The sequence below is a fragment of the Dipodomys merriami genome, unplaced genomic scaffold (genome assembly GCF_024711535.1).
Source record: "Dipodomys merriami isolate MVZ:Mamm:240054 unplaced genomic scaffold, mDipMer1.0.p SCAF_1191, whole genome shotgun sequence".
In the NCBI taxonomy this organism is placed as follows: domain Eukaryota; kingdom Metazoa; phylum Chordata; class Mammalia; order Rodentia; family Heteromyidae; genus Dipodomys; species Dipodomys merriami.
Window position 1 is genome coordinate 149,119 of NW_027202484.1, and position 72,089 is coordinate 221,207.

Here is a 72,089-nt window from a genome sequence, read left to right on the forward strand (position 1 = left end):
CAGTAAGTTTGAAGAAACTTTTGTAGGGAAAAAGATAGCAAAAGTATTTACAATTCCCTCTACAGACACAGTAATCACCATTCTAGGGAATTATTAATAGATAATTAATCGCAGGCTCAAAAATTAACTTTTTTGCTGCAACATTACCCTATAAAATTATACTAGCTTGTCCAGTGAAACTATTGTTCACCTATATTGTTAATACAGTTGAGTGAATATCTGTTGGCATTTTAATTTACTTGCAATATGTTTCATGGACATCATTGCTTACAAAATAGTCTCCATATTGTGGTTTTCAATGTACATGAAATAATATGTTGATAAGGAGGCAGATATAATAGATAATACATAGATAATAGATAAGGCAATGAAGCAAATAGAGTAAAATAAGCAACAATACACTTACACATTTCAAAGAAAGGGAACATATTAAAGATTGTATGTAACCAAGTGAAGCAGAAAAGAGAAGACACGGAGAAAAACTGGATCAGGATGAAGACTGGAATAATGTCAGGCAGGGATAGATGGTTTGTTTTCTCCTCTGGGGAGGAGACATTGTTTATAATGGTTTCTGTGGTGGGGTTCTACAAAGCTGCAACCAGAGACACCATTCTGGTGTTCTGGATCCACAGACGATGCTGCTTTGGACAAAGGCCACACCGCAGGTGAACACTATCATCTTGTCTGTGTCGTCCCCTCTCCTGTGTTGTTCTGTTAAAAAATATTCTGTCTTCTGTCACCTGAAGGTATCTCCTGTCTCCCTTTTCCTGTTTGTGCTTCTACCTATGTTTCTAACTAGAAGAAGTCAGTAGTAAGCCAAAGAAATATACTGATAGAGCAAATTCCCACCAACGGAAATATGGAATATAGAGAGAAGATAGGTGTGACAAACAAGGTAGGTAAGCAAGGTAAGCGGCAAGCAGGAGAAGCAGGCTGACAGGCTGAAGGTAGATATGAAGTGTGAAGGTGAGAGAGAAGGAAAGAAGGCAAGACATCAGGCAGGCTGAAGGAAGGAAGTTATGAAACAGACTTTACTTTATGAACAAACAGAGATGATAAGAAGTACTAACCAGGATTTCAATAAATTTGTGAGATTATACTGGGAGTGTCTAGAAATCTTTAAGTGATCAAACATATGAATGTAGTATAAAAAGATATATCATAATTATTTTAAACCTAATTTTCATGGAGTAAAAATTAATAACTGACATATTTACGATTTATTAGTGATATTTGGTTTTATGATACACATTCCAACAGCTGTCTGAATTGCACACTTTGCACTTGTAAGTAAATAATATAAAATTGTAAATGTTATAAAGCTAATGCTAAAGGCTTAATATCTGGCAGCTTAAACTTTTCTAAGTACAGAGGGGAGCAGAGAAAGTGCCTCAGAAGAGAAGCAATTTGTGTTTGTTCACAGAGACAAATCAATGGCTGCATTTCTTTGACATATCAGTAACTGGAAATTATGTCTCCATGGAGAAACTGAAAAGGATTGAGAATAATTGAAAAAAAAAAGATGTATTTATCCTTCTCACATCACTTATAAAAAATAAATTAGGAATTTTGAAGTTTCATATTCAAACATATTAAAATTATTTTTGCATATGTACTACACTTTACAAAAACATAGCACTTCTCTCAGAGTAATTTTACTTAGCAGATTCGACTTCTGTGGATCTCTATGAATTTCAGTGTTACTGCCTTTAATGCACACAAGATAAAAGGGAACAGAGAGAACATCTTTGCCCACAAAGCCTCAATGTCTCAATGCTATCAACATTGTGTAATTGTAATAGCCCACTGGATTGCTTAGCCCTAGTTTTCTTTTTTCTTTTTGGCTAACACTGGAGTTTGAACTCAAGGCTTCATGCTCTTCCTTGCTTAGCTGGTGCTCTGCTACTTGAACCACACCCCTACTTCTGGATTTTTTGCTGATTAATTGGAGGTAAGGTTACCCCAGGCTTTCCAGGCAGTCTGCTCAGGTTGACTTCAAACTAGGATCCTAAGATCTCACCCTACTGAATAGCTAGAACAATAAGCTTGAGCCACCTGCAGTGTTCTTTATTTTACATCCTAATTGCTGTACTAGAATGTTGTCAGTAATTTCAATGAAGAAAATCATAATTAAATTGCAAACTGTGCAAAACAAAAATGCTCTTTCTACTTTATAAATAAAAAAATAGATGGAGGGATATTAAGTCTGTTGCCCAATTAAATACTTTTGGGGTTGAGTGCTGTCCCTCAGCTCTTCAGCTCAACACCAGTGCTCTGTGGCTTGAGCCACAGCATGACTTCCGGTTTTCTGGTGGTTTATTGGAGATAAGAGTCTCACGGACTTTTTTGCCAGGCCTGGCTTTGAACCCCGACCCTAAGATCTCAGGCTTCTTAGTAGCAAGTATGACAGGCTTGAGCCAAGGGTGCCCAGCTTCAACTGAATTCTTTTGGGAAGTATCAGGGCAGTGTTTGGGAAACAGTTATTCCTTCTAGATTGACATCTCCAATTTCATGAAAACCATAATGATACATATTTATCTTACTTATTTAAGGCTGCTGTTTGGAATTAAACACTTACTAGAAAATCCTTGTGGCTTTGGAATCTTATTAATGACATACAGAACTTAGGGTGCATGGATACAGTTTGTAATATTTGGCATATGAAAATATATACTGGCTTCCCTTGAGCTGTCATTGTTACCGGTATTCAGAAATATATTTGAATTTTGAACTTCTTTTATAGTGAAATTTGGGTTATGACAGTGTGAGTTTAAAAATGAACACAAGGAAGTTGATTCCTGGGGTGTCAGAAGGGATAGGATGTCAAGGGGGGAGGTAGAGGATGGGCAGGTGAACGCAGTCATAATATTCAATGTTTATATGAAATTTGAACTAGCCAATTTGAGAGAATAGGCTGGGTTGGGAGAGATGGGAGAGAATAAAGATGTATTGTACTCATAAACTGACAATGTTGAATTGTAACCTTTTTTTATAACTACCTAAAGATAATAAAATTATAACTGAAAATGAAGAGTGTGAGTTTAATAATGTGGTTTTATTTTATCCTTAAAGCCAAATAAAATGAAAACAGTAGCAAGCATGATGATTTTTCTGAATTTTTTTTAATAAGCAATTATTTGCTGGTTACCAGTAGCTCACTATTTTAATGCTAGCTACTCAGGAGGCTGAGATCTGAGGATCATGGTTCGTAGCCAGCTGGGGCAGAAAAGTCCTTGTGAAACTCTTATCTGAGTTTAATCACTCAAAAAGTGGAATTGGTGTTATGATTCAAGTGGTACAGCGCTAGCTTTGAACACAAAGAGTACAGTATTCTTTTGCTGAGTTCAAGCCCCACAACCCCAAAAAATTAATAAACAATTGTATGTTCAGTTTACAGAGAGAAAGAGAGAGGAAAAAGGGAGAGAGAGAGAACATGACCTTTGTTTTAGCTATAAAGAATAGTTTTTAAAGTTTTTTAAAGTTTAATCCTGGTACCTTGCAGACAACAGGTATATTAATCATAAATGATGTTTCACACCTGCTCCAAGAGCAGGGATTATAAAAACTTAACAATGAGTAGTTCCTACCTTTTTATAATCCCAGTACTATTAGAGAAGAACATGTAGATAGCTAATTATAAATTTTTGGTATTTTTTATTACACTCATTATTAATCTCATAGCTAATGCTACTCTTATTTGATAAGTATACATAAAAATGATACATACATACAGAGTATACAAATACATACTAATTTGTGTGTATATTTCCTTGTATAAACTATTTCAAAATAGATGACAACTATGTAAGTTACAGAGTCCTTCCACTTTTATTAGGGAACAGTTTGTAATTAGAAAGAAACTAATAAGCAATATTTACATAATAGAATGTTTGAAGTTATTGTGCCTATGCCTGCTGGACATTTAGGGAATCACATAGAATGATACCCTTGACTACAATGATACATATTTTAATTATAATTCTACTGTAAAAAATAACTCAGTTTAGACTAACAAAATGTATTATTTGTGTGAACTTTAGATAACCATTTGAATTTTCGGTCAAGTATCAGAATGAGGATAACTTAAACCCACACAGATGTTATTAAGCTCACATACATTTCTCAGAAATTCTTACCATAGTACTACCTACTGTCTAGCTCAAATGCTGCCTTCCAAGAGTAGTCGAGCTGTAAAACTTGATTCCTTATTTCAGCTAGCAATTATCATATTAATATTTTAATTTTTAGGTAGGAAAGAATAGAGCAGGATACTTTATTTCCATGCAGATATGTTTCTTTTAAAAATTAAAATAAGAAGCTGTCTTTCTTCCGTTCAATTTTTTAGCTCCCTTATCGAAGATTAGATGGCTATAAGTCTGTAGGTTCATTTTTGGGATTTCAATTCTATTCCATTGGTCCTGAGGTCTACTTTTGTGCCAGTACCAAGCTGTTTTGATTACTATGGCTTTGTAGTAGAGTTTGAAATTTGGTATTGATATTCCTCCAGCACTGTTCTTTCCATTGAGGAGCGTTTTTGCCATTGGGGTCTTTTATTGTCCCATATGAGTTTTTGGACTGCCTCTTCTATTTCCTTGAAGAATGAGGTTGGAATTTTGATAGGTATCACATTGAATTTGTAGAGATCAGATAAGGTGATGTTAGGGAAATGAACCCTAAGATATGCATTCAAAAGATTTTTTTCTTTCATGTGATTGTTTCTAATGCATTATAAGATTATTTCTTTGTTGCTTTGTATGTCGCTCCACCACAGTATAACCCATGCTTTCACTGTATTTGATGTCTGTATAATTTGTGGAGGGGATGGGGAAAAACAAGTCATTTAAATAGGGATGCAGGTGGACCCATTGCAACAATGAGAAGTACAAGTCCTTAGGTCGAAAACGAACTTTACAACTTTGGGGGGGGGGGCGGAACGGATTGGGGGTGGGGAGGATTGGGTGAGAGGGGCGGGGAGGATGGGAAGGAATGGGAAGGGGAAACAAAGGAGGAGGCTATAATGCTTGATAAGAAATGTAATCGTTACCTTGCCCATGTAAGTGTAACCCCTCTGTACGGCATTTTCACAATAAAATAAAGACTTTTCCTGCCTGGGCTGGGTTTGAACCGTGATCCTCAGATCTCAATCTCCTGAGGAGCTAGGATTATAGGCACCGGGGTAGAGTGAATCTTGATATCACCTCTCAAACCACCCTTTCCCTTATTTTTCTTAATTGTGGAGGATAGGTATTGATTTTTTTCATCATTTAACAAAATAGTTTAAGTATATAATGCATCTTGGTGTTTTCATTCTGCTCCAACTATCACTTCTCTTATTTTTCTTGAATTTAATTTTAATTTTAATTTTTTGTGAACATACTGTACAGAGGGGTTACAATTAAATGGGCAAGATAATGAGTACATTTCTTATCAAGCATTGCAACCTCCTCCTTTGTTTACCCTTCACATCCCTTCCCAACCTCCCCCCTGCCCTCCTACCCAATTTCCAAACCCCCCTCCCCCTGCCCCCGGCACCAAAGTTGTAAAGTTCTTTTTCGACATGACAATTTGTACTTCTCATAGTTGCAACGGGTCCACCTGTATCCTTAAACGACTTGTTTTTCCCCATCTAACTTCTCTTTTTATTTTTCTTAACTTTGTGTTACACACAACCAATTTTGACTGCATTCTCCTCCTTTCACTATTTCATTTTTCTACCCCTCTACCCTTGGCCAAAGCTGTCCTGTTACTGAGGTATTAAGCCAAGCACAGCACAGAGATGCAACATTATAGCTCATGGTCTGAAATTCATCAGAATAAAATCCTCATATAAAAGCTCATGTAATGCTATTATATTTAAAATAGTTTTGTCCAATTGGTTGTTATAAGAACACTAAGTATAAATTTTGTTATACCTTAATATAGTACAATTCTGACAAATCAAAATGAAAACAACATTGAAAATGATTGCTACATAATTTGAATATTAAAAGGGAATTTTATATTATAATGTAGAAAAATTAGAAAGAGAACATGAGTTCTTATATAAATAAAATGTATAAATGAAATATTAGCAATATTATTTACATTTTTGAATGATATAAACTTCAAGCAAGAACAAAAATATGAACGTAAATTTAAAATTAAGATGTACCTGCAGTTTGTAGGTAAACATCTTGTGAAAAAAAACCTCATAATTAATAATATTAATAGAACTTCATGTGACTTCATAAATGATAGAACATTATTGTAATTTAAATCTCAGTGAATTGCTTCTTTATGCACAGAAATAATGATCATAAAACAGTATAAAACATTCTAATATTATAAGTTAAGATTTTATTATTATCCTATATAGTCAATGTGTATTAGAGAATGGACACACTAGGTATTGTTTTAAATATTTATCCAATTAGTATATATACATATATATGTGCATACATATATTTGCATATATACATGTATATTTACATATATAGTATAAGGATCAATAATCTTAATAGTTATATATTTATGTATATATGACACACACACACACATATATATATATATATATAATGAGATGATTAATAATCTTAAATTCACAAGAGGAATGGCATTTGATGGTAATGAGTTTACTCTGATGTTTAAATGATTTGTTTATCTTTGGTAAAGAAGTAATTAAAAATACAGTTTCACAAAACCACAAATATTGTAATAAATAACACTTATTCATAGAATCTTATTCTTAGACTCTTGTTCATAGACTGCTTTGTTGAATGGCAGCTCTTTTGTACAACTATTTAAAGATATTATAAATGGTAATATTTTTTAGAAAAGAATATTTATATTTCTTTAGTCATTGATTAATTTCAATAATGTGTAGCATCACTGATAATCATCCAAATCCAAACTTTTTAAAGTAGAAAATTAACAAATATGACCCCAAAAGCATAATAAATTCATAATTACTTGGCAAACAAAATCTTCTCAGTAAAATATGACGGAGCTCTTCTCTCAGTCCAGATTTTTGTTGGCTGTTTGTAATTACTGGTATATTGAATTTTATTTTGCTTTTCATATTTTTCTTTCTTTGTCTTTCTTTCTTTCTATTTTCGCCCTTCCTTCTTTCTCTCCTCCCTCTCCAATCCTTTTTTTATTATTTCTCTATAGTATGTTTGCATGTAAGTATTGGACAAGTTATTACTATGTGAAATGTATATGAAATCATTGCAAAAATATTTATATGACAAGTTTTAATTTCCTTAATATCCCATCCCATCAAAATCTCTTCTCTAGATGTTTTTCATAATATTAACCGTTGTTAACTGTGTAGCATATACCACGCAGTGTGCTAAAACTCACTATCTTATTTCATTTTGTAATTTTTTCAAAGCATAGATTACTATATGTAGGCTATGCTGAGGGTATTTACAATGAATATATTATGTATCTCAGAGGCAGCAAATATACTTTTAGGCATTTGAATGTGAATGCCAACTCCTTTTGTACAAGTATTTAAAGATAATAAAAATATTTTTTAAAAGTAAAGAGATGATTTACCCAAAGACAGTTTTATAATTTTCTCATGATATGAGGAAATATTTTTGAAAGCCAACCACTTCTATTTTTGTCAAGTGTTTTATTTTGTCTTTGGTATGCTTTGCTAGTAGAAGCAGTTTGTTAAATTCCTTCGTTATTCTGAAAAACAGGATTATTGTTTAATTATGCTTTCATTCTCTTCATCATCAAGGATCTAATTAGGAAAATTGTTATGATAAAAATGTTAGTTTGTACTAGAAAGTCAGCAGTAAATTAAGAATGCCTTTTTCTATTCAAGGAATTTTGAGAAACAATCTGAAAATTACACTATTACAATGATTCTAGTTTAAAGTCTGTTTTCATCACAATACCATATATTCTTGGGGTAGATATGTAAGAGACTTACTGAATATGACTAAATGAATATCATAAAGGATGCTTAACTTGAAATAATATGGAATCTGTGTCATAATAGAACATAAGTCACTAGGCAGAGAAGACATGGAAATCATGACTGAAAATGGTACAGGTTGTTTTCAGTTGGTAACAAAACAAACAAACAAACAAACAAAACTATTCATTTGAAGAATGGCAGGAAATTCATCAGTAATTCAGGTACTGTTAGAAGCAAACTCTCAATCAGCATAAAATATACTAAATCATCAAAGACTAATCTATCAATTTGCATATGCTGTTTAGTTTAATAATTGTCGAAGTGCTGTGTAAGAGGCACTGTTTTCCTCATTTCATAGAAAAAATGGAGTCTTAATAGTGATCCAAAACATGTGTTGATTTTAGCCTGACACTTTCTAGGAAGTGGCAACTGTTCTGTTTGACTCAATGTGAACATTGCCTTTATTTTACTTACCATCATGCTGCCTCTACATTAAAATATTTTGGGGTTTTTGTTCACTTATTAAATGTATATTGATCATATAAATACTAAGGGCTGGCTCCTTACTTTGAAGGTATTCAGAGTCTTATCAGGAGAAAGAAATATACACATTCAATAGCACAACTTATGTGATGTTCTAACAAGAAACATATTTTTATTTATTAAAAATTCACTTTAATATCTATTTGATAAATTTCACTTATTAAGGAAATATTCATTTATTTAACATGACATCTGTACAATCCATCATTTTAGTGATCATTGTTGGCGGTAAAATGACTATTCTACTTAATAGGTTTCAAGGGAATGATTTAGCATTGATGAAAACTCCTCATATCCCATAAGAAAGAGTGAGCCAACACAGATGGAAAGACATAAAATGTGTGATAGAACTATGGTAACTTAATTGCTTTTATTCTACTCTTTAGGAGAAAGGAGATGACATCTTAGTTCCTACCATTGGTATGACAGATAACATTTGAAATATAAAGTATTAATGCTTATTTGACTTTTAGGCAAATTTTCTATTTTCTTTCCTTCTGGAAACTTAAATATTAATGTTAGCACATTATTCAATTATGTTATATCATTTACTTGAGTAAAGAAGAAAAGAATATCTTTTTTCAGAGGAAAACCAATGTACCTAACCTAATTTTTCTAATTTGAAATAATGATATATACTACACAATGTGATATCATTCAGTATATCAGATTCATCATATTGATCCCTATAAATACTTTCAGATGTGACATGTTTGAATCATTTTTTGAGGGGGTACGGTCATGGGGCATGGGCACGGTCCCTCAGCTCTTCAGCTCAAGGCTAGCTTCTACCACTTGAGACACAGCGCCACTTCTGGCTTTTTTCTTTTTTCTTATGTGGTGCTGAGGAATTGAACCCAGGGCCTCAGGCATGCAAGGCAAGCGCTCTACCACTGAGCCACCTTCCCAGCCCGCTTGAATCATTTTTTAATCTGACAATATTCCAAGAAATTGAAGAACAAGATATGTATGTAATTGACCACTTGGGAAATTCAAGCCTCTTAAATAGAGATAAGTTTAATATATTCAAATGTAGAAACTGAAGTAGAAAATAAAAATAAGAATCTATGTAGAATATAATAGAAAATTTGGAAATTTGAATTCCTCTATCAATTATACATATCTTATGATTGTTGCTACACAAATAAGCAAAAGTAATATATACAAGTATAAATTGCATTTAAATATTCTGTCCTCAAATGGTCATAGTTAAAACTCAGAAGAAAATTAGTAAGATAGAGAATTGTAAAGATATTTTCATATCAGAAAGGCATATTTTCTAATTTTAAAGGACATATGAATGGAACAACCAAAATATTTCTCTGGAAAGCATTTATATTTAAAACTCATCTAGCTTGATATATAAAAAAGTGTTAATAAGTAGCTGCTTTTATGACAATGTAAGAAACCCAATTATTTTAGCCACACTAACAATCCTGGTATATTTTACATCATTAACATTAAGAAATGTAGACTACCTGGGCTCTGTTAGCCTAGACCACTTGCAAATAAATTTTTGTCACTCTCAGGAGATCAACACCACAGCACACTCAGTATATGATGTCTCTGGGCCAGCTACTTTCTTTTCTTTATAATAATAACTTTTTAAAAATAATTTTATTCTGTAGGTCGTGGGGCTTGAACTCTGGGCTTGGGCACTGTCCCTCAGCTCTTCAGCTCAAGGCTCCTGCTCCATCGTTTGAGCCACAGTTGTACTTCTGGTTTTCTGGTGGTTTATTGCAAGTAAGAGTCTCATGGAAAGCCTGGCTCAGGTGGTTCATGCCAGTAATCCTAGCTACTCAGGAGGCTGAGATCTGAGGATCATGGTTCAAATCCAGCCCGGGCAGGAAAGTCTGTGAGACTCTGATCTCCAGTAAACCACTAGAAAACCGGAAGTGGCGCTGTGGATCAAGTGGTAGAATGCTCGCCTTGAGCTGAAGAGCTTAGGGACAGTGCCCTGGCCCAGAGTTCAAGCCCCACGACTGAAAAAGAATAAAAATAAACAAAGTATCTCAAGACTTTCTGGCCAGGACTGTCTTTGAACCGTGATCCTCAGATCTCAGCCTCGTGTGTGGCTAGGATTACAGGTATGAGCCACCAGTGTCCAGCTTGCCATTTGCATTTTCTTAGTTTTTTTCTGAAATTAAAAAATACAATAATTACATACAATTTTTTCAATTAATGACCATTTTTGAAAAATTGCAGAAGCATAGAAACCATCTAGGAATCTTTTAATCATCCAAGAAGAACACAGGATATATCACACACACATACGAATATTTCACATGCATAAGTATATATTTTTGACTGCCTCTCACAACTTGTGATGTTTTTACCTTGTGTCATTGTTTTACATGTTGTTTAAAGTCTTATAAAAGAGGAATTATTTTCTTAATTTCATAAATTAAAAATGGAGGCTTAGATACACTAAAAATTTGTTGGGTGTGTGGTAGCCTACACATATAATCCCGGCAACATAGAAAACCATATATAGAGGGATCATACTCTGAATCTAGCCTGGAGGACAAAGATGATAAATAAATAGTACAACACAGACACATGCACATACAAGGTTGTTAGTGTGGCTCAAGTGATAGAGTATTTGTCAGCAAGGACATGGCCATGAATGAGTTCTAATCCCTAGACTTTGTTTACCTTCACACTTGATATTTCGCTTTTTATCTTCCCATTAGGTCCCTCATTTCCAAATTCCCAGTACTACTTGTTTCACACCTATACTCTTGTTTGTTTCATTGTTTGCAAGTTCAGGATAGACAAAATATGTGGTACTGCCCTTTGTGTGTCAGTCTGGTTTATTGCTATTAACATGACTATCTCCAGTTCCATCTATGTTTCCTGCAGTTGATGTAAATTTGCATTTCTTCATGGTAGAATAAATCTCCTTTATGTGCTAATACCTCATTTTCTAATCTGTTCATCTCCTGATGATGCCTAAACTGGTTCCACTGCTCACTATTATGAGCAGTGTGTCAGTGATGTGCAATAACTCTACTGTGGACCAATTTGATCTGTTTGTGAATATACAAAAAAGTGAGATATCTGCTACATTTTAGTTCTATTTTTACCTTTTCTTTGGAAAGTCTCTACTGGTTTGCATAATGGCTACCCAATTGTACATTCCCACTAGCAAATATATGAGTTTTATTAGTTACCGGCATCCATGCCAGTATTTGTTGTAATTTTCTTGATGATTACCATCCCATCAAATGAACACTGATTTATGAGGGTGTGGTAATATAAGTACTTAAAATTTTCCTAAGTTAATTTTTAATATATTTTATTGTAAAAATACTGTACAGAGGTGTCTAAGGCAATTATTATTTTCTCATTGGGTTGGGTTTAAACTCAGGACCTTGCACTTAGTAGACAGCCAGCCCTTTTTTGCCCTTTTTAAGATAAGGTCTTACTTCTTGCATGAATTCTGTGCTTAAAACATGATCTTCCTATTTTAGGCATTCACTTTAGTGAGATAACAGCATCTTAGCTTCCACAACTACCCTTCACCTGTTGAAATGGTCTCTCACGGATTTTTTTTCCTATCTGAGATTGCCCCAAACCACAGTCCTTCCCATATCAGTCTCACAATAGGAGGAAACCATCTCCAGTGATTGCATAAGACAGGGACATACATGTATATCCAGGTTATTCTTGAACCACAATCTTCCAAACTCAGCTTCCCAAGTAGCAAGGAAGATCTGCATGAGCCATCACAAGGAACACAATCAGGGACATCGGAAGGATGACTACAAACATCCCCCTTATATTGGATGAGTACTGGCTAGTACTTCACTGTACTTCCTCAGTAACCAGTACTCCCAAAACACTGAAATATTTGCACTATTTTTAGGTCAGGTAAGAATATCTTGGAAACAAAGGCAGCAAATAAGTTAAGGGAGAAAAATGTCCCCTGTTTTGGTTCAGATTGAAGAGTTCCATTGAGAAATCCCAGGAACAGAGATCTAAATAGAGTATGTCCATAGCAATTAGTATTTGTCTGCCTGTCTCACCTAAGATCTATCAAGCTACCACCCTGGGTTCCACATGGCCATATTGAGAACCAAGAGAAGATACATTGCTTCAGGTTATTAGAGCAAGGATGGGCTGAACTTAAGGAGGCTGATGCTCCAGAGATACAGAATATAATCTCACATGAAAATATAAACTACACCAATCAGGTTACCTCTAGTGAGAGTCTGGATTCAAATAGATATGGAGAACTCAAGTTGATTACCAGTAGCTTACAGTTGATCAAAGAATAAAAACTGGAGAAGAAGAGAGAAGAAGAAAGGTGGGTGAGGCCATGGGGAGCCATGAGTAAAGAGGGGATGCTGGTCAGTGAGCTGAAGAGAGTGGACGGATGAGAGTGGACAGATTCACAGTCACAAATGGAAACTTCCAGGAATGCTGAGAAATGAGAAAAATGAAAAGCCTGCTTAACTGCACAAGGTAAAAGCAGATTAGAAATGTTCTGCACTTAAGTAATTGTAACCTCATTGCACATGGTTAGGTGAGTCTTCATCATTCAAACACACAAAAACAATGAAAGGAAACCAGGGTTAAGTGAGCTCTTTGTATGCAATGTACTTGCTGAGTGTTTATTGTATTTTCTCCTTAACTCAAAATTACATTAATATATGCAGTTAATACCAGAAAATTCTGGTCCATCATTTTCACACTAGAAATCTAATGGAATATCTAGACCTACAAAATAGAATAGCTATCATCACATGTTGTTAACAAGTATTTAAAATGTAGGCAGTATAGAGGTATCCTGGGGGAAGCCCTTAAAGGGATCTGGGAGGGCTGGGGTTGTGGGGGAGAGAACAATACAGACATCCTCACTGGGTATCAGAAAGCCATGATGATTTCAGCTCAGTTCTGCTTCACTCCAGAGACAAACCCCAGGGAAAAGCTAGAGTATAACATGGCAGCAGGAGAGAAGAGGAAGAGCAGCAGCTGGGAAGCAGAAGACCAGGAATGGATCATGCTGACAGCCTAACAGGATAAGAAACATTGGGAATAACATGAAAAGGATTGTGAAAATGGAACTGGCTGGAAGAAAAGGTGGGGTTCTCTGGAGGGATTTCTAAACTGTGAAAGAATGGAAAACAGAGCTGTGAAGGAAGAAAAGGGAAGGCATGCAGTTCTGCTGTTGCAGATTGCTCATCTATTGGACCTAGAACCAGGGTTGATTGTTTATGGTAATGTGAGACGCAGAGAAGTCTAGAACCCACTTAAATCCTCTAAGGAATCACAGTTAGTGTGAGGGAGGCCAGGAGAGTTGACTTATAAAAACTGTGCACCTATCCAGCAAGAGCTGGATCCAGTAGGATGGGGGAGGATCTGCTGTCATGGTGACTCCACCCACTCTACCTGAATCACAGGATTCTGGCCACACCCCTGACTTCATGTTTTTCTGACCAATGGGATACAAGAATTGAGACCACGCCCACATTCCATGCTGCCTAGTAGCACTGGGATCCCCTCGATTGGCTCACAACACTAAAGTAGTTGAAAGAGGTAGAGGTGGTGAGTGAGTGTTGAGGAGGTGATTTTGAAGAAATAGTTGAAGGTAGACAGGGTTACTAGTGATACAACAGAGTTGATTTTAAACAGCCAGGGAATGTGCCCCCCCCCACCTTTGCAGTTCCAGTGCTGGTATGTCTGAGAAAAAAAAAAGAGAAAAAGTAGCTGAAGGAAGGAAACTACTGCAAGAACATCAGCAGAGGAATGGTCCTGCTAGACCTGGAGAAAACAAGAAGAAAAAAATGAAAGAGGGAGTTAACCCCAAGAAAAACACCGCTGGGGACTGTCCTTTACTCAAGGGTGCGGCCCAAGACCACGCCTAGCCTGAGCCTCTCCAACCCCTGGGCACTGTCACAGCTGCCAGGGTCCAGAGTGTCACAGGTCCCAATAACACTAAGGACCTGTAGAGACACACCTGGTGCTTGCCCTGGACTCTAGCACAATACAAAAGCGGCAGCTCTGCATTGAGATCGAACAACTGAAGCAGGAAATGAAAGAGCTGCAGGATCAACAGGGAAAAGACAAGGAGAAGATGGCCTGTGTGCATGAAGACCTAAAAGCAGAACTGGAGCAGCACAAGCTATCGATACAGATGCTGATTAGCGAAAAATCAGACTTACAATCTGCCCTGGCACACAAGCAGCAAGAGGCCAATGAAAGAGCACTGGAGCAGGAGGGTCTTACCAGCTGTCTGCAGGCTGCATAGCAGCGCTTAACAGAACTAGAAACAACATTTTCTGCAGTCAACACCACTCAGAATGAAACTGAGAACAACAACATAGAGCTCATGAAAGCCCTGAATTGTGTGAAGCTGCAGCTCCAGGAAAAGACCAGAAGTATTGAAGACCTGGAGGATGAGAACACGGAGCTGCAGGAGAGGCTGGAAGTGCTCCTGACACAGAAGGCCGACATGAAAATGCAAATCCACAAGTTCCAAGAGGAACTAGTGGAGCTGGCAGAGTTGGAAAGCCAACTCAACAACATGAAGGAGTTGGTGGCAAGATTAAAAGAGGAGAGACACACTTTTGTGGAGGACCTGAGGCTGGAGAGCTTCAAAGGGAAGGAGAAAGTACAGTAGCTGCTAGATCAGGTGAGCCAGCTGAGAGAGGACAAAGAGCAAGGGGTGAGGCAGGTGTTGGAGTTGGAGAGCAAGCTGGTGGAGCTGAGAGAGCAGCTGTCAGAGCTGTGGCACCCACAGCCACCTGCAGGGCTACAGGACCACACCATGCAGTTGCAGAAGGACCTCAAGTTCCTGGAGGAGCAACTTCACCTACAGGTGGAGGAGAATCAGAGCCTCAGTCTCCAGAGCCTGGAGCAGCAGCAGCGGCTGTGGATACTGGAAAAGAAAGCTGAGGATTGGGCACAGCATGCCGAGGACCTGCGCAAGATCCTGGAGACGATGGAGAAGGAACAGGAGACCTTGAAACACACACTGGTGCACAACTGCCAGCTGAAAGAAGAGCGGGCCCTGCTTCAGGATGCCTTGCAGAGGATGAGCGCTGAGAAGGGGGAGCTCGCCAGCATCCTGCACACAGAGCAGCAGGAGAAGACAACCCTGCAGGCAAAGCTGGATGAGCTGGAGGAGGAATTCAAACAAGGAAAAGACATGGCTGAGTTCAAGCACCAAGCAGCTGAGGATCTGCAGGAGCTGCATGACATGTACCTGGCCCAGGTGCAGGAGCTGAGCGCCTCCTGCAAACAGCACAGGGCCAGTAACCAGCTGCTGATGTCAGAGAAGGAGGCCCTGCAGCAGCACCTGCTGAAGCAGGGCCATCTGATGGACCAGCTGAAGCAGGAGCAGGTGCAGAACAAGTTGCTGGCACAGGTGGAAAGGGAGAAGTTACAGGACACTCTGAAGTGCCTGGAAGCAACAAGACAGGAGAATGTGCAGCTGCGGGCCCAGCTGAGTGCTCTGGCTTTCCCAGGGAAGATAAAGGCTTGAGCCAAGAAGATGACAAGGGTGAGGAGGCGACTCAACATGATGTGATTGACCCAGAGGATCTAGACAACCCACAGAGCTTGTGGGATTTTCACATGGACACACTGTCCATCGCAGAAGGCAGGAAGGCGAGGATGAGCTGGCAGCTGCAGGAGCAGCAGGCCCGCTGAAGGTGCCTGAGTCAGCTGGCAGCCCAGTGCCAGAGAAAGCTGGAGAGCCAGGCTACCTTCCCCCAGCGCTGCATCCACAGGCTCTTCGGCAAGAAGAAGCAGGACACACAGGCTCCCAAGAATCAGCTGCACATCTGCTTCCCTGAAGACTTGGCTGGAAGGGGCACACACAGAATCATGTGGACGACCTCCAACATCGCTGCAGCCAGCGGACCCAACACCTGACCACCATGGAAGAGACCATCGTGCTGTACAAAGAACAGCTAGAAGTCCTGGAGAAGCTGTGTCAAGAGAAAGACCAGTGTGTGAGCCAGCTGTCCCAGGAGAAGAGGAGGAAGAGGAAGGAGCTGAAGGAGCTGTTGCTGCACCTTACAGGGGAGAGCACAGAGTGCCAGGACATGATGCTGGCAGGCGCCCAGGCTGTGCTGCTGATGCCCACTCAGACCTCTCAGTCCCCCTGAAGACGGAGGTCAGGGAGGAGCAGCAAGTCTGTGAAGATGTGCATCTTCAAGAAAACTTGAAGCCTGTCCCTGGAGAGGCTGGAGCGCCTGGGCCCCTGAAGAGCCCCACTGCAGAGCCTCCTGTACCGCTGCTGCCTGCCATCCAGCCCCAGCAAGAGCCTACAGATGGGGGCGAAGAGTCCTGCCTCCCTGTCTTCTATAAGCCAAAAGCAGATGATGCATTTGATATCATCACCATCTAAAGACCTGGCAGCCACTGCCTAGACAAGTCGACTCCTGTCCTCTTGCAGGACATGGCAGTTGGGTGGCATTTTCTCGATTCTTGTAACTCTGGGGGAGGAGAAGGGTAACAGTAACAGAGCAGCCAATCCTGAGAGATGGCCAATCTTAAGGAAAGTATATTGGTTGCTAGTGAAATGTCCCAGGTGATGTTTTTTACAATGACTAAATTCGTTCCATGAATGAAAAAGATGGGAAGTGATGGCATAGTTTTCACTTAGCATATTGTCTTAGTGATACTTTATAAGTCACATCTCTATTAACGTTCTGGTGTTTGTGATACATTCTTATGCTGATTTATGGCATACGTTTCATAATTCTTTAATATTTTTGAGGAGAAAATTTGTGTTTTTTCCCCTCAACTGAGTTATTTCATCATTTAACCTTGTATGTTGGTGCATTCATGCATTTTAAATATTGTGCACCGGTAACAAATTCTTTTTTTAAATTTTAATCCGACATAATGCTAGTACAGTGAGCTGAAAAAAAATAGTACAAACTGTTAAAAGGAAAATGTTGATATACCTGACAACTTGGAAAAAAATATTGATATCAGGATAAATGGAGGATTCCTGTAGTAGAAAAAATACAAGAATGTGCTGAAGTATAATGCAGAATAATAACAGACAATTGTAGAATGTGTATAATTAGAATGCCAAATATCTCAATTTTTCACTTATGAATTGTTCAAGTCGCATATTCAGTGAATCAAATACAGTATTAAAATTAATTTACTCTCTTTCTGTGTCTGTGCCTGTGTGCTGGTCTGTGGGCTCAATCTTGTGTGCTGTTCCTAGTTGAATTTTGCATCCCTTGTGGCTTTTTAGTAGATAGAGGTAAGCGTGTCACTGACTTTCCTATCAGGTCTGGCTTCTATTGCAGTCTTCAGATCTTAGCCTCCTGAGTAGCTATGCCTACTATTGAGAGCCCGTGGTACCTATCTCTGGCTGTCTGTCTGTGTTTCTGTGTATGTGTCTAAGTCTGTGTCTCTGTCTCTGTCTGTCTGTGTCTGTCTCTCTCTCTCTCTCTCTCTGGTGTATGTTCTCAGGCTACAAATCATGGCCTGGGTGCTTTCCTAAAGGCTAACTCTCTTCCACTTGACCACTGCCACACTTCAGTACTTAATTGACAAGAAAAGTCTTGAGGACTTATCTAGGCTGACTTTGAGCTGCAATTTTCAGATCTTATCTCTTGAGTAGCTAAGATTAGCCTTGTGAGCCCACAGTGCCCAATGTGCTATTTTTTAAATTACCACTCAATCCTAGTAGAAGATTAAAAATTAAAATGTATCCTCTTTTTTGGGACACTGCTGGCAGTAACTTCTGGGGTAATGTCACAGCATCAATGATATGTTAAAGATGAGTACACCCTTCCCACGTTGAAACCAGTGTCATCTCGGGTCCTCACAAGAAATAGAGATGTGACACATATTGCCTGAGTGCATTGTAGTTGTCTATGTCATTGCCATAATTATTCTTTCATGCATAAGTCTTTTTCTCTTTCCACAAGGAAGTGGAGTACATTCTCTCTTTGAGTTAATTTTGAGACTTCTCATGACCAGAAGAAACTGATGAAAGTGATGCTGCTCAGTTTTGACTGCAGCTTAAAATGAGTATTATCTTCCTGTTGGCTCTTGCGTATTAATGAACAGGGTATAAAGGAACTGACTAGAGATTACTGGAAGGAAGATGATGTGGAGGTGCTTTTAAATGCCCTACATTCGATGAGCTTTGTAGGATCTTGCAGCCTAACTGAACAACCTAACAATGTTCCCAGCAAATCATTGACTGAATTGCAGACCCAATAAGAAGTTGTGAAGTTATGGTTGTTGCAGGACACTAAGTTTTGCAGTGACTGGTCACAAAACAATAGATCAAATATGCATTTTATATGCAAGACAACTTGTTTTAGGCCCTGGAGTGGCACTATAAACAAGAATGATCCCTGCCCTCCATGAGCTGAGTGTGTCAAGGGAGTGAACACACAGGATTACTCAATAACATCAGCATTCGAACTGGAGAACAGGGACAGGTGATTTTTCTTAATGTTGGTACTGAATTTGAACTGAGAACATCATCCTTTATAGGGAAGAATTCTCCTGGTGATCCCTGCTTCTAGCACTTTATGACACTGATCATGTTTTTCAATCATTTATTTATTTATTTATTTTGGTGCCTGTCCTGGGGTTTGAACTCAGGGTTTAGACGCTATCCCTAAGCTTTTTTTGTTCAAGGCCAGCACTCTACCACTTCAGCCATAGCTTCACTTTTGGTTTTTTGGAGCTAATAGTCTCATAGGCTTTCTTGCCTGGCCTAGCTTCACTTGGTGATCTTCAGATCTCTGACTCTTGATTAGCTGTGATTACAAGCCTGAGCCATTGGCACAGATCTGAGCCACTGGCTGACACTGATCATCTTGACTCTTGCTACCTGAGTAGGCTGACATCAGAACTATGTTCCTCCTCCTCTATGATATCTGTTCTCCCTGGGATGACAAGTGGGCATCACTGTGCCTGGTTTCTTCAGTCTAGATAGAGTCTCCTGCCCTTTTCCACCTGGGTTGACCTGTACTCATTGTGCTCCCATTGCATAGCTTTGTATAGCTGAAATAGCAAGTGATTCCCACAGCATAAGCTGCTGTTGTTGTAAGCCTTCACTTAGGTTGTTTATGAACCATCATGTTAAAACGATATTTGAAGCAGGTTTGGACCTCCCTTGGGTGGGCTTTACTATTCTGTGGTTGTTGATGCGCCTCAGCTAGGATTGCCTACTGCTCAGACTAGGATCTCAGGCTCAGGCCTGCTGGGGAAACACTGGCTGTGGCTTCAAACTTGTTTTCTCAGTGACTGCTTCTATACATGACTGCTGTCAGCCCTCTGCTGATGATGAGAGCAAGAAGCAGCCAGTCCAACAGGAATCCTCCTGGCTCTCCTTAAAGACATCTACACAGTGCTAACTGTGCTTTTTAATTTGACCATGAAGAGAAGAAAGATATTGCAGTATGGAGAATTTACCTAGGCAGTGGTACCTTAGAAAACGTTTTTGTCTCCCAGGGTAGACTTACTGACTTCTCCTCAAAGTAGGATATATAGATCTATGGGAGCTTTAGCCTCCACGTGTTTTTCCTAGGATAGAACTTACTGTGAGTCATTCTGTGTGCATCAGGGTTTCCTTGGGTATTTTTCTTTCCCGTGGTTCCAGTGTCCAGCCTAAGGTCGCATCCTGGCGCAAAATCAATTTCCCTTTAGTTGGTCATTTGCACTGTGTGGCCTTTTTGCCTGGATACTGTCTCTGAACTAGGCCCCTCCTTTACCTTTCCCTGAATAGTGAATGGTTGATAGGCTATAGAGTCTCACGTGCTAAATTATGAGTATTGAAGCTAGAAAGCCAGCCATTGAAAGTTTGGAATTGTACAATTTGTGGAGCTCTAAAAACATTGTCTTTGGCGCTGTGGGCACCATTGAATATAAAAGACTTGAGCCAATGACACTAGCATTGATTTATGTTGACTTTTTGCCACTTCTCCTTCCCAGTGTTCCCAAACCAAGGAGGCCTGTTGCACAATATGTGGATCTCTGAAGTGGAAAGTTTTGCCGTATACAAGAGAGTTTGTTTATAAGGCCACCACTGGAGGCAAGGGAAATGAAGTGTTGGGGGCCTTTGCATTCATCGTCCAACTTTCTGGCTCCCCATTAGAGCAAGTTCCGTAAGTGGCAAGATTAGGATCCTCTCAGAGTCCAGTTTTTAACTTCCCATTTCCAAGGTTCCCTCCTCAGGCCCAAGTGCAGGGATGGTAGCTGCAATAGATTTGAGCTACTTCCAGATTCCCGAGGAGAAAACACAAAACTGCAAGACAACCATACATCAGAAGCAGTGTCTGCTGAAGTGTAATTGGGTGTAAATTGTTCAATTCTGTTTTCTGAAACTGATAAAAAAAAAAGGAATAACTGAAAGATAGTAAAGCAAAGCAGCTTTTTTTCTGCCTTTCCATTACTAGGGTGTCATCAGTAACTCAGCAACTCATTAAAATCAAACTAAAAAGAATACAGTAACTTTAAAATATAAATAGAGTTAGTACTTAAGACAAAATCACATACGGGCAAAATTGTACTTCAGCTTCCTCTAGTGCCTATAAATTCAGTCGCATACCACTTAGCAAGGCTTGGTTTGGTCATCAGTGGACTACATACATGAATGCGAGCACAAAAGAGGATTTGGTAGCTGAAGAATTGTGGGACAATGACATCAAATGCAGCATAATGTATGTGGTGATGCTTATTGAACATCCTATTTTTTGACTGCCTGTTTATTATTTTTTATTGTGAAGGTGATGTACAGGAGGTTACAGTTACATAAGTAAGGAAATGAGTACAATTCATGTCGAACATAATTCGTTTTCTCTGTCATTTTCTCTTGCTATCCCTTATAATCCCATTTCTCCCACTCTAGAGTTGTAAAGTTCACTTCCAACACAGTATCTTGTGAGTATCACTATTGCATTGGTTCACTCTTTGGACGTCTTATTTCTTTGTGTGTGTGTGTGTATAAGTTGTATTATTTTAATTAGTGAAAATAAATTATGCTTCCTTAAAAAAGCAGTATTATCACTATCTCATTAAAATCTGATATAAACCCACTCACCTTCCAAAACCAAAGCTAATATTTTACTAAAATAATACACCAAAGTCTTTACAAGTTAACTTCTCCAGGTTACACACACATATGAAATCCTTATGACAGACAAATAACAGCTCCATACCAAAACATAGATAGCTAGAACAAAGCCACTATGAATAAATGACACCCTGGAAATAACTGATAGGTGTTTTACATAGATTCGTCAACAATTATAGGTACAAGTTAATTTTGGAATTCAGGTAAAGAATGAAATTTATCAGTGTACAAAGTAACCTGTTTATTTCAATGCACATAATATTAAGCATCTTTTTTTTTTTTGCTGTTTTACTTGAATCACACTCCAGCCTTTTGTTTATATTTTGCTTTTGAGACAGGGTTTCACTAACTGCCAACTAGCCTCAAACTAAGTTCCTTATTTCTCCACCTCATAAGTAGCTAGGATTACAGGAATATACCACCCAGAAAAATAGTTACATTTAAGATCAATCCTAGTTGTTCCCTATGTAAAACCATTTTTATTTGAAAAGTGTAGACAGTTAAGTGAGAACTTACTCCAAAAATATTCTAGGATTCTTTGATAAAATCAGATTGAGAGGTGGTAGATTCCATTTCAGTCAGTGCCTGAAATAGTTTCACAAAGCAAGAAGATTTTTCTTAATGGATTCTCTCTTAACTCTGCTGTAGCTTCTTAAATCTCATAGACAGGGAAAGATGACCAGTCTTACCCTTTTGAGAACCAGGTCTTCATTTTAGGTCTTCTTTATGTAACTTAGGAATTCCTCTTTTTCCATTTGGCAGCCACTTTTTTTCCCACTGTACTTGCAGTTGCTGTAACACAGCACCAATTTCCTTCCTGGAAGAAATGCCAACTTTTCTAATGTCAGGTCCGCTCAAAGGGAAGGGGGCAGGGACCACTTCTGCATCTGCGTGAGGAGACTGCGTTCACCCTGGTACTTCAGCAGCTCACATACTCTGGCATTTCCATCTGGCTCTCTGGAATCTACAATGAAGTTTTGATAGGGTTTCAATGGTTTTGAACGATCTGATGCTTTAACTAAGTCTTTCCTATTTTTAACTCTAAATAAGCCAATGTTTTTCCTCTTCTTGTGAAATCTTCAACTTCAAATCCCATTTTGTGACATCATCTTGTACTTTCCGCAGTGATGCCAAGATGGTCCTTCGCTTTGCTGAGCAAGTATCAACATTTTCACTGACTTCACTATATTCTTATAAACTTGCAATTGTGGGTAAACCTTTATGAGGAGCCATATCAAGATCATAGATCAGGTGAAATAAGTCGTTTACACATTTACCAACAAGAATTTTTTTCAGTTCTACCCAAATGCACTCTCCTGATAGTCCAGCCAAGCCTTTTGCATTTTCTGCGATTGCTTCCAAAGTCTCAGCATCATGTTTACCAGGTTTGTACACAATTCTGCCATCAAACCTGAAGTAGCTTAAAATCCGAAGTTAATCTTCTTGTATTCTTTGATGTGTTTGTCATATAAACCGTAACTTTCTTATTTTTTTAAAAACTTCATAGCCATTAAAGTAAACGAGTCAATAACCATCAAGGCCTAGAAACATGGAGTTTATAGTGAGGTCTCTGTGTTCGGCATCCTTCTGCTGGACAGTTGTGAATTCTACCTAGGCATGTCTTCTGTCAGTTGTGACATCTATCCAGTGTGGTAATTTCAAAATTGCCTTCACGAAGCATAGCCATGATGGTTCCCTGCTTCTCTCCTTTGTTGGTCATCTGAATGCCACCTGACAGAAATATCTCCTTTATTTTGGTTGGGGTGGCCAAATCGACATCTTGAAGTTTCACCCCATTTGGCAGATCCCTCACCGCTCCTCTTGCTGTTCTCAGCTCTTGATTCTCTTCCCCTAATAATTCTGTCAGACTCTTCAATCCTCCCATTAAATGGGACTGGAATCCTGGAGATTGCCGCTTCAAGACAGAGCCTTCTCTAGCCTTCGTCCTGTCCTGCCTGCCCAGGACCTAGCAGCCTCTGCATCCGGAGAAGTGGCCACACACATCTGCCAGTTGGGCACGTGGGCACATCGACCACACTTCCCTGCGTGCCCACCACACTTCCATGCGCACCCTCCACACCTCCCTGCGCGCCTACCACACTTCCCTGCGTGCCCACCACCCTTCCCTGTGTGCCTACCACACTTCCCTGCGCACCCACCACACTTCCCTGCAGGTGGGGATGAGATGTGATTTTATTCATCAACTGCCAGATGCTCACTTCCTTGTCTAGAGGTGGCTCAACCCCAGCCAAGCAAGAGGGCCAGGCCTTGAGTTCAAGCCCCACTCGCATCAAACATCAAGTAAAAAGAAAAAAAGTACATTTTCCTATCACTCTCGAAGTGCAGACTTTGGGGTGCCTTGGGGGGAGGAGGAGGGGAGCAGGACTCCAGAGAATAAACTAGATCTCCAAATCATTGCAGTCACCCCGCCTGGACCCAGAAGTCCTGCCCCCCCCAAAGAGACCTCACCGCACACAGGGGGCCCTGAGACAACCCTGGATCTGAGGATGCCACCCACCCATCTCAATGGGGGCAGGTGCTGGGGGAGTGGGAAGGCCCCCTCCCACCACGTGGATCAGGCAGATCTGACTCCCAATTGCTCAGAAACCCATCCTGGGCCCAACCCGCATGGTGCCCAGTGGACCCCTGCTCCCCCCCTTTCCTCTGTGAGAAAAACCCTCGGGCCATGTGCCAGGGGGCCTGCCAGGACCAGTCTCTTGCCCCGACCTTCCGGATCCCCCCCCCCAAAGAGGCCGTGCATGGGGCACCAGGATGGGGGCCCACCGGCAAAGGCTTACCCCTGGACATCCTTGTCATTAGTCACTAGTCACTAGTCACAGAAGAGTAGAGCTGGTACAGTCATATCCAGAACACTGCATCTGATAATAATTGTTACTCGCTTATGTTCCTAGGATAGTATATTCACTTACATTGGTGCTTAATAATTAATTATTATTGAGTAAGAAGAAAGTTTCACTCTTGCCTGTCTTTTGGATTAACATTTTTATTTAGTTTTAAATTGTGTACATCAGAGAAAATAGGCAATAATTACCTTTCTGAATCTGGCTTGTTTTGTTTAATAGAATCTTCAGTTCTACCCAGATATCTGCAAATGACATAATTCCTTTCTTTGTGAGCTAGTAATTTTGCATCGTGAATACGTGCCACACTTTCTATTTTTATTAGCATCAATTGGTTGCACACAGTGTTCTCATTTTGAGTTGCCAAGTACACATAGACGGTGCCTTGATTAGACTCATCCTTCCATCATCCTTCCTCATCTTCCTATACTCTTCCCAACATAGCCTCCACAAGCTTCATTTTCACCCAGCTGCAAAAAAAATATTTTGACTATATTCACCCTCCTTCATCCTCATTAACCCTCTTCATTCCCAAATAGTTCTCACACCCCAGACAGTATATGCTTCACTTTTCTAACATTCATTTTTGTTAAAGTACATATTAATTATTCAAAGGTGATTACCATTGCATTTCACAGTGTACATACTGTACTTTATGTGATTAATCCCTTTACTTACTCTTGTTTTTTTCCAGTGTTCTACCCTCTATTTATTCATAGCTTTCAGTGAGTTTGGTTTTATTATCTCACTAACAGGTGCAATTGTATTTTGGCACTGTTCACTTTCTAGCATTCTCTTTTCTCCTTCTCACTTTTAACATTTTCACAATTGCAACAGGATAATTTATACATGCACACACATACACACATATGTGTTAAGAAGTTAGTGTTTTTGTGGGATATTTTTTTGTCTTGGTACTGGGGCTTCAACTCAGAGCCTGGGTGCTGTGCCTGAGTTTTTTGCTCAGGAATAGTACTCTACCACCTTAACCACAACTTACTTCTAGCCTTTAGGTTGTTGATTATTGATAAGAGTCTTCTGGACTTTGTTGCTTAGGCTGGCTTTGAACCATGAGCCTCATATCTCAGTCACCTGAGTAACAGTAATTACAGGTGTGAGCTACTAGTGCCTTGCAAAAGACAAGATTTTTAAAAATTAAGCTTCTGAAAGAAATAGAAGGGAAGTTTATCTATTTAAACTCACTTTAGGATATTTTCACCTATTTTTCTCTGGATGATTTTTGTTCAATTAGGAACAGTGTTTGATTTATATCAATTCAGAAGGCCAATGATATGTTCTGATAGCTTATATATAAAGTAAGAATAGTAAAGGTAGTCTAATACATCTGAACATTTTGTGGATGATCAGTGTTCATTATAATGGGACTGAACTTTGCTTCGAACCACCTGATATAAACCAGGCCTTCCAAATGCTGCATTATCCCTTTTAATTTTTTTCAGTTGTTTACCTTTCTGTTTCCTTTTCTGGAATTGTCTATTGCAGTGGGCTGCCTCACTTTGCCAAGTCTAAACTCCATAGGGTTAGAAGAGATTATATCTGCCTTCTGTCCTTAAAGCACACAGGAAACAAAGTCCTTCTGAAAAGTGCCTTCCAAAATTGTTTATATTTTTGGTGAATTTTTTTCTTTCCCTTACTAGATAGGTTGAATGCCCCAGGTAACCCTCTGACTGGATTTCTAATATTTACCACTTGTGGGACTTCTTTGGAGATGCATTTCCAAAACCAGTATCAAGGGATGTGTGGTACCCCAAATCTCCTGTGAAGTGATACTGTAAGAGGATCTTCAGGCTTTCTGGTTGTTGAAAGTCATTACTATTGATTGGCATGACTTCTATTTTCAGGTGGTATTGAGTTTTATGAATATGAATTTAACAACTTTTATACAACTTCAAGGGACCAGCCATTTTCCTTTGTAAAGTAGTCCAGAGCTTTCAGACAGTGATAAATCATCCAAAGGGATTAGCAGGTTTGAAAAGCAACATTTATTAGCTAACATGACTATTTGTTTTTCCACCCAGATTTCCTCTCCAAGAAAATTTATAGCCATGCCTCTCTGACTGAAATATCTCCCATAACAAAACTGGATCGAATATGCAGCCAATCCATTGCTTTTGCCTTCTTAATAACTAAATTGGATTGACTAGGTTGTTGATCTCATTGATTGTGTAGAAATCATTTAAGTTGGCTGGAAAGAGAAAAATAAAAAGCAATTAGGTTAGCAATTGTCTGAGTTTGTGATCACAGGAAAACATGAGTTGTGTTCTTTGCAGACTAACTTTGCCTTTATTGATGGACCTAATTGGGAAAGCTATTTCTTCTTTTGTTTTCCCTGAGAAAGGGGAATTGCATTACTGACAACAAAATACTTTTTTCTCTGAAAGGTTTTGTACTCTTTTGGATCTAGATTCTGAATCACAATAAATCATCAGTTTTAAACTTTCCTTTCAGAGAATAGATGCATTCTTGTCTAGGAAAATAAAAATTATTTTGGTCTCTAGCATACGAATAGAATAAAATCATCCTTAGGATTTAAAATCACTGAATTTCACTTTGTTGGAGTGTGAAGATATCATTATAACTAGTATTGTCTGTATATGCAGAGTTTAAATCCCTCCTTATTTAGGAAAATTTCTGGGGAATTCAGAAAATCAAATGATAGATATCTTAGACATTTCTGTTTCAAGATAAAGAATGGAGGAAAATTTATTATTGAGTAAACCAAGAAAAGATTTTAAAACCAGCTTAGTGTCCTTTCAATTAGGAATATTTCCCTTTGGTACTTGAGACTCAATCCAGGGCCTGGTACACGCCTCCAAACAAGCCCTCTTGCACTGAGTTATGTCCTTAGCTTTTAAAGCAGATTTAACAGTGAAGTTTTCTTCTCATTTTAAATATCTTTATTGTATTATCTAAAGGAGCTTTAGCTTTAAGATCTGTGCTATACCTTCTCTTTTTGTATTTTTTAAAAAAATATTGTAAAGATGATGTACAGAGGGGTTACAGTTACATGTGTAAGGTAATGAATACATTTCCTATCGAGCATTGTTACCCCCTCTTTTTCTCCTACTATCCCTTCCCTCCCTGACCTCTCAAGTTCTAAAGTTCATTTCCAACATAGTGTCTTGTACATCTCATTGTTAAAATGTGTCAGCCTGTATCCTTGTTTCAGTATTTTATTATTTCCCTTCCCTTCCCCAACTTAGAAAAATGTATATACAAGATGCAGGGCACTGGAGTCTAATGAAGTGAAAACAGGGGTTATACCATGGGGGAAGAATATACAAAAGAAACAAAAAATCATATAGTACATTAAAAACATCAATGACAAAGATAAAACCTCTTGTGCCCTATCTTGTGGTTCACTTCACTTAGCATCATCTTATATGGTCATATGTACGTAGTTTTTAAGCTTTTCTCTTTATCTGATAAGATTATCCTAGATATATACTAGTTATCACAAATAAGGGAAACCATGGTAACTATATTACTTTGGGCCTGGCTTACTTCACTTAATATGATTTTTTCCAAGTCTTTCCATTTCCTAACAAATGGGGAGGTGTCATTCTTTCTGATGGAAGCATAGATTTCATATAGTTATATAGATAGATAGATATAGATTGATATAGATAGATATATCTATATATATCACATTGTCTTGATCCATTCATCTGCTGAGAGGCATCTGGGTTGGTTCCATATCTTATCTATGGTGAATAATGCTGTGATAAACATAGTTGTGCTGGTATCTTTAGTATGGCCTTGTTTGTGATCATTTGGGTAAATGCCTAGATGGGGGAATGCTGAATCATAGGGGAGCTTTATGTATTGTCTTTTGAGGAACCTCTCTTCTGTTTTCCACAATGGTTGAACAAGTTTACACTCCCCCCAACAGTGCAGTAGGGTTCCCTTTTGGCCACATCCCCTCCAGCATCTGTTGTTATTAGATTTCTTGATGATATCCATTCTAACCGGGGTGAATCAGTTTTGCATAGGAAATGGGTCCCATTGTTGAAGGGCAGACACAAAATGATTAATCATATAAGATGGTGTAGATTACCACCCCTTGGGCCACTACCTTTCCTGGGTCTTCTCTTGCTTTTGGTTTGGTAGCTGTGTTTGCTGCCTTCTGATTAATATGTGCCTTGAGTCAGCCAACTTTATGCTACATTTGCTAATGGCTACCAAGCCTCTGTTATAAATTTTACTAATAAAAGTTGGAATTTTTGACAGTTGGCATTTAGAGACAGGAATACAAAGCTATCACCTTTCTTAAATTGGCCTTGGGCTATGAATAGTGGGTTCCATAAGTCTTAGAATGCATCATGTTTGAATTTCAGCACAAGCAGTAAGTGATGCTTCATGACTTTTGCCAAATGATTGTTTGTTGTGTGTCTCATGGAGTCATTGGCCTTTATTTAACCACTGCTCAGGAGAAAACCACATACTCTGCAATATAGGGGTTCATCTGGTGATCACCCTTGTAGAGAAGATGTCCTGGCATGCAACACTGAGCTCTACGTTCCAAAAGCTGATGGTTGACTAGGGTTGTGATTACTTCCACTACTGCTGCCTGTGCCTCTATCAGAAGGAACAATCATGGTGTCCAGGGCTTTGGGAGAATACTGCTATATACTGGATCTTGTGAAAAGCAGCCCCACGAGCTTTACTCCATGACTATAAAAGTATCTGGAGAGACTGTTGCCCTGTTGAGTATCTATAAAATGGGCTGCAAGAGACTGGATTCAGTTGAATGTTTCAACTTAAAATATGATGAATTAATTCAAGCAATGAATGCTTAGGGTCTCTGAGTTCATTTTTTGTAACTGAAGAGTATAGGAAGGATCACTTTATATGATCCTTTGTCATATAGTTTCAGAAGTTTCTGTCCATAGTCAGCTGTGGCCTTGAGATAAGGCAAATCATCAGGTATATGGAGCACCTGGTAGAAAGTTTGTAAAACTCCAGCTCAACAGAAAGAACCTGAGTGTGCTGGGTTCTCCTGTCATTCCAGCTACAACAGAGAAGCCTAAAACAGATGGATCACAGTCCAGGAATGTTGCCTGGATAGGAAGCCAGACTTTATGTAAAAAATATCAGTACAAGAAAAGAACTGGAGTCATCAGTTAGCAGTAGAGCACTTGCCTAGTAAGCTCCAGGTCAAGCTCAACCCCAGAACTGCCAGAAAAAAAAACAACTAACAAACAGGAAAACAACAAATAATACTGTTAATGGGAAAGTAATATGAACAGATGAAGCACAAATGGCCAATTAATATATGAAAAAATACTACATTTGTACTCATCAGAGAAATGCAAATCTCACTACATTGAGATTCTATCACATTCCAGTGAGAAAGGCAAAAAATACTGATGACATTGTGGGGGATTGGGGTGAGAGGAGGCAGTAAAAGGGAAACTTCTTACACAATGAGTGGGGATGTAAATTAGTGTAGCCACTATAGAAGTGTAAATTGAGGTTCCTCAAAAACAGAATCAACATATGACTCAACTATACCACTGTTGGGCATATACCTAAAAGAATGTAAGTCTGCAAACAATAGAGATACCTGTGTTATATTAAAAAAAAACCAAGCTGTAGAATCCGCCTAGGTAACAATAAACCAAGGAATAGATAAAGGAACTGTAATATATATTCAAATATAATTGTATTCAGTCATAAAGAAAAATGAAATCTGTTTTTGCAGGAAAATGGTTGGAATTGGAGATGATTATATTAAGTAAAATAAGCCATGCTCAGAAAGATGAATATCACATTTTCTATTATATGTGGAATCCAGATTTAAAAGACAAAATGAAAACTCAGGTGGATTATTAGGAAAGAGGAAGTGGTACAGCTTAAAAGGATGAGGAAGACAAGGCAGGGGAATAGGGCAGGTAAACAGTATAAAATGTATTTGCATATAGAAATATATAAACAGACACATGTATATACACATGTTTACATACATATATCCTAAAAGATAATAAAAAGCATTTTATTTTTATAAAACGTACACCAAGAATTTTTTAAAGGGATATAAGTGTTAGCTTTTGTGTTAAAACTTTGGTACTGCCCCAAATCTTTTTTTTTCTTAAGAGCTAAATGTGCTGATGTCAGGGTGTCACATTTAGGGAAGGAAATGTAAAGTGGAAGCCAGAAAGTCAGAGAGATTTGCAGGTCTTAAAAATTGAAGTTGGAATGAGGGATGATAAGCCAAGGAAGGCTAGCAGCTTCTAGAAGCAGGAAACTATAAGGAAAGAGGTTTTCCATAAAAATCTCCCAGAAGAACAAACACTTTGAATATCTTGATTTTTAGTTCAGTGAAACTGATTTTGGACTTAGAACTACATGTTAACAGATTTGTGGAGGTTTCTAGCCACCAAGTGTGTGGTAATTTGTTATAGCAGCAATAGGAAATGAATACCAAAAAGCAGTCTGATCACATCTGAAAAGCCACACGACTAGACTACTACTGGCTTCCTGCTGCAGACTTGATCAAGCACCCCAATAACTTACACAACCAGATCTAATTCAACGAAAGGAGAAATGTCACATTTCCATTGTCCCCCAATCAACAATTGGAACTGTAATGAAGTATCTCACTATCACTGCACTTTTTTCTCCCTTGTCTGAAGTGTGGCAAAGGCAACAAAAACACCCCTGAACCAGTCAGCTTTCTGGACTTTAGGTAGAAATTTTCCCCCTTGCTCTACTTTGAAGCACAATAAAAACTCAAACTATGCACCTTTCCCTTGCTAAAGCTGCCCTGTTCATGACCAGCTGCCCTCTTCTCCCAAAAGGTCTCAGCATGTCTGATCAGCTTTTCATGTCCAAGGGTAAGTTGTGGAGTTATCCATTCCATCATCCTAACCCATCCAAAGGGGGCCAGAGAACACAAGAGCATCTCAGCTGACCAAGTAAAATCCTGTGGCACATTGTTAGAAGCATTTTGTCAAATGATTTCTTTAAGAGGCTGGAAATTTACATTAAACTAAGCCAGGACTTTTAAGGTGTTTCAGTGTATCCTCTCAGGCTCCTTCCAAAGGGTTTTACCTTTGTCATGAAGATTTGAAGACTGGGAAGTACTATGCCAAGATAACTTGGTTTCAAACCCAGGATTGTATGATAATCAAGGAAGATCAGGATATCACACAGATGATGTCAAGGAGCCTGCTTCAGAAAAATTGGCCTAGATTTGTGGGGCACAAGGGCCATCTTGGATGATACTCAAAAATGATCCAACATAAACTTTACATGTCAAGTAGACAAACTTGGGGCTCAAAGTATTTTTAAGTTTAACATCCTAAAAGAAAATTAAAAATTTCCCCTTTTCCTGCCACATTTTCTGTAGCATCAAAATGAATAAAAGTAGAAAAATTTCAAGTATGTGAGGAAATCTGTGTATGTTTGTGGGACTGTGATGGTGATGTGTGTGGATGTGTGTGTGTGTGTGTGTTTGTGAGAGAGAGAGAGCATGAGAGAGAGAGAGAGAACAGCAGGCTGTTAAAAGAGGAGAGAGAAAATTGTGCTTAAATAAAAATAAAAATGGTGGAATTTTATTGTAGGACATAAAGGTTCTGAACATACCAGCTAGGATGCCTTTTCCAAACTAAAAGTAAACATTTTCATAATACATTTTATATTCTTAAAGTCATTTGGTGGTATTTGCCTTTTTTGGAAGCTTGGTTGAAAGCGCAATTCATGTTAGAAATATAGATAGTAGAAAACCTGGAGGGAAATTTGGGCTCTACTGCAGGACGCTGTCCCTGTCAAAGCCTGCATCTTCTTTAAACCTGGGGAACATGTCTGCAGGTGGTGCATGACAGACCCTTCCTACTTGTGTCGACTAAAAGAATCTAGACAAAGGGAATATATGTGTTCTCCCTGATCCCTAAGAAACTTATCATTGCTTTAAAACATTCCTTCTGTCATGACTTCATGACAGTCCTAACTGGAATGCAGATAAAGGAGAAATGAAGGCTGGATAGAAAATCCTTTCAAATTGCTCATCACTTGTGTTTGAGAAAACTTCTACTGACTTCTAGTGATCTTGACTCTAAAGAGTCAAGTCTACTCACATGCACAGTTAATTCAATTTAAAATATACTTATTGAATGCCAGGTACCATGCTATGTTTGAACAATGTCCAGATCACTAAGAAATGTTCACAATGTTAATGCTGTCATAAAGTAATGAAACAGAGGTGCAAATAGATGACCTTACACAATAGCATAAATTCTAGCATAGACTGAACTATGCAGAGATTTACGAATAAAAAACTCTGAAACAAGTTAGTATCCATCAATACAACTGACACCATAGGAAGTCTCAACCACACTAATTGCTTGGAAGAGAAAAGATTTTGTTATTACCCCAGTTTTTAATTGCTGTATATAGATTCAATCTGACTCAACTTCTGGGTAGGATAAAATTCCATAAGCAAAAATATTTTTCAAATGCTCCACTTTTTCTGTTGGAACTTAGCGTGCTTCATTTATTTCTCAGTAATTTCAGTTAATTGCTTATGGAATGTCTTGAAAAATAAAAACAACAGAGCTGAAGATCAAGCAAGTTGTCACCCCCTCCCCGTTTTTTCTAATTCCAGTGGAGAATGTGTACAATTTCCCAGAAAATCCATGCTAATAAGGAAGGACATTTTTTAGAATGTTTTCTTTGGCTTAGTCTATTGGACATAACATTTAGTTGGACTGTTTTTGGGATTTCCTTTACATACAACTCTGGTAATTGAGATATGTTAGTCCTCCAAAGATCAGCTTCACTGTGGGTATGTTAACATAAGGCCTCGCCAATTGGAAAGTCTATGTATTGATTGTATTGGCTTGTACATAGACTAATACCATTTGCATTGGGAATGAAATGAATGTAGTTTAACCAGAACAAAGAGTACACAGGTACATCTCTGTTTTGTGACCAGTGATGAGTTTTTCATATATCCAGTCACTTGCTGCCAGTATTGTTTTTTATTGTGGAAACAATACTTATATTTCTTTCTTTGCTTTTGTTATGTTTATTAAACCTGATATTCCTATAACTAGGGATATTGATGCGGAAAAACTATTGGTTTGTTTGTTGAGAGAACATAAATTTCCAAAAAGAAAGCCTATGCATTTTTTTTATTAAAAATAGTGCTTTTACAACAGCAGCATAATCTGCAGATGGTGCAGCTGATATGGCTATCTGGTTGGTTGTTAAAGAGTTTATTCTACATTAAATTGACTCCTGAGGGCTGCATCTTTCAGTGCCTTTATGACCACCAACCTTTCTTATTGAGAAGGTCAATAGGCCTGATATGAAGTCCTGTAAATCATCAAGTCCTCACTCTTTCTGCAATATCTAATATATCTCAGACCCTATGCCTTAAAAATTATAAACCACAGCACATACTGTATATCAACCAAATAAATCAGCTGCTATAAATATAGGTTTTCTTTTGGTTCTGGACAGATTCATCCCAGTGCATTTTACAAGCTTTAAATGCTTTTAGCTTGATAGGCAAGACCTCCTTTTCTATTTGAGTATCAGAGAGTTGAATACAGTCTATTTTCAATACTTCATATGCACAATTGACCCCACAGCACTCAAAATGGCTCCTGGAAATTGTAAAGAACAGAAATACAAGACAATAAATGTACTACTAACCACCATTTTGATGTGGATGATGACAAATGCTGAACATTTTTGGATTGTAGGAGAGGGGAAGATGAGAACTGTAAGAAATGGTATCCTGGCATTGAGTTTCTTTTTCACCTGGATGTTTATATATGGTGTAAAGAATCCATACTCTCTTTTCTCTGGGTAGTGCCTGGACTATTCTGTCCTCATTTGCTAGAGAAACTGGTTATTCGTTGAAATCTTTTAACACAGTATCAGAATAAAATAGATGCTTGGAAAAAAAATATAGATGATGGGAATAGGAATGTAGATCAGTGGTAAAATAAAAAACCTGGGATTCCATCCCCTGCACTAAAATGTTTGTGTGTGTGTGTGTGTGTGTGTGTGTGTGTGTGTGTGTGTGTGTGTGTATGTGTGTGTGTGAATAAATTAATTATCAGCATTAACTCGTTCTTAGTTCTTTGCGATTTCTTTGTTCTCTTATTGATTGAATAGTTAAAAGAAATTCTATATCATTCTTATGGCATTGTAATTCCTATCCAAACTTTTTCCAAGATAGTGTGCTCTGAGTGACCTTCCTTTGTTTGTTTGAGTATTATAAATTCACTTTTAAAGCTAGAAACGTAGTAACTCTGCTTACTGGATGCAAATAAAGAAACTAGGAAACATCAGAATTGCATAGAATAGCTATAGATCTTCAGAAGGCAAGGACTATGATCCTAATTCTACTATAGACTAAGTATACGCCTTTTCTTTGGATTAAATATGTCTCGCTCTGTCTCTTTATATATATATATATATATATGTATATATATATATATATATATAGAGAGAGAGAGAGAGAGAGAGAGAGAGAGAGAAAGAGATACAGAGATAGATATAGATAGATATCTATATTTATACAGATAGATATAGATATAGATAAAGATCTATCTGTATTTATCTATCTATATCTATCTATTTATCTATATAACTATCTATCAATCTATCTATCTATCTATCTATCTATCTATCTATCTATCTATCTATCTATATATATATATATATAGAGAGAGAGAGAGAGAGAGAGTGCAAGGTATTTCACTTCTTTACAGCGACAATCAGAGCCTTACACTCTCACTTAGCTTTTTCCCCTAAGACTAGTACTCTACCACTTGAGCCATGTCTTCACTTCCAGCTTTTTGGTATTAATGGGACATAAGGGTCTTCTGGACTTTCTTGATGGAGCTGGTTAAGATCCTCAGATCTTAACCTCCTGAGTAGCTAGGATTAAAGATAGGAGCCACAAGCATCCAGGTACATTAAATTTCTTAAACTTAGCTAAACCTACTTATTTTCAGATTCTATGTTTGTGAAGTTGCCCCTTTCTCAAATTTCTGTGTAACCTCTAAATTAATATCTATGGTGCTCTCATGGCTATTTGTGGACATAGGAGAGAGAAAACTATGATCTACCAGAAACATACATTTCTAGATGAGATTGAGCATGACGACACTCAGCCTTTTTGCTTGAGCTCTTATTCCACAAGCACCAGTTTTCTCAATGCCATAATTTTTGAATATTTCTTCTCTTTACCAGTGATTCCATGATTAAAATAGCCCCCCCCCAAGTGTAGTGCTGAAGTATTGTTTTGTGTCTCTAAAGATGTTACATGCCCCCTGAAAAAATGTGAGATTAGTTTAAGATGCACACGAGTTTTACTTGGTGGCAGATTAGTTTAATCTGCACAGTAGTTAATTAATCAACAATATTCATAAAGTAAGGTATTTCTAAACAGAAACACATACAACAAAGATGTATAGTATTGATTGACAAAAACATGAGCAGAGGCTCTCAGGAATGTAATCCTGAATTTTTCCTAGGAGTGATTTTTTTCATGGAGACTTTATAGAACTGATCTACTGCCAACAAATTGGACTCTGTCATTGTGTTTTATTTTTACAGTACTTTATTAGCTCATCTCACAACTGTGAAGCATCACAACTAAATGAAGAAAACATATGCATTCCGTGCATTTAAGTACAAAAACTTTGATAAACTAAAAGTCTTATACATGTTCAGAAAGGTGTAAGAACAAAAGTCAAGGAAGTGTTCAGCAGGGTTAGTCTGAAGCCTCAAGAAGCCAGATCTTTAAAGCTTCCCTACATGCGTAAAGAAGCCCCCATCTCTCCATAGCCCAGTGGCTACTTGCTTCCACCTTTTGAATCCCCTGTTTCTTCTTACCTATATAGAACCAACCTGGAACTGTACAAGGAAGAGATTCTGAAATATCAGTTCTCATCTTCTCCCATTAGACGTTAAAAAAGGAGGTGGTGAATATCTCTATACAAAGATTAATCTAGAAAAGGCATTAGTAGTAGTAATGAGTAAAAAGAAAATTATTGTTTTGCCACAGCAATAACAGAATATGGTGTGGCAGAAGGCAAGGTTCTGTTTTTTTTTTTTTTAATGCTAGCTACCATCACAAATTCAGTGCTTCTTTATGGAGATTCTTCTCTAAACACAAGAATAGATCCTTCAGGGCACAGGTCAGGATTTGCAAGAGCCAAGCTAGTTCTCCTTCTACACTTTTCTGGTGGTGTTTCATTTTCCATGGTCTCCAAACACAAGAAGGTGCCACAGAAGCTTCTTTGCTCAGACAGTAGAGTGAATTGACCCTTTGCTCCCTTCTTAGTGACAATTGGGCCCCATTTCTGTCCTGAGCGTGATGCCTGTGGAGAGAATCAGCAAGGACCATTTGCTCTCCTGAGAGTAGTCAGGATATACCAAAGTATCTGCCTTGATCAATACTTTATTCCACATACTTATTTGAATTTAAAATGGAAGACATGTTAGGGTTAGTGATGATGGAGACACTAGAGAGGGAGGGTTATTGTGAGTGGATAAAGCTTTGGACTGAGAATGATCAGGGCTGTGTTCTAGTTTCAGCTTTGAAAACTAATGTTAAAAAACCCACATGTTTTAAAAACAGAAATTGAAGTCCTGAAAGATGTTCTCTGGGGGATTTTGAATATTGCTTCTGAAAGATCACTTAATCCCATGGTTTGACTGTAGTTTATAATTCTACACTTTTCTTAAAAAAATAAGAAAGCTTTAAGGAAAACTTCCTCGGAGAAAGTAAGCAGGGATGGGATTTCCCCCGCACACACCCACATAGCCTTTTGGTATTTGTAGTAAGCTGTTAGATTCTGGCATAAATGAAACTTTGTTCAAATTTTAATTTTAAAAATTTTTAATTATTTCCAAAATTGGTGAGTGACTAGAAATGGTTTCCCCTGAGATTTCCTCCCTTAATTTAAAACTGTTTCAGAATTTAGAAGGAGAGCTCTACATCACTTGTGTGTTAAAAGTTCAATATGTGTTCACACCAGGTGTGCAGCCATGAGAAGTGTTGAGTTGGGCCTCATTCTTCCCATCATTCAGATGAAGGGCCACTGATCCCAGTACTTTCTCTTACAGGTTCCTAACTGGCTTCCTCTCATGGCTGATTATGTTTTTTTTAAATAGTTATCATCTATATATACTTATGTAAAGCTCTGTTTTAGAAAGGCTTCAGCATAGCTGATGAAAAGCAGTCAATCTGATTTCCATACTCTTATAAGGAATGGTAAAAGCAGCCTAGGAAGTGTTGACTATTTATGGAAAACAAAAGCTCTAAATTCTTTGACTTTCCAGACTTATCCTTTAATAGAAACTAATGCTGGAAATAGAAGTCAGCCCGTTAGCTAGAAACAATTCAAGGATTGAATTCAATAAAAACTCTCCTGGGTTTCTACATGAACACTATTGAATTTGGCTGCAAATGAGCAAAAAGCACCTTCAGATATGTTTTCTTTATCCTTCCCCATTGTAGAGTCCTTGATTTAGTTTATTAGACAATAATGGATCTCCACTGACTTACCCAACTGGTATGTTTAAATACCTATTTCATTTAAAGATAGGTATTCAAATGCCTATTTCATTAAAAATATGTACAAAAAAGAATATAACAGCTTGTTCAACCATCCTTCTTAATAGCTCCTTTGGAGTCTCTCTGTGCTCTCAGCTAAATCCAAACTTGCAGAATTTCATTACGAGAGAGTATTGAGTCAATTCAATTACCTTGGAATTTGTGGTGGTCTCTCATGTTATAGTTTCACCCAAGGGAACTACAAAATGCATTCATTTAAATTTTGCTAAATCCACACAAGACTTATCTTGATTGAGGAAATTTTGGAAGTGGGATCTGATCTGTTCTTTACTTTCTTAAATTGAGGCATAACATATGCATGTAATAAGAGAGTACACTCATGTTAAGTATATAGTTCAGTGATGTTCTACGTATGCAGACAACCATAACAATCACTCTGATGAAGATAGAGAGCCTTTCTAGCACCCCACAAGGTTTCCTGTGCTTTTAATCCAGTCAATACTCCCACCCCAGAGGTAAGGAATATAGGTAGAAGAATGACTTCTATCATGTTTGATTAGGTTCCGTTTGCCTGATCTTCAGCTTCATATAAATAGATCCTCTGCTATAGGCCCTGTGGCTTTCTCCCTCTCTCAGTATAAAATCTGTGAGATTCATCCACAATATTTCATATAGCAGCTTCTTTCCTTTTATTTCTGTTTAGTATCCTAGTATATGAATATATGAGAGCCCGTCTACCCAGGCCCTCGTTATAGGAGTTTTAGATAGTTTCCAGGAGGAGTTATTGTGAATTAAGGTTGCTATATGCACACTCTTCCCTTGAATGAAGGCTTGAGTGTAGAAAGCTAAGGCAGGCACAGTGTTAGATTTCCAAATAGTGCCAGCTTTCTAGTGTAATGTTCTAGTAAACTGACTGTAAGAGAGTTCAAATTGTTCCTCACTCTCACCAACATTTGGTATTGCCAATCCCTTTTGGTAAGTATAGCGAGCATGGTGAGGAATTGTGGTTTAACTCTGAATTTCTTTCAGGAAATATTTCCCTGGTAAGAATGTTCTTTAGTTTATCTCCATATCCATTGGCCATTTTAGCATCGTGTGTGTGTGTGTGTGTGTGTGTGTGTGTGTGTGTGTGTGTGTGTGTGTTGTTGTTGTTGTTGCTGTTTTGTCAGTTGTGGGGCTTTGAACACTGTCTCAGGGCCTGAACTTTTTTGCACTAGACTAGTGCTCCATTTCCAGTTTTTGAGTGGTTATTGAAGGTACGTTCTCATGGGGACTTTTCTGCCTGCGCTGGCTTTGTACCACAATCCTCAGATCTCAGTCTCATGAATAGTTAGGATTATAGATGTGAGCCACCATCACCTGGCTTTTTAGAATCTTAAATATTTTTATTGTTTTTATGGTGATGTACAGAGGAGTTAACAGTTACCTAAGTCAGGTAGAGTACAACTCTATTTGGACAGTGTCTTACCCCTTAGCGTGTGTGTGTGTGTGTGTGTGTGTGTGTGTGTGTGTGTGTGTGTGTGTGTGTCTGTGTTTTATCGGTCCTGGGGCTTGAACTTTGGGCCTGCCTGCTTGTTCCTTAGCTCTTCAGCTCAAGGCAAGTGCTTTACCACTTGAGCCACAGTGCCACTTCTGGTTTTCTGGTGTTTTTATTGAAGATAAAAGTCTCATGGACTTTCCTGCCTAGGCTAGCTTTGAACCATGATCCTGAGATCTCAGTCTCCTAAGTAGCTGGGATTATAGGCCTGAGCCACCAGTGCCCAGCCAGAATTTTTTTTTAAGTCTTTAAAGAAAACCAAAGTCTTTTCCTCATCAGGCAAAGGAATACTAAACATTAAAAGTTTTCAGAGCAGGTAGGAGAAATATATTTGACTTAAAAAAATTTACTAAGCCAGGCACCAGTCGCTCACATCTGTAATCCTAGCTACTTAGGAGGCTGAGATCTGAGGATAGTGGTTCAGAGCCAGCCCAGGCAGGAAAGTCTGTGAGACACTTATCTCCAATTAACCACCAAAAAGCTAGATGGGGTGCTATCGCTTAAGTGGTAGACTGTTAACCTTCAGCAAAATAGCTCAGGGACAGGACTCAGACCCTGAGTTCAAACTCCAAGAGTGGCACCAGAAAAATATATCTTACGTATGTATGTATTACAAATAAATTTTTATAGTCCATATGGCCTATCTTTTTTATAGTTTTAATGATACCTTTTGACAATGTTAAGTTCTTTAATGAAATGAAATGTATAATTTTCTTTTCATGCTAGTGCTTTTGGCACTATGGTAATGTACACACAGGACCTCACACTCAGCCTGCTCTGCTGGTGATCTATCACTTCTGCCACACCCGCAGTCAAGCTTGTGTTGCTTATTATGGACATACTCTTACATGCTTTTCTTCCCAGGCTGACCTTGAACTAGGATCCTCTGAAGATTAGCCTCCTGAATAGGGTCATAAACATGAGCCAGCTGTGCTCTGTTTAGGGATGTTTTTTGTGGCCTATTTTCAGAATTCCTTGCTTATTATAAAATGGATTTATTTTTGGTTTGGCTCCATGGATATTTTGCAAATTTCATTCATGACAATAGCAACCAAGTGGCTAATTCATAAAGCCCTATTGGAGGAATCAATTCCTTGATTTATTTAAGAGGCAGGAGATTATTTTTGTATTCTCTTTTTAAAATTTTATTTTTTTTTTGTTGCTGTTGGTTATGGGGCTTGAACTCAGGACCTGGGTGCTGTCCCTGAGCTCTTTTTCTCAAGGTTAGTGTTCTACCACTTTGAACCACAGCTCCATTTCTGGTTTTCTGGTGATTAATTGGAGATGAGTGTCTTTGTGATCCTCAGTCTTAGCCTCTAGAATAGGTAGAATTACAGGCATGAGCCTCCAGCACCCAACATAATTTTTACTTTTTAAGTAATTTTACAAAGGGATTTCAACTCTATATGTCAATTTATGAGTACAGCACATCTGATCACTGTCACCACTGAGGAAGGGTATTTTTAGAAGGACAATGACAGTTGCTGTAAATTGTTCATTTCCACAAGGGGTATAGTGATTACATTCATTGCTGACCATACACATTTATACACTATGAACTAATATATTTAGTTTTTGACCTTCAAACCTAAGTGGACTTTTTTTGTTACCCTGATATGACCACTAAAAATATTTCAGAATGTATGGATTGAGAGAGGAAGGAAAAATACATCCATTGTTAGTTGTAAGAAAGATGGTTAAGAAAGTTTTAAAACCAAAGAGGATTTCAGAGTGCTCCAATGAACTTCTTGTTGAGAATATAAATTAAAGGTATATACTTACCTAATTCCCCTCAATATGTGACCAATTGAATAGACTTGGATCATACATTAGAAGGCTATCTCCAAGGTTCAGAGGATAGGAAAAAGTGGAGATCATAAACAACAGTCCTTTCCTTTCTGAAAATAGGAATATCTGAGGACCAGTTAGGGCTTGGCTTAGATGTGGCCAACAATGGGGCTTTGACAATACTTCTGGATCTTGACTTCATGAATTCTGGGCCACTTGTCTCCAAGTCATTATTAAATAACAAACAATGGAGTTAAGCTGGCTTTACTTATCATCTGTACTTTGCAGTTTCCATTTGCCTTTGCAGATGGATTCTCCATCCTTCCTTCTCATTGTTTCTTGCCATGGGAGGCTGACCCATGTGCATCCTGGCTTTCTCCTGCCCTTTTTCTTCGGTTTGGCCAATGGGCAACACTATGAGGAAATCTGAGGGAAGAAAGATGATGAAAATAAAGGTAAATATTCTTTTCTTCAGATCGCTGAAGTTGGCTGTATCTGTGTGTTAAGTTCACAGCCCCTCAGGCGATCCTTTCCACATAGCATGACTCTGGGTTTTGCAAAGTCCTCTTTCTCCTTAAAGCACAGGATGCCTACAGTCTCCTCTAGCCATGTGTCTTGCAGCACTAAATTATCCCTGACCCTTCATACTGTCTTTATAAGTCCTTATTCATAGTTCTGTTATTAAACATTTGCATTGACGGCTAATTTATGAGAGAAGAAATTAAAGCAGTAAATTATTTTACTGAGTTGGTTAAGGTTACACAGGTTACACTTTACACTGTTCTTCCAAGAAAACCCATGGTGTGAATCACAGGAACTCTGCCAGAGCGTTAGGAGGAGAATGGATGAACAGCCAGAGCAAAGAGGATTTAGAGCAGTGGAAATATTATGCATAATACTCTCATAGCAGATGCATGCCATCATATCCTTGTCCAAAAACTGTATAATATACAATATCAGGAATGAACCTTTCTCTGGAGGATAGTTTTGTGGTAGATTATTACCTTCCCAGGTAGGCGAGTCCCCGGGCTTGATCCCAATCACAGAAAAATAGATTGCTTTTTAAGAACAGAGTAAAATGTGGATATTAGATGATAATAATGTGTCAGTATAGATTCATCAATTGTTCAATCCCCAGGATGAGTACAAAAAATATATTCCAACCTTGCCTAAAAAATGTTAAATACCACTGATTCTTCGCAATAAGTAGTTTGAATAATGAGAGTTAAACAGTTGATAAAACATGCACACCTCCCCACCTTGCATTTTGTTCTATTTGCCACTGTAGTAAGATTATCTCTAGATTTGCTATCTTTATAAGTGCTCTATAAACATATGTTGAGTGAGTGATACTGATCCATTCAGTAAAAGAATGGCACTGCAATGAATTGCAAGTTACTGTATCATATATCATTAAAAATAAAAGTCCCATATATATGACACCTAAAAAATACGTTAAAAATTACTTCAATTAGGAAAGAAAGGGGGGTTGGGGGAAGGGTATGTGAGAGAAAAATGAAGGAGGGGGTAACAAGTTCAACAAGATATGTACTCACTATCTTATTTATGTAACTGTAACCTTTCTGTACATCACCTTGACAATAAAATTAAAAATTAAAAAATAGGAAAGAAAAATGTGAATCACCCAAATGATCAAATCTTTTATTTTTTCTATCTTTTCTAGACTTTGTCTTTTTTTGTACAGTCTTTTAAAACTTGCAGTTAAAGGTGTATGAGAGTTTTCTTTCTCTTAAGCTTGAAAATAGTGTATAAGATCCATTACCATTGTTAAATAGCCTAGTTACAGTTTTTTAATAAACGCATAAAATTTTATAAAATCTTTAATAACCCACATAATGGAAAATGATTGCTCTTTGCCCTAATGTCTGGTATTTAGTTTTTTTTCTGTGTTTTATTATTAGGACTATAACCTAAATGAATTGTTTCATGACATTCCTGTGTAAAAAAGGTCACATTTCTTTATTTTCCTAAATCAAATTCAATCTAGCTAGGGCTCCCACCTGTAAAGGTTAATGAGAAATCCAATTCCAGGTGTTTTTGAAACAGCTTCTACCTCTTCTATCAGTTTTATGAGAAACTCGGGGTTTATATTATTCAAAATTTGGGGAAGGACTCCTTATCCTCAGCTAGTGTTTGTGCTTTGACTTTTACCTTAACAAAGCAAAGCGTCCTTGTTGTCTTGTACTTATAGTTGTTCCACTTGGTAGCAGGGATATCTGTTTGCAGAAGCCCTACCTATTTGTGGAAGCGGTTTCTTTTTTTGGTTGGCCTGGGGCTTGAACTCAGGGCCTCCCATTTGTTGCGTGGCTTTTCTAATCTAGGCTGGTGCTGTTACTCCACCCACATCTTTACTTCTAGCTTTTTGCGGGGTATTTGGAGAAAAGAGTCTCTCAGACTTTTCTGCCCCATTTGGCTTTGAATCCTGATCCCCAGCTCTCAGCCCCAGAGTAGCTAGGATTACAGGCCACCAGCACCCAGCCTGCTGGAACTGCCACCACCTCCCTTCTGCTTCCCTCAAAGGTGGTATCTGAATCTAAGGGACTATTTTCAACCTCATGCATTGTTTACTCACTTGGAGCTTCAACTCAGTCATGTACAGTTTTGTTCTGACTTCTTCTCAGAGTGTTCTGGGATCAAGTCCTTCCAGCAACTCATTTTCTCTCAGACAATTAAAATTTCTTTTTCTGCAATTCAAATCTTTCAACCCAAGGCTTCAGTGGAGGTTTGTTTTCCTTAGAGAAATGAAGAGTTCAACCCCTAGAACTTCATCCTATGCAGAGTTTAGAACTTACAATACAGAGACATGCCCTTTACGTAAAGCTCAGGATAGAAATTCAGGAATTCTACATCCTGCAAATATTCATACTTTAATTCATTGTCTCATGCTTAGAACTCAGTTCATTGTTCTGCCATGTAATGATGCTGCAATAACACGAAACATGCCACTTTTCCCTCAAGCAGTTTGATCATTGATTCAATTTTCATAAGTGCGTTAGTAGTCAATCCGAAAGTTAAAAGGTAACAAAAGGATCCAAAGAGATGAACCACAGATAAGGGACTTGTCACTTCAGTTAATGGCACAAGGAAAAAAAATTAGGAAATTCTACTGGAGAGAAGAACAAAACATGACACTTATATTATTCAAGATAATTGGGAAAGGACTCACCCTCAGCTCTGACTATCCATTAAGTTACAAAGACACATTGTGTTTTATGATCCACCAAAGAGCAACAGTCACATTATCATGAAGACATCAGAGAACTGCCAAGAGAGCAAGTTAAATCAGGATAGACTCAAGAAAGAATTGAGACCTGAGTAGTGAGTTCCAAGTTTGGACTGCTTTCCCTTAACAGTGAGAGGTTGCTTTTTGTATAGAAGAGAAACACATCTTAAGCCAAATGCTAGTGGCTCGTGCCTGGAATCCTAGTTACTCAGGAGGCTCAGATTTGAGGACTGTAATTCAAAATCAGCCACAAAAAATGCTGAAGTGGAGCTTTGGTTCAAGTGGTAGAGCATTAGCTTTAAATAAACAATAACTTAGGAACAATGATCATGCTCAGACCCTTAGTACACACACACACACACACACACACACACACACACACACACACACACACACACACACACACACACACACACACACACACAAACAGAAACTGAGATATGAGGATCATGGTTCCAAGCCAGCCCAGGCAGTAAAGTCTATGCACTCTTACCTCTTAGTTAACCACCAAAAAGCTGGAGGTCTGGCTCAAGTGATAGAGTACCAGTCTTGAATGAATTCTCTGAAAGACAGTACTCAGGTCCTGAGTTCAAGCCATAGTATTGGCAAGAAACACGAGTCTTAGAGCCTGACTATTGCTCTGGATAGCCAGAAAAGTAATAGAAATTTAAATTCAGATGTGGGAAGATGCCTGGAAATCCCTGGCTTTGAGCTCACAGCTCATAAAGCTACAATTTAAATCAGAAGCAGACAGTCTTTGAAAGACTGAATTACTGCAAATAGTTTTTGTTTGGGGGTAAAAGAATGTCAAGTTCTTCAAAACAATTGGTAGAAGTCGCATGCATTCTCTGTAGAGAAAGATAATGGGATGTTCTCTTCCTCCTCCCCAACCTCCTCCTCCTCTTCTTATTTTGTGTTGGTACTGGGGCTTGAACTCAGAGCCTAGATGCTATCCCTTCACTTGTTTTGCTCATGGATGGTGCTCCACCACTTCAGTTGCAGCTTGACCTTTGGCTTTCTTAGTGATTAATTGGAAGTAAGAATTTCATAGACTTTGCTGCTTGTGCTGGTTTTGAATTGTGATCTTCATATTTCAGTCTCCTGTGTAGGATTACAGATGTGAGCCATTTGCACTGAATTGTAATCTGTAAAACAGATTAGAAAAAAAATATCTGGTTGATAGTAGGAAAAATCAGCCTGCCAGGTAACAGTACAGCATGAAAGAAGGGAAATAACAAAATGTTGAAATAAGGATTCAGGATGACCCATTGTAACAAAAAGATGTACAAAAAACTATGTTGAAAATGAACTTTACAACTTTTCAGCTGGGGAGGCAGGAGTTGGGGAAGTGGGGAGGAAAGGGATGGTAGGGGAAAAACAAAGGAGCACGTAAAAATGCTCAGTAGGAAATAGACTTACTACCTTGCTCATGTAACAGTAACCCCTCTGTACAGTATCTTTACAATAAATATATGTATTTTAAAATTTAATAAACAACAAAGCTAGTTAAATAGGGCCTTTCAGTATTGAAGGAAAGTTTTTAAATATTTAAAAATATATACTTAAAATTAGTGACAAAATATTTATTTTTTCTTCCAGAGAATTGGAAATTTAAGTAAAGGACAAAGAACAAAACTCATGGAGAATAATTGGGGAACATATCATTATGCTTATTGAAGAGGAACATATTTCTTTAACAATATAATATTTGGGCACAAAAATATTCCAGCAATAAAGATTGATAAGCCAACAAAATTCAAATTAAGAATTAAAAAAATACAACTAAGCATGTAAAGTCACACACACACACACACACACACACACACACACACACACACACACACACACACACACACACTTGAGTGAGAGAAGATATTTCCCAAACATAAAATTAACAGAGGAGTCCCACATATAAAATATACAAATAATTACATATTAATGAAGACAAATCCTGAACAGAAAATGGGGAAATAGGGTCATATTACTCTCCTTTGACTGTGATGTCATGCGAAGGTCCATGGCTTGGTCTTCAGCCGCTGATATTGAGAAGTGATAGAAATCTTTAAGATATGGACTACAGGTGGGAGGTTTAGGTCCTTGAAGTTGTGGACTCAAATGGGAGAATGGGAATCTTAACTCCTGTCTATCTCTCTCTTTGTTTCCTGGCAGCCCAAGTTGAGTAATGTGACCTATGCCATCATGCTCTGCTTTGCCACAGGCCCCAAAACAATGGAACCAGCTGGCCATGGATTGACACCTGGAATTGTGAGCCAGTATGAGCTTTTGCTTTTATCTTCTATCTTTATCTATCTCATATATTTATTTAACAAGAACGCTAGCATACATCATTCAAGTAAATATTTAAATGACAATATGATTCTGGGTGTGATGGTTCCTGACTGTAATCCCAGCACTTGGGAGTTGCAGAGTGGGCTATAAGGAAACCCTAGTTAACAACAACAGAAAACAAAAACTCCAAGCAGCAGCAACAAACCTGAACACCATTGTGAGACATATGAAAAGGTGTTCAAACTCACTAATCACCATACAAAAATGCAAATCAAATGACAAAATAATATCAATTAAGACCCCACAGGATGACGATAATGGCAAAGACTGACACTACTGAGGGTTGGTAAGGATATAGAATTTGGGGGAACACTCATATTTTTGGTGAAGTGTAATTTTATCTTATCCATAATGGACAAACACTTAAAAATGATCTAGTGAGGTGAAAGCTCTTGGTGTATTATGTGCTGTGTGGGGAGCTGAGGCAGCGGTGTGTGAGGTCAACTTCCAGCAGCTCAGGTAAACCTGATTCTTCAAGGAACTGTGTCAAATCAAAGCACTATTAGCCAGTTTCAAAAGGCATGAGAGCAGCAGAATTAACTCATGGAATAAGCTTGGAACACATACTCCAGCTTTCTCCTAGGCTGCTTTTGGAAGGACCATTACTGATTGATTTGGAAAAAAAAAAGAATTCTGGGAGCCAGTTACTAAATTGTTGATAGCCAGTTTTTATTTTTATTTTATTTATATTTTTTGTAGTAAAAATGTTGGCAGGAAAGTTTATTAGGGAAATAATACACTTTCCATAGAACTGAATGGTGAGAACAATTTCTAATAAAGTAAAAGTATTACAACAATATAGAGACATTCTTATTTTATGCCAATCCTGGGGCTTGAACTCAGGACCTGGGCACTGTCTATGAGTTTACTCTGACTTCTACTCAAAACAAACTTAGCAGATATACCCAGTGTCCTAAAACTGCTATTTATATCAACCATCTGAGATACTTCCCCCAAAGACTATTTTATTTCATCAATACAATCCTCTACCAGCAAAATCCTCCTAATAATCCACCAACCTTTAAATCTAAGATTGTTTAGGGCAGCTAAGTACACAGAACTGTATTCCCCTTGTGAATAAATACACCTGGTCCAATAACAACTTGTTAATATTAGATCTTCCTTCATACCCATGGAAAACACATTTGTGCTCTCCTGATTTAAACACTCTTAATTGTGGTACTTTTGGAGAAAGGTCTTTCTTTTTTTTTTTCCTCAAGCTATCCTATTTCATTCTTTTACAGTAGATATTTTCCAGTCTCAACAATATTGATATTGTGTGCCTTTGTTGTGTGTATAGTGGGAGCTTGGGGATGAGGTCTCTTACATTATGAGGACATTTAGCAGTATCTGTAGCTTCTAAGTACCAGATGTCAGAGGCACCCTCTGAGTTGTGACAACCAAAAATGTCTCTAGGTGGTGCCTAGAGAACAAAAAGTCATCCTACTGAGAACTACTACTCTATAAGCAGTTTATACTTCTTTTTTGTGGGGGAGGGTTCTAGTCGTAGGGCCTGAACTCTGGGCCTGGGTGCTGTCCCTCAGCTCTTCAGCTCAAGGCTAGCACTCTACCATTTGAGCCACAGTGCCACTTCCAGCTTTTTTCTTTTTGCTTATGTGGTACTGAAGAATTGAACCTAGGGCCTCATGCATGCAAGGCAAGTGCTCTACCACTGAGCCACCTTTCCAGGCCCAGTTTATACCTCTTTGCTACCTGTTTTTTTTTCTTCCTTTACCAGTAGAGAAAAATAATAAATTATTTACCTCTTCACAATATATAAAAGGAAAGGTTTCTTTTGAGATCTTAAATACTTTTAAATATTAACAATTAGGCTGAGGCTGAGATCTGAAGATATTGGCTCAAAGTCAGACCAGAAAGAAAAGTCCAGAAGACCCTATCTCCAATTATTTAGAAAAATGTTAGACTGGAGGTATACATGAAGTGGCAGAGTGTCATGAATGAAAAAAACTAAACAAGAGCCCAAGGCCCTGAGTTTAAGCCAAGGCTCTCGCTAAATAAATAAATGTATAAATAAATAAAAAATGGGTGAAGAAGAATTAATGAATAATTCTTGAATTGTTGAGCCATTTAAAAAAGATAGGTCACTAAATAAACTGTATTTTGACTGAGAAATAAAATGTTTTAAATTAAAACATAAAATCTGGTTAAGAATACCATTTTACCAGTAAGGCACATTAGTAACTTAGTAAACTATTTGAGGTGATTAAAAATATATCAAAAGTGAAAAGACAGAAACACTACATTAGACATTAAATATCCATATTGTGTAATAACAAAATAAAAAAATACTTTAAAAATATGGCTTGATACAGAGATATATAAAGTAGAATAAGTGTATATGTCTACAGTATAGTATATCCTAGAAGCTCTCCTATATGAAGTTATCATAATGGAAGTTAGTGAGTTAATAAAAAAGTTAACTCAAAATATTTGAAATTTTTCCACTTTACCTTAAAGTAGTTGGATAGTTATGTGGCAGTCTTTCAATATAGAAACACCTCCTTTATCCTGAGTATTAATTAGTCTCCATACATGCTTTCTTAAGAAATAATGTCCATCATGAATCTTCAACTATGTTTGTGTATGTATGCATGTGTGTGTTTATGTGTGTGCATGTGTTTGAACTCTCGTCTTCAGGCTTGCTTGACAAGGGCTTTCACCACTGAGCCACACCTCCAGCCCTGACTCTTGCTTGTTGCTTTTGAGATAGAATCTCAAAAACATGGCCAAGACATGCATCTGAATGTTCACATGTTAGTCTTGGTAGCTAACAGATAGATGTGTGCCATCACATCCAGCTCTTCATTGAGAAGGGATCTCACAAACTTTCTGCCAGCCTGGCCTTGAACCACAATCCCGTCAATCTCAGCTCTCCATGTAGTTAGGTACCTAACCTGGCTGTGGCTATTATCTTCTTTTTGGGGGAGGGCGGGTCCAATATTGAGGCTTGAACTCAGGGCGTCACAATCCTCCTTGGCTTTTTGTTCAAAGCTGGTGCTCTACCACTTGAGTCATACCTCATTCCCTCAGGGTATATTTTAATAAGTAAAAATCTTGATTGACTCTGAGAGCAGAATTCTCCAATGTTTATGGTGTCTTTCAATATGCTATAATTATCTAGCCAATTCAGTTCAACCGCATCTTTCACTTAGTAAATCATTTTTATTCTACTTCCAGAGCCTTCAGGTCACTTTATTAAAACAGAAATATCTCTCTGCACACTCAAGTTCCACTGTTTTAAGGCTATTTTAAGGAATGTGAAGTTGAACAATTTTATGTAAAACAAAACAAAACAACAACAAAAACTAGCTGGGTATCAGTGGCTCACACCTGCAATTCTAGCTACTGAGGAGGCTGAGATATGAGGATTGCAGTTCAAAGCCAGCCCAGACAGGAAAGTCTCTGAGACTCTTATCTCCAATTAACCACTAGAAAACCGGAAGTGGCACTGTGGCTCAAGTAGCAGAGTAGTAGCCTTGAAGGGAAAAGTTCAGGGACAGTGCCCAGGCCCAGATTTCAAGCCCCATGACTGGCAAAAACAAAAACAATTTCAGCCAGGCACCAGTGGCACCGGCATGAAATCCTAGCTCTACAGGAGGCTGAGATCTGAGGATCATAGTTCAAAGCCAGCCCAGACAGAAAAGTCCATGAGACTCTTACCTCCAACTAGCTATCAAAAAGCTGGAAGCAGCATTGTGGCTTAAAGTGGTAGAGATTAGCCTCCAGCATAAAAGCCCAAGGGACAGACCCTGCGTTCAAGACCCAGGATCATCACAAAATAAAACAAGAAAATAAACAATTAAAAAAGAGCAATTTCAAACAAAACAAACAAATATAGGCCAAGCATGACTAAGTCCTGATGAATATAACAAACACATTTCTTATAAAAGTGTACAATTAAACCTTTTTTCTATAAATACCATTGTTTTAGTGTCATCTTTGTCAAATCTAGTCACAAATCTTTTCTCTTATGTTATGTTCTATATATCTTTTATGTAGATCTACTATACATTTTTAGTTCTTTTTTTCTTTATTTCCAGCTTTATGGTGGTTCATTGAAGTTAAGAATCTCATAGAATTTTTGGCCAAGGCTGGCTTTGAACCTCAGTCCTCATATCTCAGCTTCAAGTGTATCTAGGATTACAATCATAAACCATTGGAGCCCAGCTAGTTGGTTTTTTTTAGTTCATTTTTTTTGTTTTTTTTGTGTGTTTTTTTGGGGGGGGTCCAGTCCTAGGGCCTGAATTCTGGGCCTGGGTGCTGTCCCTCTGCTCTTCAGTTCAAGGCTAGCGCTCTACCACTTTAGCCACAGTGCCACTTCTGGATTTTTTCTTTTTGCTTATGTGGTGCTGAGAAATCGAACCCAGGGCCTCAGGCATGCAAAGCAAGCACTCTACCACTGAGCCACCTTCCCAGCCCATCGTTCATTTTTTTTTAATATTGTACAAGTAACAAATGGAATTTCTGCTACCCAAAGTATATTGTTAGCAACATGAAAAGACAAACTATGGACATGGAAACATTTGTACAAATAGATACAAATAAATATAATATGGCATACCATGAGATAAACATGTCTGTGGTAAAGATGGTAGCATCCTTTAAATTCTATTCTTTCTTCCATTAGAATTCTCCTACCCTGGGAACAGTCAAAAACCACATTTCTCAGCCCCCTTTCAAAGAGAGGAAACTAGTTATAAGTTCTCATAGAAGTCTCTTCTGGAATCATGTTCCAACTTCTCCACTTGCACTAACAACACCATATATGTGCTCTTGCTCCAAGGCACTTGGAACACAGGTAGTCCATAATGCAGACTGAACCATGAGACTAGAACAGAAGACGAAAGAAAACAAAGGGAGAAATAACTAAAATGCCTGATGGCTGAGAGCAGGAATGCACAGGAAAAGTTATAACCTAAGGAAATTACTGTAGAATAAAAAGCATCACTAAATTCATAGAGTGTGCAAATGATAAAGGGGTGACATTAATCAAAACTCATTGTATTCTTAAACTGCTTTATTGAATGGCAACTCCTTTGTACAAGTAATTAAATAAAAATATTTTAAAATGAAAACTGTAGAAAAATATGTAGCTGATTAATATACCATCAAGTGGATACACATCCAAACAAACACACCCATACTTAGTCCAGAAAGACCTTCCAGAATACCTCCACATGCTCCATAGCAAAAGCATTGTACCCTGCCAACATCTCCTAACAAAATTTGTCACTACTCTATTGACTGAGCTGTGTCCACTGTCATGACTGCCTTTGAAGTTTTACTGTCTAGGCAAGTGCCAATGGCTTACACTTATAAGCCTACCTTCTTGGGAGGCTAGGAATAGGAAGATCATAGTTCAAGGCAATCCCAGGAAGAAATCCCTTTCACAACCTATAGCTGAGCAGTGGTATGTACCTGCCATCTTACACAACACAGGAAAGTGAGTTTGGAAAATATCAGTTCCAGGCCAGCCAGGGCAGAAAAGTTCTTCAGACTCCATCTCTATACAGGTTAGTTAGACATGATAGTATGTATCTGTGATGCCAGCAATGATGGGAAACTTAAGTAGATGGATAGTCACTCAGCTGTATGCCTAAGCTGGAAGAGAGCCAGAACTTAAAAGAAAGAACCCTGTGTTTAGCTCATATTTCAGAGGCCTCAGTCCATCCTGACAGGGAGAACACATCAGAGCAAAGCAACTTGCAGCCAGAAAGCAAAGAAAGAAAGGGACTAGGACAAGAGATAGCCTCAAGGACGTACTCCCAGTGACTTATTTCTCCAGCCTAGACCCACCTCCATTTCCTCCCCAGAGAGTGCGACCAGCTGAGGACCAAGCCTTCAATACATCAGCCTAGTAATGGGGTCATTTCATATTCAGACTGTGATATCTCACCCTTTGCTTCCAAAAGTTCATGTCCATCTCATAATGCAAACTGCATTTGTCCATCTCCACAGGTTCCCCAAGTTTTAATAGTTCCAACATTATTCAAAAGCCAATTTCAAAGTCTCCTCTAAGACTCAAGAAAAACGCTGTTCCCTGAACCCCTAGGAAATCAACAAACTACATACTGCCAACATACAATGGCACAAAGTAAATATATTTCCAAAAAGGAGGAATGAGGGGGTTAGAGGTGTGGCTCCAATGGTAGAGCACCAGCCTGTGATCACAAAGGGCCAGGTCCTGAGTTCAAGTCTAGTACCAGGAAGAATAAAGTACCCAAAAGGAAAGAATTGGTCTCCAGAAAGAAGGTATGGACCAAAACAAGACTTAAATCCAGGAAGATAAGCATTAAATGCTGTAGCTGATGTCACCATCTAGGGGATACAGTGGCATCAGAAGTTTTCTTGGGAAACCCTGTCCTGGTGGACTTGTCATTTGCTGCCTACCTAGCCTCACTCTTGTTCTGACTGTGCTCATGTTCCTTGGCATCTACAACTTCCTATCCACTGACTTGCCACTGTTTCACACATCATCTTCTGAAGGGCTAATGCAGAGACTCAGAACCTATTACACACTGCTTAGCTTCCCAGGCCTTGCCTTGAAGACTGGGTAGAAGCATCCATGAGACCATAATTTCAGCTTTTTGCATGCCTGCAAAACCAGTGCAAAAAGGTTCAAACTTTTCAGTTCTGCATTTTACTCCCCGATTCTGTGAACTAGGCTAAAAGCAGGCAGTTACGCCATATGACAGTCTGAATGCTAAGATGCCTTGAAATAGTCTTTATCAGAATAATTAGTCCTGTTCCTCTAAGTTCAACCTCCACAAAGTCTCAGAGCAATGACAAAATACAGACCAGTTGTGTTGGTTATTGCTGTGATTATCTGGAGGTCTAGTTTGTTCTCTGGAGTCCTGCTCCACTCCTCCTTCCCCTAAAGTACCCCAAAGTCTGCCCTTCGGGAGGGATAGGAAAATGTACTTTTTTTTACATGATGTTTGATGTGGGTGGGGCTTGAACTCAAGGCCTGGCCCTCTTGCTTGGCTGGGGTTGAGCCACCTCTAGACAAGGAGGTGAGCCTCTGGCACTTGATGAATAAAATCACATCTCACCGCCACCTGCAGAGAAGTGTGGTGGGCATGCAGGGGAGTGTGCTGGGTGTGCAGGGAAGAGTGGTAGGTGCACAGAGATGTGTGGTGGAAGCGCAGGGAAGTGTGGTGGGTGCGCAGGGAAGTGTGCTGGGTGTGCAGAGAAGTGTGGTGTGCTTGTAGGGAAGTGTGGTGGGCGCAGAGGGATGTGTGGTGGGTGAGCAGGGAAGTGTGGTCGGTGTGCCCACGTGCCCACCTGGCAGATATGTGTGGCCACTTCTCCAGATGCAGAGGCTGCTGTTTCCTGGGCAGGCAGGACAGGATGCAGGCTGGAGAAAGCTCTGTCTTGAAATGGCAGTCTCCAGGATTCCAGTCCCTTTTCACGGGAGGATTGAAGAGTCTGATAGAATTATTTGTGAAAGAGAATCAAGAGCTGAGAACAGCAAGAGGAGCGGTGAGGGATCTGCCGAATGGGGTGAAACTTCAAGATGTCCATTTTGCCACCAAAACCCAAATGAGGGAGATGTTTCTGTCAGGTGGCATTCAGATGACCAACAAAGGAGAGAAGCAGGGAACCATCATGGCTATGCTTCGTGAAGGCAATTTTGAAATTACCACACTGAGGATAGATGTCACAAGTGACGGAAGACATGCCTAGGTAGAATTCACAGCTGCCCGGCAGAAGGATGCCGAACACAGAGACCTCACTATAAACTCCATGTTTCTAGGCCTTGATGGTTATTGACTCGATTATTTTAGTGGCTATGAAGATTTTAAAAAAATAAGAAAGTTACGGTTTGTAGGACACACACATCAAAGAATACAAGAAGATTAACTTCGGATTTTAAGCTACTTCAGGTTTGATGGTAGAATTGTGGAAAAACTTGGTAAACATGATGCTGAGACTTTGGAAGCAATCGCAGAAAATGCAAAAGGCTTGGCTGGACTATCAGGAGAGTGCATTTGGGTAGAACTGAAAAAAAATTCTTTTTGGTAAATGTGTAAACGACTTATTTCACCTGATCTATGATCTTGATATGGCTCCTCATAAAGGTTTACCCACAATTGCAAGTTTATAAGAATATAGTGAAGTCAGTGAAAATGTTGATACTTGCTAAGCAAAGCGAAGGCCCATCTTGGCCTCACTGCGGAAAGTACAAGATGATGTCACAAAATGGGATTTGAGGTTGAAGATTTCACAAGAAGAGGAAAAACATTGGCTTATTTAGAGTTAAAAATAGGAAAGACTTAGTTACAGCATCAGATCATTCAAAACCATTGAAACCCTATCAAAACTTCATTGTAGATTCCAGAGAGCCAGATGGAAATGCCAGAGTATGTGAGCTGCTGAAGTACCAGGGTGAACGCAGTCTCCTCACGCAGATGTAGTAGTGGTCCCTGCACACTTCCCTATGAGCGGACCTGACATTAGAAAAGTTGGCATTTCTTCCAGGAAGGAAATTGGTGCTGTGTTACAGCAACTGCAAGTACAGTGGGAAAAAAAAGTGGCTGCCAAATGGAAAAAGAGGAATTCCTAAGTTACATAAAGAAGACCTAGAATGAAGAGCTGGTTCTCAAAACGATAAGACTGGTCAACTTTGCCTGTCTATGAGATTTAAGAAGCTACAGCAGAGTTAAGAGAGAATCCATTAAGAAAAATCTTCTTGCTTTGTGAAACTATTTCAGGCACTGACTGAAATGGAGTCTACCACCTCTCAATCTGATTTTATCAAAGAATCCTAGAATGTTTTTGGTGTAGGTTCTGACTTAACTGTCTATTCTTTTCAAATAAAAAATGGTTTTACATAGGGAACAACTAGGATTGACCTTAAATGTAACTATTTTTCTGGGTGGTGTATTCCTGTAATCCTAGCTACTTGGGAGGTGGAGACATAAGGACCTTAGTTTGAGGCTAGTTGGCAGTTAGTGAAACCCTGTCTCAAAAGCAAAATATAAACAAAAGGCTGGGGTGTGATTCACGTAAAACAGCACAAATAAAAAAAAGAAAAAAAAAGATGCTTAATACTATGTGCATTGAAATAAATGGGTTACTTTGTACACTGATACATTTCATTCTTTACCTGAATTCCAATATTAACTTGTACCTATAATTGTTGGTAAATCTATGTAAAACATCTATCAGTTATTTCCAGGGTGTCATTTATTCATAGTGGCTTTGTTCTAGCTATCTATGTTTTGGTATGGAGCTGTAATTTGTCTGTCATAAGGATTTCATATGTGTGTGTAACCTGGAGAAGTTAACTTGTAAAGACTTTGGTGTATTAGTTTAGTAAAATATTACCTTTGGTTTTGGAAGGTGAGTGGGTTTATATCAGATTTTAATGAGATAGTGATAATACTGCTTTTTTAAGGAAGCATAATTTATTTTCACTTATTAAAATAATACAACTTATACACACACACACTCACATAAACACACACACACAGAAATAGGATGTCCAAAGAGTGAACCAATGCAATAGTTATACTCACAAGATACTATGTTGGAAGTGAATTTTACAACATGGAGGGGCAGAGAAATAGGGGCATAAGGGGTAGCAAGAGAAAATGAGAGAAAAGGCTAACTATGTTCAACATGAATTGTACTCATTTCCATTCTTATGTAACTGTAACCCTCCTGTACATCACCATCACAATAAAAAATAATAAACATAGGCAGTCAAAAAATAGGATGTTCAATAAGCATCACCACATACATTATGCTGCATTTGATGTCATTGTCCCACAATTCTTCAGCTACAAAATCCTCTGTTGTGCTCGCTTTCATGTGTGTACTCCACTGATGACTAAAGCAAGCCTTGCTAAGTGGTATGTGACTGAATTTATAGGCACTAGAGGAAGCTGAAGTACAATTTTGACCATATGTGATTTTGTCTTAAGCACTAACTCTATTTAGATTCTAAAGTTAATCTATTTTATTAGTTTGATTTTAATGAGTTGCTGAGTTACGGATAACACCCTAGAAATGGCAAGGCAGAAAAACAACCTGCTTTGCTTCACTAGCTTTCAGTTATTCCTTTTTTTCATCAGTTTCAGAGAACAGATTTGAGCAACTTACACCCAATTACTCTACAGCAGACACCCCTTCTGATGTATGGTTGCCTTGCAGTTGAGTGTTTGCTCGTCAGGAATCCGGAAGTAGCTCAAATCTATTGCAGCTACCATCCCTGCACTTGGGCCTGAGGAGGGAACCATGGAAATGGGAAGTTAAAAACTGTACTCTGAGAGTATCCTAATCCTGCCACTTGCTGAACTTGCACCAATGGGGAGCCAGAAAGTTGGACGATGAATGCAAAGGCCCCCAACACTTCATTTCCCTTGCCTCCAGTGGTGGCATTATAAACAAACTCTCTTGTATATGGCAAAACTTTCCACTTCAGAGATCCACATATTGTGCAGTAGGCCTCCTTCATATATGAAGACTGGGAAGGAGAAGTGGCAAAAAGTCAACATAAATCAATGATAGTGTCCTTTGCTCAAGTCTTTTATATTCAATGGTGCCCAAAGCGCCAAGGACAATGTTTTTAGAGCTCCACAAATTGTACTATTCCAAAACTTCAATGTCTGGCTTTCTAGCTTCAATACTCATAATTTAGCACGTGAGACTCTATAGCCTATCAACCATTCACTATTCAGGGAAAGGTAAAGGAGGGGCCTAGTTCAGAGACAGTATCCAGGCAAAAAGGCCACACAGTGCAAATGAACAACTAAAGGGAAACTGATGTTGGGCCAGGATGTCACCTTAGGCTGGACACTGGAACCACAGGAAAGAAAAATACCCAAGGAAACCCTGATGCACACAGAATGACTCACAGTAAGTTCTATCCTAGGACAAACACGTGGAGGCTAAAGCTCCCATAGATTTATGTATCCTACTTTGAGGAGAAGTCATTAAGTCTACCCTGGGAGACTAAAACGTTTTCTAAGGTACCAGTGCCTAGGTAAATTCACCATACTGCAATTTATTTCTTCTCTTCATGGTCAAATTAAGTCACAGTTAGCCCTGTGTAGCTATCTTTAAGGAGAGCCAGGAGGATTCCTGTTGGACTGGCTGCTTCTTGCTCTCATCATCAGCAGAGGCCTGAAAGCAACCATATATAGAAGCAGTCACTGAGAAAACAAGTTTGAAGCCACAGCCAGTGTTTCGCCAGCAGGCCTGAGCCTGAGATCCTAGTCTGAGCAGTAGGCAATCCTAGCTGAGGCGCATCAATGTCCATAGAATTGTAAAGCCCACCCAAGGGAGGTCCAAACCTGCTTCACATATCATTTTAACATGATGGTTCATAAAAACCTAGGCGAAGCCTTACAACAACAGCAGCTTATGCTGTGGGAATCACTTGCTATTTCAGCTATACAAAGCTATGCAATGGGAGCACAATGAGTACAGGTCAACCCAGGTGGAAAAGGGCAGGAGACTCTATCTAGACTGAAGAAACCAGGCACAGTGATGCCCACTTGTCATCCCAGGGAGAACAGATATCATAGCGGAGCAGGAACATAGTTCTGAAGTCAGCCTAGTGAGGTAGCAAGAATCAAGATGATCAGTGTCAGCCAGTGGCTCAGATCTGTGCCAATGGCTCAGGCTTGTAATCACAGCTAATCAAGTGTCAGAGATCTGAAGATCACCAAGTGAAGATAGGCCAGGCAAGAAAGCCTATGAGACTATTAGCTCCAAAAAAGCCAAAAATGAAACAATGGCTGAAGTGGTAGAGTGCTGGCCTTGAACACAAAAAGTCTTAGGGATAGCTTCTAAGTGCTGAGTTCAAACCCCAGGACAGGCACAAAAATAAATAAATAAATAAATGACTGAAAAATATGATCAGTGTCATAAAGTGCTAGAAGCAGGGATCACCAGGAGAATTCTTCCCTATAAAGGATGATGTTCTCAGTTCAAATTCAGTACTGCCATTAAGAAAAAAATCACCTGTCCCTGTTCTCCAGTTCGAATGCTGAAGTTATTGAGTAATTTTGTGTGATCACTCCCTTGACACACTCAGCTCATGGAGGGCAGGGATCATTCTTGGTTATAGTGCCACTCCAGGACCTAAAACCAGTTGTTTCATATAAAAAGCATATTTGATCTATTTATTTTGTGACCAGTCACTACAAAACTTAGTGTCCTGAAACAACCATAACTTCACAACTTCTTATTGGGTCTGCAATTCAGCCAATGATTTGCTGGGAACATTGTTAGGTTGTTCAGTTAGGCTGCAAGATCCTACAAAACTCATCGAATGTAGGGCATTTAAAAGCACCTCCACATCATCTACTTCCCTCCAGTAATTAACCAGTTCCTTTATACCCTGTTCATTAGTAGGCAAGAGTCAACAGGAAGAAAATACTCATTTTAAGCTGCAGTCAAAACTGAGCAGCATAGCTTTCATCAGTTTCTTCTGGTCATGAGAAATCTCAAAATTAACTGAGATTCAAAGAAAGAATGAACTCCACTTCCTTGTGAAAAGAGAAACAGACTTATGCATGAAAGAATAATTATGACAATGACATAGACAACTACAACGCACTCCGGCAATTTTTCACATCTCTATTTCTTGTGAAGACCCGAGATGACACTGGTTGCATCGTGGGAAGTGTGTACTCATCTTTAACATATCATTGATGCTGTGTCCTGGGAAGCATGTACTCATCTTTAACATATAATTGATGCTATGTCATTAACCCAGAAGTAACTGCCAGCAGTGTCCCAAACAAGAGGATACATTTTAATTTTTAATCTTCTACTAAGTTTGAGTAGTAAATTAAAAAAGAGCACATTGGGCACTGTGGGCTCACAAGGCTAATCTTAGCTACTCAATAGGCTAAGATCTGAAAATTGCAGCTCAAAGTCAGCGTAGATAAGTCCTCAAGACTCTTCTTGTCAATTAAGTACTGAAGTGTGGCAGTGGTCAAGTGGCAGAGAGTTAGCCTTTAGGAAAGCACCCAGGCCATGATTTGTAGCCCGAGAACATACACCAGAAAGAGAGAGAGATAGAGACAGACACAGACAGACAGAGACAGAGACACAGACTCAGACACAGACACAGAGACACAGACAGACAGACAGAGATAGGTACCACGGGCTCTCAATAGTAGGCATAGCTACTCAGGAGGCTAAGATCTGAAGACTGCACTAGAAGCCAGACCTGATAGGAAAGTCAGTGACACTCTTACCTCTATCCACTAAAAAGCCACAAGGGATGCAATATAAGCCCAGGAACAGCACACAAGGTCAAGCCTACAGACCAGCACACATGCACACACACACACAAAGAGAGTAAATTAATTTTAATACTGTATTTGATTCACTGAATATGCGACTTGAACAATCCATAAGTGAAAAATTGAGATATTTGGCATTCTCATTATACACATTCTACAATTGTGTGTTATTATTCTGCAATATATTTCAGAAGATTCTTGTATTTTTTCTACTACAGGAATCCTCCATTTATCTTGGTATCACTATTTCTTTTTTCCAAGTTGTCAGGTTTATCAACATTTTCCTTTTAACAGTTTGTACTATTTTTTTCAGCTCACTGTACTAGCATTATGTCGGATTAAAATTTAAGAAAAGAATTTGTTACTGGTGCACAATATTTAAAATGCGTGAATGCACCAACATACAAGGTTAAATGATGAAATAACTCAGTTGAGGGGGAAAAACACAAATTTTCTCCTCAATAATATTAAAAAATTATGAAAAATATGCCATAAATCAGCATAAGTATGTATCACAAACAGCAGAACGTTAATAGAGATGTGACTTATAAAGTATCACTAAGACAATATGCTAAGTGAAAACTATGCCATCACTTCCCATCTTTTTCATTCATGGAAAGAATTTAGTCATTGTAAAAAACATCACCTGGGACACTTCACTAGCAACCAATATACTTTCCTAAAGATTGGCCACCTCTCAGGATTGGCTGCTCTGTTACTGTTACCCTTCCCATCTGCCATAGTAACAAGAACCGAGAAAATGCCCACCCAACTGCCATGTCCTGCAAAAGGACAGGAGTCGACTTTTCTAGGCAGTGGCTGCCAAGTCTTTAGATGGTGATGATATCAAATGCATCATCTGCCTGTGGCTTATAGAAGACAGGGAGGCAGGACTCTTCACCCCTGTCTGTGGGCTCTTGCTGGGGCTGGATGGCAGGCAGCATCAGTACAGGAAGCTCTGCAGTGGGGCTCTTCAGGGGCCCAGGCGCCCCAGCCTCTCCAGGGACAGGCTTCAAGTTTTCTTGAAGATGCACATCTTCACAGACTTGCTGCTCCTCCCTGACCTCCGTCTTCAGGGGGACTGTGAGGTGTGAGGGGGCGTCAGCAGCAGGGGCCTGGGCACCTGCCAGCATCATGTCCTGGCACTTTGTGCTCTCCCCTGTAAGGTGCAGCAACAGCTCCTTCAGCTCCTTCCTCTTCCTCCTCTTCTCCTGGGACAGCTGGCTCACACACTTGTCTTTCTCCAGACACAGCTTCTCCAGGACTTCTAGCTGTTCTTTGTACAGCACCATGGTCTCTTCCATGGTGGTCAGGTGTTGGGTCCTCTGGCTGCAGCGATGGTGGAGGTCGTCCACATGATTCTGGGGGTGCCCTTTGCCAGCCAAGTCTTCAGGGAAGCAGATGTGCAGCTGCTTCTTGGGAGCCTGTGTGTCCTACTTCCTCTTGCCGAAAAGCCTGTGGATGCAACGCTGGGGGAAGGTGTCCTGGCTCTCCAGCTTTCTCTGGCACTGGGCTGCCAGCTCACTCAGGCACCTGCAGCAGGCCTGCTGCTCCTGCAGCTGCCGCCTCATCCTCACCTTCCTGCCTTCTGCGATGGACAGTGCGTCCATGTAAAAATCCTACATGCTGTGTGGGTTGTCTACATCCTCTGGGACAGTCACATCATCCTGAGTCGCCTCCTCACCCTTGTCGTCTTATTGGCTCAGGCCTTCATTTTCCCTGGGGAAAGCCAGGGCGCTCAGCTGGGCCCGCAGCTGCGCATTATCCTGTCTTGTTGCTTCCAAGCACAGAGTGTCCTGTAACTTCTCCCTTTCCAGCTGGGCCTGCAACTTGTTCTGCACCTGCTCCTGCTTCAGCTGGTCCATCAGATGGTCCATCAGGTGCTGCTGCAGAGCCTCCTTCTCTGACATCAGCTGCTGGTTAGTGGCCCTGTGCTGTTTGCAGGAGGCGCTCAGCTCCTGCACCTGGGCCAGGTACTTGTCATGCATCTCCTGCAGATCCTCAGCTGCTTGGCAATTGAACGCAGCCACGTCTTTTCCGTCTTTGAATTCCTCCTCCAGGTCATCCAGGTTCGCCTGCAGGATTGTCTTCTCCTGCTGCTCTGTGTGCAGGATGCTGGCAAGCTCCCCCTTCTCATCTCTCAGCCTCTGCAAGGCATCCTGGAGCTGGGCCAGCTCTTCTTCAGGTGGCAGTTGTGCACCAGCGTGCGTTTCAAGGTCTCCTGTTCCTTCTCCATCATCTCCAGGATCTTGTGCCAGTCCTTGGCATGCTGTGCACATTCCTCAGCCTTCTTTTCCAGTATCCACAGCCGCTGCTGCTGCTCCAGGTTCTGGAGACTGAGGCTCAGGTTCTCCTCCACCTGGAGGTGAAGTTGCTCTTCCAGGGTCTTGAGCTCCTTCTGCAACTGCAGGGTGTACGCCTGCAGGTGCTGCTCAGCCTGAGCTGGCCCTGCAGGTGGCTGTGGGGGCCACAGCTCTGACAGCTGCTCTCTCAGCTCCACCAGCTTGCTCTCCAACTCCAACACCTGCCTCACCCCTTGCTCTTTCCCCTCTCTCAGCTGGCTCACCTGCTCTAGCAGCTGCTGGACTTTCTCCTTCTCCATGGAGCTCTACAGCCTCAGGTCCTCCTCAAAGATGTCTCTCTCCTCCTTTAATCTTGCCACCCACTCCTTCATGTTGTTGAGTTGGCTTTCCAACTATGCCAGCTCCACTAGTTCCTCTTGGAACTTGTGGATTTGCATTTTCATGTCGGCCTTCTCTTTCTGGAGCATTTCCAGCCTCTCCTGCAGCTCAGCGTTCTCATCCTCCATGTCTTCAATACTGATGGTCTTTTTCTGGAGCTGCAGCTTCACGCAATTCAGGGCTTTCATGAGCTCTATGTTGTTGTTCTCAGTTTCATTCTGCGTGGTATTGACTGCAGACAATGTTGTTCTAGTTCTGTTACACGCTGCTGTGCAGTCTGCAGACAGCTGGTAAGACCCTCCTGCTCCAGTGCTCTTTCATAGGCTTCTTGCTGCTTGTGGGCCAGGGCAGATTGTAAGCCTGATTTTTCACTAATCAGCATCTGTATCGATTGCTTGTGCTTCTCCAGCTCTGCTTTCAGGGCGTCATGCCCACAGGCCATCTTCTCCTTGTCTTTTCCCTTGATCCTGCAGCTCTTTCATTTCCTTTTTTAGTTGTTGGATCTCAATGCAGAGCTGCTGCTTTTGTATTGTGCTGGAGTCCAGGGCAAGCACCAGATATTGGTTGTGTCTCTCCAGGTCCTTGGTGTTATTGGGACCTGTGACACTCTGGACCCTGGCAGCTGTGATAGTGCCCAGTGGAGAGGGGGCTCTGGGTCTGCGTGGTCTTGGGCCGTACCCTTGAGTAAAGGACAGTCCCCAGCGGTCTTTGTCTTGGGGTTACCTCCCTCTTTCATTTTTATATTCTTGGATTCTCAAGGTCTAGCAGGACCATTCCTCTGCTGGTATTCTTGCAGTAGTTTCCTTCCTGCAGCTACTTTTTTTTCTCTTTTTTTTCTCAGACATACCAGCACTGGAACGGCGAAGGTGGGGGGGGGGCACATTCCCAGGCTGTCTAAAATCAACTCTGTTTTATCACTAGTAGCTCTTTCTACCTCCAACTATTTCTTCAAAATCACCTCCTCCCCACTCATTCATGGCCATGTCCTTGCTGGCAAATACTCTATCACTTGAGCCACACTCACAACCTTGTATATGCATGTGTCTGGGTTGTACTATTTACATATCATGTTGGTGCTCCAGGCTAGATTCAGAGTATGATCCTTCTATCTATGGCTTTCTATGTTGCTGGGATTATATGCTACCACACACCCAACAAATTTTTAGTGTATCTAAGCCTCCATTTTTAATCTATGAAATTAAGAAAATAATTCCTCTCTTATAGGACTTTAAACAACATGTAAAACAATGACACAAGGTAAGAGCATCACAAGTTGTGAGAGGCAGTCAAAAAAGCATACATATTCATGCGATATATTTGTATGTGTGTGTGATGTATCGTGTTATCTTCTTGGATGATTAAAAGATTCCTAGATGGTTTCTATGCTTCTGCAATTTTTCAAACAAGGTCATTAATTGAAAAAATTATATTGAATTATTGTGTATTTTAATTTCAGAAAAAACATAAGAAAATGCAAATGGCAAGCTGGACACTGGTGGCTCATGCCTGTAATCCTAGCAACTTTTGTCTGTCGACGGGCTTGAACTTTGGGCCTGGGCACTGTCCCTCAGTTCTTCAGCTCAAGGCGAGCATTCTACCACTTCAGCCACAGTGCCACTTCCGGTTTTCTAGTGGTTTATTGGAGATCAGAGTCTCAAAAACTTTCCTGCCCGTGCTGGCTTTGAACCATGATCCTCAGATCTCAGCCTCCTGAGAAGCTACTATTACTGCTGTGAACCACCTGAGTCAGGCTTTCCATGAGACTCTTACTTCCAATAAACCACCAGAAAACCAGAAGTGGAGCTGTGGCTCACACGATGGAGCAGTAGCCTTGAGCTGAAGAGCTGAGGGACAGTGCCCAAGCCCAGAGTTCAAGCCCCACCACCTACAGAATAAAATTATGAAAAAAGGCATTATTAGAAAGAAAAGAAAGCAGCTGGCCCAGAGACATCATATACTGAGTGTCCTGTGGTGTTGATCTCCTGAGAGTAACAAAAATTTATTTGCAAGTGGTCTAGGCTAACAGAGCCCAGGTAGTGTACCTTTCTGAATGTTAATGTTGTAAAATATACCAGGATTGCTAGTGTGGCTAAAATAATTGGGTTTCTTACATTGTCATAAAAGCAGCTACTTATTAACACTTTTTTATATATCAAGCTAGATGAGTTTTAAATATAAATGCTTTCCAGAGAAATATTTTGGTTGTTCCATTCATATGTCCTTTAAAATTAGAAAATATGCCTTTCTGATATGAAAATATCTTTATAATTCTCTATCTTACTAATTTTCTTCTGAGTTGTAACTATGACCATTTAAGGACAGAATATTTAAATGCAATATATACTTGTATGTATTACTTGTGCTTATTTGTGTAGCAACAATCATAAGATATGTATAATTGATAGAGGAATTCAAATTTCCAAATTTTCTATTTTATTCTAAATAGATTCTTATATTTAATTTCTAATTTGCATTTTCTACTTCACTTTCTATATTTGAATATATTAAAATTATCTCTATTTAAGTGGCTTGAATTTCCCGAGGGGTCAACTACCTACATATCTTGTTCTTCAATTTCTTGGAATATTGTCAGATTAAAAAATGATTCAAGCATGTCACATCTGAAAGTATTTAGAGGGATCAATATGATGAATCTGATATACTGAATGATATCACATTGTGTAGTATAATTATTTCAAATTAGAAAAATTACTTTAGGTACATTGGTTTTCATCTGAACAAAGATTTTCTTTTCTTCTTTACTCAAGTAAATAATACATCATAATTGAATAATGTGCTAACATTAATATTTAAGTTTCTAGAAGGAAAGAGAATATAAAATTTGCCTAAAAGTAAAATAAGCATTAATACTTTAAATTTCAAATATTATCTGTCATACCAATTGTAGGAACTAAGATGTCATCTCCTTTCCCCTAAAGAGTAGAATAAAAGCAATTAAGTTACCATAGATCTGTCACACATTTTATGTCTTTCCATCTGTGTTGGCTCCCTCTTTCTTATGGTCCATGAGGAGTTTTCATCAAAGCTAAATCATTCCATTGAAACCTATCAAGTAGAGTAGTCATTTTACTGCTAACAATGATCACTAAAATGATGTATTCTACAGATGTTATGTTCAATAAATGAATGTTTCCTTAATAAGTGAAATTTAACAAATAGTTATTAAAGTGAATTTAAAATAAATAAAAATATGTTCTCTGTTAGAACATCACATTAGCTCTCTATTGAATGTGTATATTTCTTTCTCCTGATAAGACTCTGAATACCTTCAAAGTAAGGAGCCAGCCCTTAGTATTTATAAGATCAATATACATTTAATAAGTCAACAAAAACCCCAAAATATTTTAATATAGAAGCAGCATGATGGTAAGTAAAAAAAAGGCAATGTTCACATTGAGTCAAACAGAACAGTTGCCACTTCCTAGAAAGTGTCTGGCTAAAATCAACACATGTTTTGGATCACTATTAAGACTCCATTTTTGTCTATGAAATGAGGAAAAGAGTGTCTCTTACACAGGACTCCGACTATTATTAAACTAAACAGCAAATGCAAATTGATAGATTAGTGTTTGATGATTTAGTATATTTTATGCTGATTGAGAGTTTGCTTCTAACAATACCTGAATTATTGATGAATTTCCTGCCATTCTTCAAATGAATAGTTTTGTTTGTTTGTTTTCTTACCAACTGAAAACAACCTGTACCATTTTCAGTCATGATTTCCATGTCTTCTCTGCCCAGTGACTTATGTTCTATTATGACACAGATTCCATATTCTTTCAAGTTAAGAACCCTTTATGATATTCATTTATTGATATTCAGTAAGCCTCTTACATATCTACCCCAAGAATATATGGTATTGTGATCTAAACAGTCTAAACTAGAATCATTGTAATAGTGTAATTTTCAGATTGTTTCTCAAAATTCCTTGAATAGAGCAAGGCATTCTTAATTTACTGCTGACTTTCTAGTACAAACTAACATTTTTATCATAACAATTTTCCAAATTAGATCCTTGATGATGAAGGAAATGAAAGCATAATTAAACAATAATCCTGTTTTTCAGAATAACGAAGGAATTTAATAAACTGCTTCTACTAGCAAAGCATACCAAAGACAAAATAAAACACTTGACAAAACTAGAAGTTGTTGGCTTTTAAAAATATTTCCTCATATTATGAGAAAATTATAAAACTGTCTTTGGGTAAATCATCTCTTCACTTTCAAAAAATATTTTTATTATCTTTAAATACTTGTACAAAGCAGTTGGCATTCACATTCAAATGCCTAATAGTATAATTGCTGCCTCTGAGATACATAATATATTCATTGTAAATACCCTCAGCATAGCCTACATAAAGTAATCGATGCTTTTAATAAATTACAAAATGAAATAAGATAGTGAGTTTTAGCACAGTTAACAACAGTTACTATTATGAAAAACATCTAGAGAAGAGATTTTGATGGGATGAGATATTAAAGAAAATAAAAACTTGTAATAAAAATATTTTTGCAATTATTTCAGATACATTTCCCATAGTAATAAATTGTCAAATATTAACATGCAAACATACTATAGAGAAAAAGTATAAAAAGGATTGGAGATGGAGGAGAGAAAGAAGGAAGGGAGAAAATAGAAAGAAAGAAAGACAAAGAAAGAAAAATATGAAAAGCAAAATAAAATTCAATATAGCAGTAATTACAAACAGCCAACAAAAATCTGGACTGAGAGAAGAGTTCCGTCATATTTTACTGAGAAGATTTTGTTTGCCAAGTAATTGTGAATTTATTCTGCTTTTGGGGGGCATATTCGTTAAGTTTCTACTTTAAAAAGGTAGAATTTGGATGATTATCTATCAGTGATGCTACACATTATTGAAATTAATCAATGCCTAAAGAAATGTAAAAATTTTTTCTAGAAAAATATTAATTTTATAATATCTTTAAATAGTTGTACAAAAGAGCTTCCATTCAAAAAAGTAGTCTATGAACAAGAGTCTAAGAATAAGAGTCTATGAATAAGAGTTATTTATTACAATATTTGTGGTTTTGTGAAACTGTATTTTTAATTAATTCTTTCCCAAAGATAAACAAATCATTTAAACATCAGAGTAAACTCATTACCATCAAATGCAATTCCTCTTGTGAATTTAAGATTATTAATCATCTCATTATATATATGTGTGTGTCATATATACATAAATATATAACTATTAAGATTATTGATCCCTTTACTATATATGTAAATATACATGTATATAAGCAAATATATGTATGCACATATATATGTATATATTCTAATTGGATAAATATTTAAAACAATACCTACTGTGTCCATTCTCTAGTTCACATTGACTATATAGGATAATAATAAAATCTGAACTTATAATATTAGAGTGTTTTATACTGTTTGATGATTATTATTTCTGTGCATAAAGTAGCAATTCACTGAGATTTAAATTACAATAATGTTCATCATTTATGAAGTCACATGAAGTTCTTTTAACATTATTCATTATGAGGTTTTATTTCACAAGATGTTTACCTACAAACTACAGGTACATCTTAATTTTAAATTTACTTTTATATTTTTCTTCTTGCCTGAAGTTCATATCATTCAAAAAAAGTAAATAATGTTACTAATATTTCATTTATATATTTCATTTATATAACAACTCATGTTCTCTTTCTAATTTTTCTACATTATAATATAAAATTCCCTTTTTATATTCAAATTATGTAGCAATATTTTCTAATTTTGTTTTCATTTTGATTTGTTGGAATTTTACTATATTAAAGTATAGCAAAATTTATACTTAGTGTTCTTTTTTTTTTTGGACCGGGTAGAGGGTAGAGGGGTAGAAAAATGAAATAGTGAATGGAGGAGAATGCAGTCAAGAATTCGTTGTGTGTACCACAAAGTTAAGAAAAATAAGACAAGTGGTATTTGGAGCAGAATGAATACACCAAGATGCATTATATACATAAACTATTTTGTTAAATGATGAAAAAAATCAATACCTATCCTCCACAATTAAGAAAAGTAAGGGAAAGGGTGGTTTGAGAGAAATGGGTGAGAAGGTTGAAAAAGGTGATATCAAGATTCACTGTACCCCAGAGCCTGTAATCCTAGCTACTCAGGAGATTGAGATCTGAGGATCGGGGTTCAAAGCCAGCCCAGCCAGGAAAAGTCTTTGAGTCTCTTTGATCCAATAAACTGTGGCTCAAGTGGTAGAGCTCCAGCCTAGAGCTGAAGACCTGAGGGACAGTGCCCAGGCCCAGAGTTCAAGCCCAGCGCTGTACTCATGAATTGTTTTGGTGAATGACAACTCTTTTTTACTACTTAAAGATAACAAAGAAGCCCTCTCAATGGACAAATGAATCAAGAAATGTAGAACGTATACAAAATGGAAATTATTCATCCATCATAAAGGAAGATATTGTACCATTTGTCAGGATATCGAAAGACATGAAAAAAAATTAGTGAAGTAAGCCAGACTCAGAGAAACACAAGTTGCATGTTTTCCCTCATTTGTAGAAACCGGAATGTGCCCATAAATCTGTAGGTACACACATGGGGTGGTATGCAAGTGGTTATAAATGAACTAACTGAACTATGATAGGCTCTATAGAGAGAGAAAATAGCATGAATTTTTTTTAGAAAAACCAAGTCAAAGCCCAACAAAATAAGTACCAGGAAATGGGTACTTGCAAAAGGGAAGGATGGGACAAAGATGAGAAGGAGAAAAGAATGAAGCAGGCGTAGAGAGAAGAGTCTGCTCAAGAATGCATTGTATATACCACAGAATTGAGAAAAATAAGGGGAGGGGCAGGCCAAAGAAATATGAAGATATTGAAAGGATGGCATAGATCAAGATGCAACGTAGACATGAACTGCCTTGTTAAATGGGAAAAACTAAAATTTCCAGCCTAAAAATAAAGAACAGTGAGGGAAAGAAAAGGTTGAATGGGATGGGTGAGAATGTTGAAAGAGGAGATACTGATCAAAATCCACAGAATTCATAAACTGGTTTGTCGAATGGAAATTCCTTTGTACAGTGGCTTACAGAAAACAAAAATACTCAAAAAATAATACCAATATTGAACATATGTTTGATAGTTGCAGAGTTAATAAACAGCATGAAAAATCAGACGATTTTTTTAAAAAAAGTATGAGTTAGAAATGAGGTGGGAGGGAAAGGATTGTAGGTGGAAAACAAAGAAGGAGGCAACAATGCTGAAGAGTAAATGTACTCATTACCTTGCTCATGTAACAGTAACCCCTCTGTACAGCATTTTTACAATAAAAATGTACTTATGAATGAGTACTTAGGAAGGAAAATAGCTTCTAATTATTACTTTATTGGTGATTTTTATGATGTCCTCGGTATCACAAATATTACAGGTGTTTTCTATTGTGATAACTTGTTTTGAATTTTGCTAACTTGTCTGAGGTTTGATGCTGTACCTAGAGTGATTTATTAATATTTGCATATACCACAGAGAAATTTAGTACACTTACATTAAAAACATGTAAATTGGACTTTTTCCGCAAGTATTTAACATTGGCAAAGAAAAAAAGGTGAATCTGATTGACATTATTTCCATTTTATTTTTTTGGTGTGGTTTACTTAAAACAAAATATCTGAAACCACTTAATATAATTTTTTCCAAGTCTTTACATTTCCTAACAAATGGGGCAATGTCATTCTTTCTGATGGAGGCATTAAGTGAAGTAAGCCAAGCCCCAAAAACATAGGTCCCATGGTTTCCCTTATTTGCAATATCTAGTATATGTATGAGTCAAGCAGAAAAGGTCAGATAAGGTCATCTTAGGAAAATGAACCTTAAGATATGTATTTAAATGTTTTTTTTTCTTTCATGCATTTGTTTCTAACGCATTTATAAGATTATTTTTTTGTTACTTTGTATGTCCCTTCCCCACAATATAACCCCTGCTTTCACTGTATTTGATGTCGATATAATTTGTGGAAGGGAAGGGGAAAAGGAAGTCGTTTAAATAAGGATACAGGTGGACCCGTTGCAACAATAAGAAGTACAAGTTGTCATGTCGAAAACGAACTTTATAACTTTGGTGGGAGGGGGGAATTGGGTGTGGGGAAGGTTTTGAGGCTGAGAAGTGATGGGAAGGGGAAACAAAGGAGGAGGCTACAATGCTTGATAAGGAATGTACTCATTATCTTGCCCATGTAATTGTAACCCCTCTGTACAGTATTTTCAAAATAATAAATAAATAAATAAATAAAAACAAAAATAAAAAATAATCAAAATATCTGAAACCATGTTCACCTGGCTGAAATGTGAAATGTTCTTTGTTTGTTTGACTGAAATTAAAATATCACTTTGTCCAGGAATGTCAACTGAGTGGCAAGTGTTAAATACATGCCAGAGAAAAATGTTTAACAAAAAATAAATAAATACATAGAAATTTCTTTTTGAAAATATCTTTATTTCTAACACTAAAATTTTCATAGGAATGAAAGATGAATGAGGGAGCAATAAAGGCACATAGTTTATATGATATTATGAGGTTTTGCCTTGTTTTGTACTGTTATTGACAAACAGCAACATCTAAAACCTGTCATTATGATGGATGGGAAGTATAAATCACATTATCTCGTGTCAACACTCTCCTTAGAACAATATTTTAACATATATCTAGAATTATGTTTTGAGATTGACCATTTGAGATTTACCAGCATTTTATTTACTTAGTATTTTTTAAACCTCTTTTGGCCTAGGAAATCAAAACTTTCAAAGGAAAAAAATCTGAGTTATATAAATATAGTTCCTTCAGTCTGTGAGCTGAGAGTATGATGGCGAAATGAAAGTGTCCCACCTAAGCATTATTTCAGTGTTGTATCTTTAATGTCAATCTAAACATATTCCTAAAATTCATTTGGAGTATTTTTAAAAACTTCTTGAAATTATTATTCATTTCAATCCAAGTTTTAGAACTGAGATTTTCGATAGTTTTATTATAAACCTTCTAACCCTGAAAACACACGTTTTAACTGAATGGGAGAATCTCAGTAAGGTTTTATGGGTTCATTGTACGTTTCATAAATGTGTTTGGATAAAAAAATATTTTTCAAATCTTCATCAGGATGCTCTCCAGGAATGAGTGAGGTAACTCACCCAATTTTGGTAAGTCTGTTTCTTTTTCTTGGCTCTGGGGCTTGAACTCATGGCTTGGGCACTATCCCTGAGCCT

The 72,089-nt window shown here is 38.4% G+C and overlaps 1 protein-coding gene and 2 pseudogenes across 1 annotated transcript; 2 read left to right on the forward strand and 1 right to left on the reverse strand.

The window, feature by feature from the left end:
* Nucleotides 1-15,227: 15,227 nt before the first annotated feature.
* On the forward strand, nucleotides 15,228-16,814 carry LOC138822945 (golgin subfamily A member 2-like). Its single transcript, XM_070015899.1, has 2 exons — nucleotides 15,228-15,938; nucleotides 16,260-16,814. The coding sequence occupies exons 1-2, from the start codon at nucleotides 15,228-15,230 to the stop codon at nucleotides 16,812-16,814; spliced, it is 1,266 nt and encodes a 421-aa protein (XP_069872000.1).
* Nucleotides 16,815-22,237: 5,423 nt separating this feature from the next.
* Nucleotides 22,238-52,874, reverse strand: LOC138822947 (CCA tRNA nucleotidyltransferase 1, mitochondrial-like; annotated as a pseudogene).
* Nucleotides 52,875-54,238: 1,364 nt separating this feature from the next.
* Nucleotides 54,239-55,474, forward strand: LOC138822948 (CCA tRNA nucleotidyltransferase 1, mitochondrial pseudogene; annotated as a pseudogene).
* The last annotated feature ends 16,615 nt before the right edge of the window (nucleotides 55,475-72,089 follow it).

What these genes read in the sequence shown, in the direction of transcription:
- LOC138822945 (XM_070015899.1), top strand. Translation starts at nt 15,228, where the DNA reads ATGCAGTTGCAGAAGGACCTCAAGTTCCTGGAGGAGCAACTTCACCTA. An exon ending in CTTTCCCAGGGAAGATAAAG is followed by an intron (nt 15,939 to 16,259) that starts GCTTGAGCCAAG and finishes GCTTCCCTGAAG; the next exon opens with ACTTGGCTGGAAGGGGCACA.